The 61,101-nt window shown below is 35.8% G+C and overlaps 3 protein-coding genes and 3 pseudogenes across 3 annotated transcripts; 5 read left to right on the plus strand and 1 right to left on the minus strand.

Moving 5' to 3' along the window:
• Nucleotides 1-21,718: 21,718 nt before the first annotated feature.
• LOC132564318 (uncharacterized) lies at nt 21,719-22,582 on the minus strand (annotated as a pseudogene).
• Nucleotides 22,583-22,722: 140 nt separating this feature from the next.
• Nucleotides 22,723-24,996, plus strand: LOC132564319 (carnosine synthase 1-like; annotated as a pseudogene).
• Nucleotides 24,997-27,870: 2,874 nt separating this feature from the next.
• LOC132564320 (carnosine synthase 1-like) lies at nt 27,871-30,650 on the plus strand. Its single transcript, XM_060228986.1, has 2 exons — nt 27,871-28,005; nt 29,430-30,650. The coding sequence occupies exons 1-2, from the start codon at nt 27,871-27,873 to the stop codon at nt 30,648-30,650; spliced, it is 1,356 nt and encodes a 451-aa protein (XP_060084969.1).
• Nucleotides 30,651-34,292: 3,642 nt separating this feature from the next.
• Nucleotides 34,293-37,136, plus strand: LOC132564321 (carnosine synthase 1-like). Its single transcript, XM_060228988.1, has 2 exons — nt 34,293-34,427; nt 35,913-37,136. Exons 1-2 carry the CDS (start codon nt 34,293-34,295, stop codon nt 37,134-37,136), a joined length of 1,359 nt encoding a protein of 452 aa, XP_060084971.1.
• A 3,341-nt stretch (nt 37,137-40,477) lies between these two features.
• On the plus strand, nt 40,478-42,785 carry LOC132564322 (carnosine synthase 1-like; annotated as a pseudogene).
• Nucleotides 40,541-51,440, plus strand: LOC132564323 (carnosine synthase 1-like). The gene is made up of 3 exons (XM_060228989.1): nt 40,541-40,611; nt 44,166-44,417; nt 50,217-51,440. Exons 2-3 carry the CDS (start codon nt 44,283-44,285, stop codon nt 51,438-51,440), a joined length of 1,359 nt encoding a protein of 452 aa, XP_060084972.1. The 5' UTR covers nt 40,541-40,611; nt 44,166-44,282.
• Nucleotides 51,441-61,101: the final 9,661 nt, after the last annotated feature.

Raw genomic sequence — 61,101 nt, forward strand, 5'->3', positions numbered from 1 at the left:
TCAATCACATGAAAGCTTTAGGTTTATAATGAGAAACAAAAATATATATAAATACATGTTCTAAATGTAGAAAGAGAACAAGAAGTTCTTTCTGTCCTATACATCTGCTTCCTTTAGAAGCTCAACTTTATCTACCAGCAGACTACAATAATTCAGAAACACTATTGATTTGACACACCTATCAAAGATACATAAGAGCTGAATTCACATCTACTAGTAATTGGAAAAAAATGAACTGACTACATCAATTTTGTATTTTCTTTACAATAGGATTCAGTAGATTTTGCAAAATATGTTATTAATTACTAGTCGAACCAGGTGGCAGAAACATCCTAAGAGTGGTCTTGTCACCCACTATTGTTGTTCTTTATCTCTTCTCTAAATGTTTAATCTATTGACTTCTTTCTAATCTCTCTCCTTTGTTCTCGCCCTTAATTATATGAAATTTGGGTAATTCCTTTTAAGATATAATAATAACAGTAATAATCTCTTTTCAGATGCAAGGTAACTGTCTGTGGATCATTTCGTTTTTCTGATCAATTAAAAAATCAAAAGGACACAAGCTATAGACCTAGGTAACCTACACATAAAATTTGAGAAAGATCAATCCCAAAATCAAAATGGAACAATTAGGGATCATATATATCCAGAACTTTTCAAGAAACAGCTATAAATATAAATATCCAAGATGGCACCCTGTAAGCAATTTTGTTAATCTAGTCAGTCCCCAAAAAATATAATAGAACTAGGGATTGAAAACCCATCCAGTAATTTTCAAGAAACAGATATAACGATATTTTATAGTCAAAATCGAAGATGGCTGCCTACAAGCCATTTTAAAATGCATTAGGACTTAAACAATTGGCTTTTATGGACATGATTTTTAACATACAGCTGGTCTTCATTCTTTTTTTCAATTTCAGTAATTTTCGTAAGACAGGTTTGTCAATACTTTTTATTGCAGCATCAAAATGTTATGATAGATGCATACATTCAATGATATATATTTTTGTGTAAACAACTGAAACAGCAGCAAAAATGATTGGTAGATTTTCTTTTTTTTCAAGGAAATTCCACTCAAGCTGTGCACATGTACAAAATATCATTAGTGTGATTTACAGGAGGTTTTTTAATCATATCACAATGCAATGAAAATATTCAATATAATGTAATATCCAAGTTTTATTTGCCAATGAAAATTCATAACAAAAATTAATAATGCTTACCAAATTCCCAAAACTGCAAAGGTATCTTGTATCAAAGAAACTTCTCTGGACAAACAGATTCTTTTGAGATCATTCTTGAGTAAAAAAAAACCTTTTAACAATTTAAATTTTTGTCATTCAGTCCAGATACTGATAACCTACATATTCCAGCAGAAACTATTCAGCTCTTTTCATGCTGAGAATATCTGCCCTGGAATATAATGATGTCAAATTTTAGCTTCTGTATTTTGGTCTTTATAGCTACAATTGTGAATACATTTGTTCATCTTTGTGCTAAATTGCCAAAAAAGTAAAAATGCCCTAAAATTTGATTGTGTCAAATGAAGTACTTTAACAGTAGCCTTAGCCTACCTAAAAAAAAGTCAAACAAACTACAACAGTAAGAACAGAAATAATCTCAGACCATATGACTAGTAGCAAAACTGAGCAAAACCAGATAACAAATAATCTTTTCTCTTTTTCAGTGAAATCTCATAGCTTCAACACACACAGCTCATCCACCACATTAATTTCTTTGTTTTCATAACATATCACACAGTTTCTTGTTCATGAACCTGTATTTTACATCTTAAACAGAAATGTACTGACAGATTTTTCAAAGATTCTTGTAGAGGCCAGAATGAAAGCTTGGTATATTGGTTTTCCAAACCTGCAGATACATTCAATTCAAACTTACTATATTTTTACTCCAAAAAGATTAGAGTTACACATCCTTAATTCTGCCCCAGGTAGCGCTAGTAGTTGTATGGCTTATTTGTCAACCAGACAGATCGAAACACAATTACACTGATGCTCATTTGTTTCTTAATTTGTCAATAAAACAATTCACATTCTAAAACCTGTAACATCCAAGAAAAAGTATTGGCAACTACAGTATAAATCATGTTTCTAGATATGACAAGTTTTTAAAATTTGCATAATAATGAGGTTTGATGGTAAGTAAATTTCAATATTTAAGATAATTGTTTTAACAAGGACTTGAAATTTGCATAATGATGAAGCCCACCTGTTCAGGTAATTTTTAATATTTCAGCTAATAGTTTGGATAAAGAGGTAAAATTTGCACAGTTGAAAAATGGGGGACTATATATAGCCCCTTGAACAACTAGAACTCTGGCAACACTTACACACATATACACTATGATAACAGGGAAATATAAATATTAATGATACAACTATTGACTTGTTTTCAGGTGAATATGTGAATTTATTAACCTTGGAAGATCATGTTTCCCAAGGCCAGTGAAAAAATGGTGATAACTGTTTTATCATATGATATTAATCTGTGCTTCTAATTTGATGAAAAATATTTTTAAAAACCAAGTTAACAGATGTTCACTTGAGAATTGCAAAACAGGGTTTTGGTTTGTTATACTCACCTCACATGTACAGATTCTGCCTGTTTCAGTGTAACACTGCAGTATATTTAGACCTATGCTTTGACTAATCAGCACACAGGAAAAAATACTCAATGAATTTACAATATAAAAATGGTTCATATTCTGATGACTATCTCATTTACAAGGGATATTTGATTATCAGAGACAGGTGAAGAATCAATTAAAATATATCTAAACCTGAATTCAAAATAGATACCAAGATAAATACAATTTTGTGAATTTAAAGGCATTGAAGCAACACCATAGTAGCACTGTGTATATACAAAGCCACTTAAAAACAATAGATTCAAAATGACAGCAAACAAACCAATAGCTTAATGTTTGTCATCAATTCCAGATGTTAGTCACCAATCTGTGATAACAAAATTCATTTTAAACATGCGATATCAACCATGTTTATTTACCTGCCAATGAATTCATTTATACAACATTTTGTCTTTTAGATCTTCTTTCACACCAAAAATCAACTCATTCATACAGCTGTCTTTCAAAATTTTCAACCCTTTATCAGTGATTTCATTCCATCCTACACTCAAATGATTACAAATTTCATATACACTAAATTTAAGCCCCTCAGCCCTGTGATGATCTAAGTTACAATCTTGATTTATTATATAGTCATTCTAAATTAAATAGTGAAAAGTTGAAAGACTGAGATAAGAAAGAAAGTGATGTCATAGCATATACTCAATTTATGTTTAAGTAGGTGAGCTGAAAATATGTCATGGTCTTCAGTATATGATTGGTTACCTCCCTTTAATTCATTTAATCTATTGTCAATATTACAAAAATAACTTTCATTTATACAACAGTTTTGGTGGTCATAACATTGCCTCCAATATCTCACATATCTCCTTTCTTGCATAAACAAGTTAAACAATTAGATATTTGCATCTTCAACCCATATCTGACAATCATTTTCAACAAATATTTCAAAGTAAAGTTTTGAGTTTTTGAAAAGTCATTACCTTGTATATGTACCAATTTTTGATAATTACTCCAATACAATGTTTCATCAAGTCCCCATATCCTAAAAATTTTAATAATTGCTATTTTTTTTTATGACTTGAGATATAAAAATTATCTCCAACTTCTTTCTTTTCACTGATGTGTCAACATGTTCAAACTTTTAAAGTATTGTCTTCACCAATGTTGAAAGAAGTATCATGAATTTTTTTTACATTAATTTGTATATATTGATGTGTACCTACTGATACATGGGTATCTTTTTCATACCTCCATCACGTCTGAAAAGGAGGAGGTTGCTATGTCCACAAGCTAAGCATGCTAAAGTGATATGAAACCTGCTTGTGGGCATGTACATAATCATATAAAACATAATTGTTTTTAAAGTTCGTGTAATTTGAAGTGCTTTTTTTATACAACGTATCTGTATCAATTTAAATGTATCAGAATGGATAAATGTGAAATACACATGTATGTTAATGTGTCATCTTTGTATGAAAGAGTGCAGATTACAGTATAATGGGACATGTATGTACATTGTGGGGAATTCATAACCATAAATGTATGAATATCAATCATTTGTTGTTTATACATCTAGAGCATATCTAGGCATATGAGCAATATAGTGTATACAGCTATGTGGAGCACATGTGTACATGAACAGTATGTTGGAGCATGTACGTATCACATAAGTACAGCTACAGAGGCTACATTTATAAACATGTTTATTGGTACATATGTGTTAAATTGGGGCCCATGTGGGGTACATGTGTACATGAACAGTATATTGGAGCTTGTGTATATGTTACAAAATATGTTTAACAACATCTTCATATGAAAACAAAAAATACACCAATTTGATTGGTGATAATCTGTCCAACCATAAATCATTCTATATACAGTTTACAAGTGCTTACAGTGAAAAAATTCAACCCATTCAAAAACATTCTGCCGTGCCTCGTAAAGCTCAATCTATAAACTTCTAGTTACAAAATATATATATACCAGTACAACAAAATCTCCAGTCAACGTTAGGCATGTAACATATATACTAGCATATCTCTTATATACTCTAATAAACATCCAATTCAACATTTAGGCACTTCTGTCAAACAATGAAAAGAAATCCCCTTAATGGTTTAAATTCAACAGATCAAAGAAAAAATTGCATACATTCATTTTTTTTTTTACACTGGAATGTCCAGTTAAAAAACAAGTTCTTTTCTATGTAATATCCAAAATTACCACACATGAATGAATATCACAAAATAGTCTGTTACAGCAAGTATCTATGTATGAAATTATTTAACCAGCATATCAGAGAAAGAATATGACATGTATATACCCAGGTACTTACACAGAATATCAATGCTGGACTGTTACATTCTACTTCCATGTTACACCTTGCATGTCATTCTCTTTATACTGTTGGAATATTGTATGAACAGTACTGAATGTTTATGCCAATTCAGGTCCAGTTTCATTAGTAATGGGCATTCGTTTATCAAAGTCAGGGGTGGGCTTATTGCAGGACAATGAAATAGCACTTTCTTGCAATTAAACTGAACATTAATTGATTACGGCATATGGATGGCCTTATTATCGGACATGGGCTTATAAAATACAATATATTAATGATAGATCTACATCGATGCCAGTGAAGGTCAACATAACAGGTCATAGGTCACCATGATCTCACTATATCAATAACTTGTGATGAACCTCTTTTTGCATTAATGTTGGTATTTGTTGTATCCAGCATGACGTCAAACATATACATGTTCTTAAAATTGCTAACACAAGTTTTATTAATGTGAATAAATATGTGTTTCTGATATAAGTATGATTCTCAAAAGTATACTCTGGGTAAATATTGAATGCATTCACCATATTTAGTTTTAAATTTGAAAATATAAATATTCTTCTAAACATTAAAAAGTTTTTCTTAACAATCAAAAATATGATTCTTTGGAATATTGCAAAAACAAATTCCTCCCTCAGTTTGTAATAAATGGTTAAAGGCGTTGATTTAATTTTCATCATTTAGTTTCTAATTCTAAAATTACCCCATCTGATCTTATAACATGAAACGTTGCTCTTTTTATAACCTGTGCACACACTAACACACACTAAACACCTGAAACTCAGTTCAATCTCTTGTCAGTTGGTATGACAATGTCCTGTTTATTAGGTGTCTCTCAGTTCGAGTTGTTTCTTGTTTTTAGGTGCTTCCTCCGCTGATATATGTTGTCTTTCTTTTTGTTTTGGTGTCCCCTCTGTTTCTTTTGAAGTCCTTCCTTTTTTGTGTCTCCTTAGTTCCGTCCGTTATGTTGTTTCACCTTTACTTTTGGATCTTTTTAGTTCCTTTAGTTGTTTTACCTTTAATTTGGTGTTTCCTTACTCCTTTCACTTTTAGTGTTGGTTTCTCCTTAAATCCTTCTGTTGTTTTACCTTTAGTTTTGGTTTCTCCTTAAATCCTTCTTTTGTTTTACCTTTAGTTTTGGTGTTTACTTTCCCTTTTGTTGCTTTACCTTTAGTTTTGGCGTCTCCTTAGTTTCTTCTGTTGTTTTACATTTTGTTGTGGTTTTCCCTCCTTTCCTACAGTTGTTGACTTCTGTCACTCACTTATGTCTGACTTCAATTTGTTTTGATGCTTCCTTTTGTTGTCTCTCCTTTCTTATGCTTTTTTTTTTTCATTTTTGTCGTTGTATTACCTTGTTGCTGACTTTACTTTTAATGTTGTGTCTCCTCCGTTTCTGGTGTAGTCTTCCCTTTTGTTTTGATGTCTCCTCTGTTCCCTACTTTCAGTTTCTGTTCTTATCTTCACTTTAAGTGTCTTCCCGATCTTCCTCGTGTCGCCACCTTTTCATTTTCGACTCTAAGTCCTTATGGAATCAGAAGCTTTCATTTCTGTTTCTCTTTGTTTGTGCATCACATACAAAGGATGTTGATCCAAAATCATATAATTCTTAAGCAGATCAAATTAATCAACTTAGAACTTTTTATTTCTAAATAATATGTCCGAAAAATGAAACCTTACATCACACCATCATAGTAAATTATAGTACATATACATAATTATGAAATAGCAGACATTTGGAGTGCAGAGATGCCATAACATGGTTTGATGAATGTCGAAAATTTTGTGTTTCGTATAATAAAAAAAACTTTTGGAAATAAATTATATAAAAGCTAGTGGTGCATACTAAATGTCTAAACTTAGTATGAAAAATATAAAGTTTTCTTTCAAGGACACCATTATTTAGAAACATGAAACATTAATTTGTCTGGTAATCGTAGGCCATATGTGTTTATACAACTGAGAATCCCTCCTCCAGTCATTAAGTGACACGATTGTAGTATCGAGATAAAGTGAAATACATCCGGTAGTGAGAATTTCCAAACGCATTTGGGCCTATTAATGTTTCTACGTCCAGGCCATACGACGCTGACGTCGAGCAGGGGTAAGGTGTGGACCTACGTAGGGGCAACGTGCTCTTACACCAACTTCTCGTAATCGATTTCTTACAGTTTTTGCACTTATAGGACGCCCATGATTTCCACGAACATTAAGTGCACTCTCAACGGCAGTAAGGCGCCGATTACGCACATGAGAGACGACGATATAGCGATCCTGACGTCGTGACGTTACGCGCGGACGTCCTGACCTAGGTCGATCGGCCAATCACCCAGGTTCCCGAAGACGTCTTACAAGACGTTCTATGGTGGATACATTAACACCAAAGTGCCTAGCAACCTGATTTTGCAGCTGTCCTTGCATCAGCATCTGAATGGCCTGACCCCTCTGAACTTCTGTGAGTCGTGCCATTCTTAAAACGAATCAAATTCTCAATTAATTTTAGGGAAGCAGTTGGTCTGTATAAAGACTAACGAAGAGTGACTTGACCAACGCTGCATGAGACCAGAACAACACGGTGCACGAGATTCTTGTTTTTTCCTTCCTCCATTTACCAGAGCTGCGCACTGTACCGTGACTAAATTTTCGATACAGGACAAAGTGTAATATGACCTAATTACTCAATCCACAAAGTTTCACTTTATTTGGAGAACGCGTTTTCAAAATATCGGAATAAATATTACCCTGCGTTTCTTTATCCTTTCAGTATAGATACAGGTATCAACTTTGTCTGCCCCGAAATATGAAGCCTTGGGTGCCACCATTATGACCTGTAAAAGAGAAATTCAAAGTATAACTTTTAATCGTCAGACAGTTAAAACATGGTGTACAGATTATTAGATAAATTGAAAGTTTCTTTGATATATTGAACATATATTTGGCAAAACCAAATAATGTGTTAAAATTGTAAATATAATGCTTTCTTGTGAATACAATCAAAAGTACAATGATTTTGTCTCTAACTTACTGTACTGCAGTTTTAACCTGGGGACGATTTAATGATATCAGTATATCATGGTATATATTATCTGTTAAACGATATCATTCAAATGTTTGTTAGGGAAAAACATCCTCAAAGTAAATGCAATATTGAATTTTGAACATTTTACATTTTAAAGCGGAGTGAAAAAAAGAGAAAGAAATAGATACAGTAAAAATAAAAAAAATGGAAAGTAGAATTAGCTCTTGCTTTTGGGAAATCTTGTTCAGTCGAACCTTGATTCCTGGCAATTGCTTGAGAGTGTAAAAAATCTCATTTGAAATGGATGCTACGAACGTTAAATATGCTAAGATTTCAATATTATCATGACTTTAAATGTTGTTACTAACCTTGAGTTTTGCGTTTGTAAAAATGTCCCACACCTTTCGTGCGCTTTTGTTACTAGATCCGATTACAAGAATCGTCTTGCCTGCCAGCTTATAGACTAATGCATATCAAATTATTAATAGATTTGTATTGATTTTATAATTTTAATGAAATATTCAAAGCATACTCCAACTACATCAACTTCAATGACTTATATAGGCATACCCTGTTGTCCGACCCCATTCACACATGAAAAGCTGAAAGAATTTGTTGAAATTTAAATCACTTGCCGAAATATCAAGACTGATTCATATTCTTCACTATGGAAGACAGAGTTTTAAAGCAATAGATAATTTGAAAATATACGGAAGCGTAGTTAGTTAGTAATCCATAATTTTGAGATATTAACCCGAATTTTCGAAATAGCAACTCGAAATTTTGAGTTAGTAATCCGACATTTTGAGTAAGTAACTCAAAATTTCGAGTTTGTAAGTCAACTCGAAAATTCGACTTACTAACTAAAAATTTCGGATTACTAAATCAAAATTTCGAGTTGCCAAGAACCATTAAAGATGTGGAAAGCAAACGGAATGCGAAAACCCGAGACGACAAGTGTAATGCAATCCTTTTTATATTAAGGTAATTGACCGTAGAAAAGGCAACAACGCAATGAGTACTCAAGTTAATTGGATATATAGGGGAGGTCAATTGACATTGGTTGTAAAAAAAATGAGTACAGGAACGAACATCTTCTTCGTTATGAAGCATATATTTTGGACAATTCTGGATTTGAAAGTTAAAGCTACATATTTCAATTTGAACATAGCTACGAGTTTGCAAGAAGAAGATCCTTGAGTAGTTGACACCTAGGTTATAAGAAAAATGAGGTATAGAAACAAGAATATTATAAATATTGTAAAGACGAAAATTGGCCATGTCATCCACTAATGGCACAGTTATGATGATATCTATTTTGATTATATTGCCAAATATTTGATTGTGGATCTCCTGGTAGTTCTAGTGTGCGTGTAACGATACTCTGAATACCTACCTGACAATGTATAATAATGATGTGGAATTGTTATGCTCTAAAGAAAAAGACTTGATCCTTGAATAGCTCTTAAATAAGGAATTATATTGTGAGCGAGACTCAATTCAGCCCCTATATCTCTGTTTCCTTCTTTAATATGAGAGGAACTAGGAGTACAACTAACGGTCTTGTGTATGATAGCCGATTTGATTTGGACCTGATGTCTGCCTCACGAAATCGGTGTTCCTTAGTTTCGTTGTTGTGTGGTCGTAACCTTGTAATAGGATGACTGTGAGGGTGTTTAAATGGTTCTTTTTGTGTTTGGCTAAAATTTCGGTTATGACCTTTTCGATAATAATGTTGTGTGGAATCTGAACGAGGTTTGTGTGAAGGCTGTATTGGATTGGGTACTAATGCATTGTGTTGATAATTATGATTGTGGGGTGTATTGTTGTGTCTGTGAGAGTATTGGTGTGGTCGACTTCTTGAGGTGTGAGTTGTGGTGTATTGTTGCTGGCATTACATGCACTAATAAATCTTAATCTGGATGCATCTATCACCATAGATTCTTCTTCACGAAGTAGTTGTTAATGTGTATAGGGTGTAGTTGGTAATGGAGGTTAAACTGAAAGCGAATATTCATTTATCGCATGGCACAATTTACTACCCTCTCATCACTTTTGACCTAATATCAGGGATTTCTTATCCTCCGAGAAAAGTCGGATAAATTGTTGTGCTATTATTGGTAAAAGGCAAGGTCACGACCTTAACACACCTTCTTGAGTTAAAGACGAGAACTTTATTACAAAATCAGTAATAGATTAGGGTCGCTGTGATGATTCAGCCATTAGAAATTTGTTAACAAATAGATGTGGTACAAATGTTCACGTTAAAAGGGAAAGAAAAGAACAGATCTACGCAACAGATTGTTCCATTGATCGCTTATAGTAGTAGTCCTGTTGTTGGCCAGCAGGTTTGTCATGGCGCCCAAGTCACATGACCCTATTTATGCTGACATGTGCACTAGTATTTAGATAATTAACTACATGTTAAATTAGCTGTAAATTAACAAAGACTGCTGGATGTGTAAACCATCATCTGATCGCCTACCTTATCACAACCTAGGAACAGTGTACATTTCTAACTATACATTCGTATTTAAAACTAAATTGATTTATAAAATTACCTATAATGGTTCACAGGAGAAAATAAGTAACTGATGTCTATTTTTCGGATGAGAACAAGGTTAGCAACAATGAAGCTACCAGCCAGACTAATGAATGTAGCTCATCAAAGATTAAGAATCATAGCAATGACAATAAGATGTCCCAAAACTCATCATTATTTAAATCCTTCAAGTACCATCGGATACTTATTATTACTTATTACTTAAACTTATTAAAATACTTACTATTATTCTAAATCAGACTATAATACTTACTATTGTTCTACTTCAGACTTATACTACTAATACTTACTATTATTCTACTTCAGACTTATAATACTTACTATTATTCTACTTCAGACTTATAATACTTACTATTATTCTACTTCAGACTTATGATACTTACTATTATTCTACTTCAGACTATAATACTGACTATTATTCTACTTCAGACTTATACTACTTACTATTATTCTGCTTCAGACTTATAATACTGACCATTATTCTACTTCAGACTTATGATACTTACTATTATTCTACTTCAGACTAATAATACTAACTATTAGTCTCCTTCAGACTTATAATACTGACTATTATTCTACTTCAGACTTATAATACTTACTATTATTCTTATTCAGACTTATAATACTTACTATTACTCTACTTCAGACTTATGCCAGTCGGTGAACAACTTCGGATGGTTTGTCGATGGCATTCGACAACAAAGCAATTGTATTCCTTGATTATCGCCCCTGATGACATTTATTTCCTGTTCACTAGTGGAATATAAGGTTAATGGCGTTCGACCAAAAACCTTGGAATTTTATCAAAAGTCAAATGCAGGAAGGATAATTTGATTTATTTAACGGATTTCGATTTCTCTATAAAGTTAGTTCTACGGGTATTTTATGCAACTTTAAGTCTTGATCAAAACAAAATAAACTATTTTGAAAATTATAACCTTTGATATTATCTTGATAACTCTTTTTATTCTCACTTATTTGCTTTGTAGGAAAATTTACGATCGAAATGCGATAGAGATCGACAACATTGTTTGTTTTTGCTTTCGGAACAGTGTAATAAACTATTTAAACCATTCGTTCTAAGATAGACAACCGTGATGTCATTAGATTCAGTGAGTATTTTTGCTCTCCCCTTTGCCAATCAAAAGCTTTGCATTAGGAAGATGGCAATAACACAACAGATTATTGTATTTTTTAGAATTAATAAAAGTGAAGTTATCTGCAGTGTCTTTTTCGTAATTTGTTAAGTAAATGAGAAATTCGATATGTCTGGTGATCGTGTTGTTTCTGTTGTTCTTATTTCTTAACGTGACATTACTTTCATAGACTGACCAAGGTTTACATAACGGATATCATGCAGAAAAAATACTCTTAACCTTCCGGGACACCTGGAATTGTTCTCTTTATACTTTTTCATTGGTCTCCGTGTGAATTTTTATTTTGCTCAAATTTAGCCCTGGCTTCATCGAGCTTGAGCTTTAATTAATATAATTTTGAAATGTTGGTATTTTCTTTGGCGTCAATTATTGATTCCTGTACATGCTTTACTCGGTTGCTTTACTCATATAAACTTTTTTATTTTACAACAATTACGAAACAAGTTCATATATACTCATACTTTTCATATGTTTCAGCAAGTTTGATATCGATCTAAATTACATCATAATCAAATGCTTTGCTTGGTTATTTGTCAGCGCTTTTGCTGCCAGGGATACCAACGTGGTATTTATTGTGTAAAGTTCTTCATTAAATCCTGTTAATCTGTTTATACCCCGGAGAAACGTAATACCGAATGTGAATGATATTCAACATGCTATTTTGTGTGTCTATAGATTGTACATCGTTGCAGCAGGAAATAGTATTAATTTGCATTCTGCAAATTATTTGTGAGACTGCAGATCGTCGAGATCTTACTGTGGTAAAGCTGCTTACCAAGTTTCATAAAAATCTTTAAAAAAAAATGAAAATAATAAATTGTTATAACACAACCAGTACATTAGAGTGTGACGTTTCGATTACTACACGGTCACCTTCATCAGACTAATGACCAGTGTGGAGCGTACTATCACTGGCGTACGTAGTGTACGAGATTGTGCGGAATCGACAAACTTTTTGTCGGCTATGCTATGTACACTAAGGTTGAAAATAGTGTGACGATATGGTAAACAGATTATAGACCAAAATGCACCAGGTAGTACTAGTGTACTGTAGTCAATTCGGCTACGCTTTGTTTAACACATGGTCATAGATGTGTGAGATGGCCCCTCTCGTCCCCAATTAACTCTAAAAGTTGTAACTGAACTAGTCCCTATGTTGACCTCTTTCAGGATATTATTGATATAAAACTGCAAACTAAGATTTGTTTATGTTAAAGCTATAATTACTGAAAACCGAAATTTACTAAACTCTTTAAAAAAGATGAGTCGGTGTCGTTGTCACATTTAACAGATATTAACAATATAAAGTTACATGTTAAGTTTCATCACAATCCGTCCATATTTACTCAAGTTATCGTGTTCACAAACAAAAGTTAACGCACCAGGGACGACGAATGATTGCAAAAGTAACATGACATATGGTCAGGTACCCTATTGAGCGATAAACATGATAACAAGCTAGGTTTGTAAGACCCATGTTTCGCTAAATATATGCAAATCCGCTTATCGGCGTGGTTGTCCTGAAAGCAGAACATGATGCTTAGTATCTAGCTAAGATATCAGGTGACCTGAGTGCAGTGACTGGTCAAACGTCTCAAGTAATTACAATTACAAATGATAGAAACTATCTAGGGTTATTGAACACAAGGTGTGATTACATCAATAATGTGCGTAGGTAGAAATGTGTCTGGCCGAATTTATTAGAAAAAAATAAGATTGCAAATAATGCAAATAGGGAAACGCTGTTGAGATGTCTTCCTGTAAATAAAATGAAACTTAAATGAAATGAAGAAATATTTTTAGAAAGAACCACTGAGATATAGTTTTACGTTGACTCTTATTAAAATCACTGCATTAATGGATGACATTCACCATCATCAAATCTCGTTTTTAATTACCGTAAAGTATTTCTCAAAAATGTCTTATTTTTCATGTTATTTACAGCGTTATGTCATCAGTTTCGGACCGATGTCATCTTCTTTGTAAACAAAACGATATTATTAATTGTGACACTAAGAATTTCGGTAACAAGTAATTGTAATTGTACACGTGGAACAAGCTGTAATCGAGAAAGCTTCTTTATTTGCTTCTGGCAGACTGACAAACATAAATTTAAAATTGAATGAAAGAAAACAAACCCTCAACAAAAATATCAAAATTTATTTCCACTGTGTAATATTTCTTTTGGTTTTCTGTGGCAATTGCACCAAAAGTACAGAGAACATAGGTAAGAAGTTACAATCAACTTCACAAAACAAAACATCTTACCGTCATGCATGCTAATATTGCATGCAAACCACATCAAACCAGATCTAGACCGGTGTGAAATCTACCATATTCCAGGAGTTACAATCGATGTCGTTCCCTGCACCCCTGGAACATTTCATTTAACAAACTAATGTTCCATAAGTGATACCTTGTGGATAAGACAAGAATGTTAGTTTGATTTTTTTAAGTACATCAAATGAAGCTGGGTATTGCAGAACGGTATGTTGCTGTGGATTTAAGTTGGGTGTCGCTCCTTTGTATTCTCCAAAGGAGCGTATCAGTTTGTGATTAATTAGTTTTGTTTCTCCTGAAACTCATTCTAAAAATCAAATTACTTCATTTGTGCCTTGAAATGTTCCAGGTTCATAAAGAGCGAAAGCAATTGTTTCCCCTGGAATACCGAGGACAGTAATCTACCCTCCTTAACTAGGCAAAATTTGCTTTCATCGCAAACCGTAACAATCTAACAAAATAATGATAAACATGTAGCGCATACTGATAAGTACTTCCTAAGAGTTTTATTTTCTCTATATTTGAGGATGAAGCAAAATTAAGCAAATCTTTATCCTTGAAATAATAATTAAATAACAAAGTCCATTTCATTACTTCTGTGAAAAAATATATGGTATGACTTAAATTATGCTGTAAAACCTCGGCATATAATTTTATACATATCTATTCTTTCTGAATGTTCGATATGATAATATTATTGACAAAACTGGAGATAACATGTAGTTAAATATTCCTTTCGACATTACCTCATGAAAATAACATTTTATTGAAATAATCATAACATGATTATTTTTTGTGTTAGCTTATCACAAGCTTGTTACAAACACCACTTTATATTTGAGTATGTTGGCTTATTTGCAGTACTTTCTAGCCCCGACTAAAATTGCGGGTATATATATAAAAAAGGATACAAACAAGATAGGAAATATAATAAGCTAAACAGATATAGTAATAGTCTGCTTAAATGACATAAATAAGACAATTATTCGACTTGGAGGACCCCAGGAAACTCAATGTTTTGTATCTTTCATTAGTGCAATATTTAACCGGTGTAAGATGAACACCTCTCCAGCCATATTTTGACATTTCTTTTGATCAGTTTGGATTTTTCTCACCTCCTAGTCACTGACGGGTTCCTTAAGGAGAAACAGCTGCATGATGCAGCTTAATTCATTGTTTGATTCTATTGTATCTAACTATAAATTAGTATTGCAGGGTTATTCACTTAAATGTGTGTCTTGTACAGTCATGGATATCTGGTTATATGTAAAACGTTATTTACTTATTTACGCTCAATACTCTATCGATTTTTTCACAAAATCTTATTTATGTCCCTCGTTTTAAGGATGCGGGCTTTCTTGCAGATTCTTGCAACAATGTAACGACACTTAAAGTACAATTAATCTAGATGATATAAATCTGTAGGAATGGATTGCTTGTGGAGAATATGTCGCCGAATTGTCCGATTTGCTATTTCTCTTTTCTCTCAAAACCAAGTCACTTTTCATCCACAAAACCGCCGGTGCAAAGCACACGCCGTGACAAATATTTACACTTCAAGGCGTCAAGTCTACAACAAAGCATTGTAAAAACCATAATATCACACAAAAACATCATTGAACTGATAAGATATATATGTCAAATATTTATCAGATCAAAATATTTTAAATTTGAGAAAGCTTTATCATAATGTCAACATACAATATACCCAAACGGAAGTCAATGGTGTCAATGGCCGGATGAACAGAGATGCTGGAAAGCATTATATTACTGCGACAAATATAATATTGATAATAATAGTAATAATATTTCTGAAAAAAGCATTCTTGAGAATAGGAAGCATTGGATTTTTCCTTTTTAGGAAACACTGTACACCAATTTAGTAAACAAATTTCTGGAATCAATATTTCTAATTTTTAATGCCATTTTGCAAATATGGAATGTAAGAAAGATATACAAACACAAAAAAAAAAAAAAAAAAAAAGAAAAAAAAAATATTTCGACATTTTATCATACCCTTTCAGCTGATTAAGATTTGAACAAAAATCACGTATATATAGAGAAAATTAATATAAGCACTTTATGTACACATAATGATACACAGTAGCACCTTTTATAGATAAAAAACAAACAAATGTTACAATAATGCATATGATTAACAATAACAATACTATACAGGTATATTCAACTTTGCGATTGAGACGGAGCTTACAAAGTATATTCAAAATCATCAACGGAATCAATATAAGCAGAATTTAAATTCATATTTAAGTTCCTGTGAATAATAATTTCTTGCGGAAAAATCCCGAATGACAACGTGGGATAATAAGGTGTTTTGTTGAGGTAGCAAAACCTACTTTACAGATCAGATTAAGATTTACCACAGCTGTAAGAGTCAATGACATATATTTACAAACATATTTGTGACTTGATCTGTAATCTTTATAAATACATTTACACGATGTCGAGCGTTAACGTTTTCACATATATCTCTGTTAAAACTTAACAATTTACTGAACTACTGTCATTAATTTGTCGGTCATAATTCCAGCAATTTTAATCATCTTAAAGCAAATATATTGATTATGGTTTTTACAAAAATCCATAGTTGCTTAGCTGATTTTATTAAACATAGAAATTGCTGGTACACTCATTATGCTTATGACAAACATACCACTAGCGGTTTTATACGGATTATGCTTTTGACAAACATACCACTAGTGGTTTTATACAGATCATGCTTTTGACAAACATACCACTAGTGGTTTTATACAGATTATGCTTTTGACAAACATACCACTATTGGTTTTATACAGATCATGCTTTTGACAAACATACCACTAGTGGTTTTATACAGATTATGCTTTTGACAAACATACCACTAGTGGTTTTACACGAATATGCTTTTGACAAACATACCACTAGTGGTTTTATACAGATTATGCTTTTGACAAACATACCACTAGTGGTTTTATACAGATCATGCTTTTGACAAACATACCACTAGTGGTTTTACACGAATTATGCTTTTGACAAACATACCACTAGTGGTTTTATATGGATTATGTTTTTGACAAACATACCACTAGTGGTTTTATACGGATTACGCTTTTGACAAACATACCACTAGTGGTTTTACACGAATTATGCTTTTGACAAACATACCACTAGTGGTTTTATACGGATTACGCTTTTGACAAACATACCACTAGCGGTTTTATACGGATTATGCTTTTGACAAACATACCACTAGTAGTTTTATACAGATCATGCTTTTGACAAACATACCACTAGTGGTTTTATACGACTTATGCTTTTGACAAACATACCACTAGTGGTTTTACACGGATTATGCTTTTCATCAATATCAATGATTGCTGCGCTGATTATGCTATTGAGAAAGCAATAGTTGCTATGATTACTCCTTTGTCTTTCCTATTCCTCACTGTGACGTTGATTATGCCTTTGTCTATCTTATCACAAACTGTGAAGTGGATTATGCCTTTGTCTATCTTATCACAAACTGTGAAGTGGATTATGCCTTTGTCGATCTTATCACAAACTGTGACGTTGATTATGCCTTTGTCGATCTTATCACAAACTGTGACGTTGATTATGCTTTTAGCGGACTTGTCAGTAGGATTTATTTTATTGATTACCTACGCATTTTATTTGTAAAGAAAAAGCAAATAAATTACTTATTTCAAAAAAACATATATAGATCACAAACATAAATAAGTTTAATGTTAAAAATATCGCATATCTATGTAAAGTTTACCGTTATATATGAATTATTTGAAGCCATTACAACAATATATTCGCAATCTTTACAATAGCATATACAAAATAATTTCTATGAAAAAAAAACGATGGTTATCGCGATCAGTCAAAGTACATTGTTTTAAGGTTATGACAAATTTTATACGAATAAGAATATCATTTTATCTTTAATTGATATTCCAAAACATTTTGAGCTTATCGTGTGACGTTTGTCAGTGTTCCATTCGAAATAATATTCGCTATCAGACTCCCATCCATGTCGTCTGTTCGAAGAATGTTTGCCATATTGCGAGGATCATCGAGTGGCTTCTAAACAACTCAGACGTTTCAATATACTGTTCAATATTGAAAACACCAGAAACTTATCGGCTGCTTTTTCTTAAGCTAGCAAGCTCCATAACGAATCATTTATAGGTTAGATGTTTGTGTACTGTTAAGCAAGCAGTCTATAAATGGTACCGTATCTGTATAGTTTTTAACAATGAACCGCGCCTCAGCTCTAGAGATTGTCAACAACGTGAGCTGCTGATAGCAAGATGAAAGATATACAGTCTCAAATCAAAACAAAATAATGGCTGCAAAAAACTAAAATGAAGGCAAGTCATCTGAATGTAGTTTCAAAGCGGCAGTATGTAAATATCAATAATATCCGTATATATCCCGGTCAGCAGTTTTCGTTCAATTAAGAAGGCAGATATCATGCATTATACATCGAAAGCGTCAATATATATATACTTACTACAAGTCAGCTTGTAATAACGATAATTATTATGTTAAAAGTGAAAAGCAACTGCCGATTTTAATTTACGGAATATTTTGTGAAAGTAGGTGAGTAAAATACCGACCAATGGCAATTAAGAGTATTGTCATTCGAATTTTTATCATTTACTACATTCAATTGCCCTCCGCTTACAAAGGTGATAAAGAAAATGCTACACGCGTGTCAGTTTTATATGAAACTTATGAAACAACTATGAGAGTTTATCATTTTACTATAAATGAAAATAATAAAAACAAGAGAAAAAAATTATGATGATTTTCATTAATCTTTCATAAAATGTAAAATTCTGCCGATCGTAGAAGTTTGATATTATTGTAATGAATTCGTTAACAGCATTTTCTAAGACTAATACATAAATCTATATTGGCGATTTTCTCACGCTGGTTCTCTTCCTTCAAGGACGTCGCAATGCATGTAATGCCATGAAGTTATGGCGCCCAAATCATAGTCATGCTAGATCATAAATCGCATGTTTGATGACAACATTTTGCGATACTGGTATCATTGCACAGATAACAAGACAGTTATGTGGCAATAAATGAGAATAATTGTTTCTGTATATAAGCATAGCAAATATTTTGCCCTTTGAGCCATTTTATAGACTATTAAAAAATCGTTAATATTGAACGAAAACAATCGTAATACACATTTCCCATAATTTGTATGCTGACATATACAACGTAATTGTTCAATGGGAATTTGCATTTTCAAGGCATTGTTGTCAGGAATGACATAATTACAAAATTACTTGATTGCTATTCATTAATTATTTTTTGAAATATGATTTAGTGCAAATATATTTTGGTCCTAATATTGTTATGAAGTCTGAATATATTTTGGTCCGAGTATGGCTTATCTCTGAAATTAGAATTCGGAAAGTAATGGTAAGAAAAATAAATGGTTTCCAATTTTATGGGAGTGATATTTGAGCGCTTTCATTGGTGCAATCACAAAAAATATACACTCACAAAAGACACATATTCTGTATAGCTTGACTAGTTAAAAAATGACAAGACAAGGTTTAAGACTTCGGAAAAATGAAGCGTATTTAAAGAAAAACGCATTCAAATCAAAGATGAAATATATAAAGGATGGAATCATGAAATAATGGAGTTTCTGGTTGACAACATCTTCGTCGAGTTTGGTGGCAATTTCTTCTAATAGACTTTTGGCAAGGGAACTAACTGTGCCCCTCTGTTGGCTGTCTTGTTTTGTTTTAAAACGAGGCTGAATATATCGAGGCACTTATCAAAACAGATCACAAAGACCTTGCAATGTCGATAAATCTCACTTTCAGATGTATTCAAATAATGAAAGATTAATTGACCATGCCCATCCAGTATTTGAAATCAAAGACATGACAGACAACAGTCGCTTATTTCGACCGTTTCCGATCTGATTCGATATTCAAGGTTCTGTTCTCAATATCATGATTTTCGTGCAAGATGTCGTCAACCGACAGAAAAACTCTTAAAACAAGGTTTTGAAAAGAAATCGGTTGATAAGAATTATGTTTTGTCACTGTCAATCAAAATAACAGATTTTCTCAGCTCTGGTATCTTTTTGTGGAACCAAGTGACTGGAGCACGCAAAAGCAATTCTTAACGCTCTGACAAAACGGTCTGACAGCTTTCATTTTACATGCGGTTTGGATCATAAATGCATACACTGTATAGACAAGCTCAGATTTACTCTTCTTTAAACTCATGATATTTTTATCATGTAATCCACCTCTCATCCAGTGAATTCGGCCATGTTAACTTTTTTGCGTATACCTGTCACTGGTGTAATATATCCGGGAGCGATTTTCATTGGCTGTACCCATCAGAAACCATTTGTGGTATTAGGGATCATAACGTTACGTCCTGAGGTGAAAATGGCGCAAGCAAATGGTTGCCTCAGGTTGATTTTATCCTGCAAATTTCAACTTCATATCGGTCAAAATTACAAGTTAGAGTTATGTGATATAGATAAGAATAATTTAACAGACAATACTGATCGAAATGCAACATAATGGAAGCAGTGAAAAGTCTGTGATTGATATAGGTAGGTTTAAAATCTATTATTGCACAGTTATGTTTTTTTCAGCTTCTAATTTCATGAAATATTTTTATGTTGTGAAATAGTGCTAGTGTTTTACTCGTCAACATGAAATTTTCATAGGATCTCTTTCAGGAACAACGATGAAAAAATGAACCCTGTCATATTCCTATGGTAACGACACTAAATGGGTCGCAGCGCAGGCCCTACGGATCTTTAGAATTTTTTTAATTTCTATTTCATTGGTAGTCACTCATGATGTTACAAAATACCACCCACTTTTATTTAATTTGGTCCGTGGGCAAAATTCCATTCTTCCTCAAAGAGATCCTTTCTATTTTTAACTTGGATTATGTTAGTTCAAAATTGTCCCGAAGTCTGATTTCAGTTAAAAAATAGTTGCAAAAACGGAAAGCTAACGAACAAATATTCTTCTTCATAATTACGATATAGTTTTGAAATAAGGCTCTTCTCATTTTACTGTGAAGTAAAGATTGAGATCGCTCTGAAGAGAATGTGTACAGTAGGACATCGCAAAGCTATGCCCATGTTAAGTACAAAAGTGTAAAGCTAGATAGCCAAGGTTTTAACAAATGTGACATGAAAATATTGTATATCATTCGATTTAACGATTTTCTACCATCAATTCTAGCCAGAGAAATTACCGAAATAAAAAAAAGATAACCCTAAGGTTAAAAAGGTTAAACTTAAAAATTCCGAGTTATGTCGAATTTTATACGTCTATACGTGGTACAGGATCTTATCTTCTTATCTATGAACCTTAAATTGAAAAGTGCTTTGTACATACAGCCGAAAATCGTTATCTCGAATTCTTATAACTCGAACCTCCCATTTAATTCGAAGTGTTAAACTTTACACCAAATTTTCTAAGTCGCTTAATCGAATACTCGGATAACTCGAAGTTTTCCCACGGTCCCGCCGACTTTGAGATAACGAGGTTCGATCATACTTCTCAGCTTCTTAAATCTGATAAATACTGAAATTACATTTAAGCAGAAATAAAGCATGAAGGAGAAAGTTTACATAATATATTGGAATTAGTTAAACTTTGGATCACCATATCATATTTTTGAGCAATGTGATTTTATACGGCTTGCAAAATCTTTTTATACATATGTATATAAACTATATCAAATTAACATTAACATCATGTTCCATAACTTCCGGCACGGAATCAAAGGACTTCAGATGGCATTCATCCCGAAAGCACTGCAGTCTTTTCAGCGTTTCAATGTCTTGGTAGGACGCATTACTGAATTGTTTACAAAACATTTGACTTTCAATACTTTGTCGCGTCCGATGACTGGAACAGCTTTTGTGACGACACAAACAATGTAGACGACCGTCTGAATGTGGATGCGTTCCACTACTAGATCCACATTCGGTGGAAACTTTTAACAGCGTGTCTTTGGTTGAACCTTGATTCAAGGGGTTTTCTGTCTTTGACAAACGTCTGTTGTGTTTTTGGTAGAATGTGTCTAATACTATAGGTTTTTGTGGAAACAAGTATCTCATTCCACTCGGTGTTGTTGATTGTTGTTCATTTTTATTGATAAAAAATAGCTTTTAATTTGTAAAACGTTGGAAAAGCCTCCAAATTGAGACAGCACCGGCAAAAGGTCCGTTTGAAAGCATATCTGAATTTCCTTGAAAGGACGTTATAGAGGATGGGATTGACGGTTGAGCTCAGGAAATAAAGAACACCTGAAAATAAAGGGAAAACATGAGATTAAATTAATCATGATTAACGTCTGAATTCTAGGAGAATAGACATGATAAAAAGTGGAAATACAACGAAAAAGAAATTTGTATATGGAACAGCAAAAATAATGTCAGTATAACTGGTATCACGATATTGTCAGTATACCTGGCCAGGTGAGCTTATAACCAAATTCACGACAGCTTCAATATAATAGGTATCATGTAAAGGCAATTTAACCTGCATCAGGTTACAGTCGTCATTACAAGTAGCATCAAACAGTTAAACATTTACCATGAACACTACACAAATTTACTTCCGATGCTTTTACACGCGAAGGGGAAAAATCAAACTTACAAAAGCAAAGGTCTGAATGAAAAAAAAACCATGCTCAGCTGTTACAAAATAATTACGGTCTTACACACCTAGTATGCAATTTATACAGACGACTTGTCAAGTAAATCATTTCGCAAGTATTTCTATAATTTTACCGGCGAGGACAAAAATCCATTTCAACGCCAGCCAAAGAAAGCATTACTTTTTTTTTAAATATCTGCTAAACCGGGGTCGCTTACGACGGTTTCCACTGAGGCAGAAGTTTTCTTCACGGAGGAGTCTCGATTCTGTCTTTATCGATCTGACGGCCGTCAACGTGTCTACCGACGTCGTGGCGAACGTTTTATGGACGCTTGCGTTGTAGAGAGGGATAGGTTTGGGGGCGGTTTAGTAATTGTGTGGGGAGGAATCTCGCACGGGTTAAAATCACAATTTGTTGTTATTGATGGCAGCTAAGTATAGAGATGAGATCCTCCGACCCCATGTTATCCCTTTCTTACAGCAGCATAATCTAACCCTCCAGCAGGATAATGCTAGGCCCCACGTAGCAAGGATTTGCCTATTCTTTCTGGCCAACAACAACATTCAACCACTAGATTGGCCGCCATATAGCCCTGATTTGTCCCCGATCGAGCATCTTTGGGACCAGTTGGATAGACAGGTTCGAAAGCGCCAGCCAACCCCTGCTACTCGAAAGCAGTTGACCAGAGCCCTGATTGAAGAGTGGGACAACATCCCCATGAGACGGATTAACGCTCTCATGAACTCTATGACCAGAAGAATAAGGGCCGTGACCACAGCAAACGGCGGACACACAAGATATTGATGACTCAGTTCAATTTCAATTTCAAAATCCTATGGGTCCATTCAATTTAATCGTTAGTACCTCTAAACCAATTGTCAGATGCAAAATACAGACTTTGGAAATTTTTAAGCTTTAATTTATCTGTAAGTATACAAACTTTCGTTTTAAATGAAGCCTGATATCATACTTAATTTCTGGTTTAAAGTTCACCCTGCGTTTCTTTATCCTTTTAGTATATTATGACTATTTCACAGAAAAGTCGGACATGAAGAAACATGCAGATAACATAATCGCACTTCTTGGATATCGTGTTAGAGATACTGATGGGTGTTTTACCTTCAGAGAAGAGGATACACCTATAACAGCTACCGTCTGTAGGAAGCTTCAACTCAGAGGGTTTCATCCGGACGCAGCCCTAACGGTACGGAGCAAGTATAAAACTTATGAAGCCCTCAGATCCAAAATAAAAAAAAAACGGAAGAGTATTCACCCGTTTCCTACCGTATTCAAAGTGAGGAGGACATCAAAGAAGCAAAGAAGATTATCTACCCTGCCATTTTGAAACCCGAACAAGACGCAGGTTCCTGGGGAGTCGTGAAGGTGATATCTGAAGAGGATTGCGAACAACAATACAAAAGAATTCAAAGCATTTTCAGAGCTTCTTCTTTTGGGGAAAGGTTTGGGAAATCGATGGTCTTGATGGAACTTCTCGAAGGTCCTTCCTACAACGTTGACCTGGTATTTTATGATGGTGAGCTTATGGCTGCTTTCATAACTGACATAGGTCTTTACCTTCCAAACGTGTTTAATGATACCACCACCTGTATACCTTCTAATCTATCTGCGAAACTCAAGGATCAACTGACTACAGCAGCACATCATTCCTGTTGTAAAGTCGGTTTACTTAACGGAGTTTTCAACACGGAATTTAAAATGACGCAATCCGGTCTAAAACTCGTTGAAATCAATGGAAGAGTTGGTTGTTATCGGAGATGTATTGTATACGAGACTGTACATGGCGTTAACTTATGGGAAGTCGCAGCCACAATTGCCTGCGGAATCATGCCTCGTTTTCCAGATGCACTCCCAAGATGCTTTGCTGTAGGAGTATATCTATTCAATAAATTCCATGCTAAACAGTTTCTGAAACATCACTTCCATCAAAAGCTTAGTTCTATGGCTGAAGCAAAGGATATTCTGATGGCCACGCGGACTGAAACAGCAGAGGTAGATTGTGAGAAGGAGTTCGCTAAACCTTTCTGCCATTTAGTTGTACTCGACAGCACAAGTATACAGCGAGCGAGACAAGCACTGATACAGCTCAAAAAAGACCTTGGGTATGTGGGCGTAATTTTACTGTCTCGTCAACTTACGCTTCCGAAAATTTTAACTTGTTCGACTTGTCATAATGATAACATTGGAGATACTAATGATGACTGTACCAAAACACATTTTCTTCAAAGCGACGTGAATCTGGCCATAACAAGAGATATAACGTTGAAAATGGAATCTGGGATCGAAGTCATTTTCAGTACACCCAGTGTTTTAACTTTTATTGTTTAATGGGCATCAAACTACATATAATTGACAACATTTTTTGTATCTGAAGATAATGTCATGCTATATAATTTTGTTCGTTTTGCGATTTTCACTCTGTACGCACTTCGGTGATGGTTACTTTTTTCACCTTTTTAGATGTTGTTTTAGAAATAAAAATCGTTTTAAACTAAACATCAAGAGTTTATTAAATGCAATCATCACCACATCATGCATTCTGTTATTCCCACTTACCTCGGCTACCCAAATACACACCTCCCGTCGCCTGATGTAGGGGATTACTGGTCTTGACAGGACGTTAATTAGTTAATTCGGCTGTGAATTGACCAGGATATGGCAACAAGGTTTTACCTGTATAACATATAGGAATTAACTTTCGGCTTAAATGTGTTGCTTTCATTACTCATTATGTGGTATATTTTAACTGCTTTTTTGTTTATGTATGATATAATGGTTTAGAGGTTAAGCAATCTCTTCATAAGCATGATCAGAATAGTTTGTCAAGTGTTATCTTATCTCCCTTTTGGACACACCATTTATACAATATATGTTCCCATGCCTAAGGAATCTTCTTATCAATGTTGGTCAAATCAGTTGTTGATGTAATAATCAGATATCACCAACATATGTCGGTTCTCTAACTCAGTTTCAGGTAGTAGACACAATATGCATCGGAGCTCTTTTTTGCCCGATTTGGTGATCCATCTCTATAACACTGCAGGCACCAGCGTCATATCACTTGATTTCTGCTTGGATTCTATTCCAATAAAATGATTGTCTACTCTTGACCAGGGTTTTTCTCATACCCAAATGTCAAGTTGTTCTATTGTCATAGATGTGTTCGAGAACCGTTCGTCTCTCCGACTCTCCGACTTTTTCTATACAAAAGATTGTCTCCGGTCGACAGTTTTTCGAACTGTAACTAGAGTGATATTACAGTCATATTGCAACTCTTCATGGTTTTCAATGGCGGTTTCTTCCCTTCTTTTTCCAAAGCGAGGACAGCTTTGTTCTCGTCATTCTCTGGTTTCTCTTGTACATATCTGACTTGCCTTCAGACTACTGCTTTCCCATTCCATACTGCCTCCATTAAGCTCACAAGTGTAGCAGGTGCCGATGCCAACACAACAAGTATCACTCGAAATACATAAAATCCCGTTCATGGTTCAAACACAGTCTTTTGTTGATCCCTCTGGCTCCACCTCCACCTGCAAGTAACCAGAATTCAGATCTAGTGTCGAGAACAGCCTGCTAACTGTTAGTGTTTAGTGTTTCGTCTATCCTAGAAAGGGGACACTGCGTTTAGCTGTCGATGGTCAATTCAGAACCCTATCGCACAATCATTTTTCTAGACAAGCACGATAGCCGAAGTCCATGGGCTTGACGATTTCTATAACACTTCATCCTTTAAAATGCCCTCAACCTGACTACCTCAGGCCAAAAAATTGCTCGGGACCCTTCGCAATGATTGCTTGATAGGCTAGGCGTCGCATGTCTCTCATGACTTTTGCCTTCTCTCCAGTAGTTGCACTCTATATATCTCTGTTTGATCAGGTGGTGAAAAGCGCTCATCTCATGAGGCTATAAGGTATTCATCAGTCCCTCTCCCTAACTAACTTTAGCAGGTTATTTTTGTCATCCTTGTGCGACAGTATCTGTGTTTCCTCTTTTCCGATGTCCTTTATTTTATCTATAAGTCACAGGATCTGGGTAAACGTCATGGCTGTGCCAGTGTTCCGACCTGTCATTACTGATTAAGTTGTCAGGTGTTCTACTTGAAACACGCTTGCCAAACTGTCAGTACCTAATAAAGTTAAACCATACACTGAGCCTGTGTTCCGAGCCTCAAAATTGGTCACAATCATGATATCAGAGTCCAACATACGTGTTGTGCTACTTGACTTATAAACAGGGGTTGAATCGTCATTACCCGCAACATCCACCTCCGTACCATCGACCTCAGAATCCTGATCACAAATAGCATCCTTCAAATCATGACTAATGTCATCGATATACTGAGATGAAATTTTATAATGCCAGAAAAAAAGCAGAATCACAAGTGATCAGATACTATATTTCAAGCAAACAATGCTAAATACTGCTGTAGTATAAGTAAGCCAAAACCTTACAGGGATCCCGTAACGCTGTCACCGATATTTTGTAGCGTGCCCGAACAATGGTCGAAGCTAAGTCAAACAGCTGTTTCAGTATGTTACGGACGTAACATGTGTGAATCAAAGCAATGACAAATGCACTAAGGTAGCAGTACACAGTTTCTCGGTGTGGCCATGGGTGATACTTTTGTTTTTAGATTACCTCATTATAAAGGTTTTGATTAAACTTTTAAAAATAAATCCTTGCTAAAATTTGTCTTGTCATGTTGAATGGACAATGTGGGATTTAATTTTTTAGATCTCTGATGCAGATTACTATTTTGGCAGTCTCGAATCTGTGTCTACGCATTAATTAAAGACAAGTACCTTGGTTACAATATAAGTGCACCATGACAACATGACAAACATATTTTCAAATTATCTATTGCTTTAAAACTCCGTCTTCCATAGTTGAAAATAAGCATCAGTTTTGATATTTCGGCAGACTGAAATCATTTAAATTTCAACAAAGTTTATTAGCCTTTAATATGTTAATAGGATCGGACAACAGCCTATGCCTATTTAAGTCCTAGAATAAATATTCTGTTGTACATAAAATCGATCCAATAGCATAAAGCTGATAAGGGGAGGTAACTACAGTTTGCTATGGAATACATAGAAACGAGAGTACGGTATAAAAACGATCATTTACACTTAGCTATAAGCTTTGAGATTTTACTGTCCACGTTGTGTGGCGTTACTTCACATTGAAATCACCAGTGTAAAAATGGCCGGACAGGAGTTTATTACATACCCAAACCAAGTCAGGGAAAAACTGCATGGCAAGATGATTCTTGTGATCGGATCTAGTAAAAGTGGCGCACGAAAGGTGTGGGACATTTTCACAAAGGCAAAACTCAAGGTTAGTAACGACATTTGAAGCCGTAATGATATTGAAATTTTAACATATTTAACGTTCGTATCATCCATTTCAAATGAGATTTTTGAAACTCCCAAGAGATTTACAATTTTGTGATTGCCAGAAATCGAGGTTAGATTGTACAAAATTTCCCAAAAGCAAAAGGTAATATTACTCTCAAATTTTTATTTTCCATGTATCTATTTTTGTAGATAAGCTATGTCACGCTTTTAAATGAGGTCAAGGTATATAACAACGGAACCAACAGCCAAACTAACGTGTATTAAATACGTTCAGCTTCACATCGCACAAAAAAATGAATATTTTTCAATGAGATCAAATAATGAAATATACAAATGATTTATACTTACTGGTAACGAAATATAACTATGACAAATACACAAAGTTGGACATTCTAACTTGCGTTTGCTGATGTACAAAACCTGTTTCAGGATTGTCAAATGCACCGCTGTCACTACTAGTGTCGTCAAAATTACGAAAAAATCATTATGTTGTGATCACTTAATGCTTTGATCCGTTCAGCTATTCATGATTGTATGAATGGCCACAATAAACCTTTTCAAACTATGGCTTCAGGCCATTACTTACAGGCATAGGTGAGATTCTCGAAAATCATGGACTGTGAAGCTCTGTAAATATGTATTATGTATCATAGCCATAGTGCTAAATTGAGGTGATGATTTAGTCATCAATGTTTATCTATTTCGATCATTCTCCCGTGAAACGTTCTCCTTCAGAAGTTTTGTTTGTCATTTTCTACCAATCAATAGATGAGGCCTGCCAATTTCTAGCTACAACATGTACTGAAAACGAAAACACTGAGCTATGAACCAGTTAACTTCATACGCATCGACACTGAAGCAATGAATCGCTTCAATTGCTATGTTATAGCAAGCGTTTATATGGCGGTGGCAACATAGCTGTAAATGCAATATATAGGTGTGAAAAGTGTGTTTTCGTCACTTGTGTACAATTTCTTAAAATTTTGATGTTCTGTAACTTCAGAGTAAAATGTTTTCATTACCTGTTGAAAGGAAGATTTCACTCCGCTTTAAACTGTAAAATGCTCAAAATACAATATTGCGTTTACTTTCTGGATACTTTTCCCTAACAAACATTAGAATGATATCGTTGAACAGATAATATGTACCATGATCTACTAATATCATTAAATCGTCCCCCAGGTTAAAACTGCAGTACAGTAAGTTAGAGACAAAATCATTGTATTTTGGTTTGTATTCACAAGAAAGCATTATATTTGGTAATTTTAACACATTCTTTGGCTTTGCCAAATCTAAGTATTCAATATTTCAAAGAAACTTTCAATCTATTGATAATCTGCACTCCATGTTTTAAAGAAAACTGTCTGGCGATAAAAAGTTATACTTTGAATTTCTTTTCTACAGGTCATAATGGTGGCAACCCAGGCTTCAAATTTTGAAGCAGACAAAGTTGATACGTGTATCTATTATGACTATTACACAAAAATGTCGGACATAGAGAATCATGCAGATAACATAATCGAACTTCTTGGAGATCGTGTTAGGGATATTGACGGGTGTTTTACCTTCAGAGAAGAGGATACACCTATAACAGCTACCGTCTGTAGGAAGCTTCAACTCAGAGGGTTTCATCCGGACGCAGCCCTAACAGTACGGAGCAAGTATAAAACTTATGAAGCCCTCAGATCAAAAACAAATAATACTAAATACAAAACGGAAGAGTATTCGCCCGTTTCTTACCGAATTCAAAATGAAAATGACATCAAAAAAGTGAAGATAATCTACCCTGCCATTTTGAAACCCGAACAAGACGCAGGCTCCTGGGGAGTCGTGAAGGTGATATCTGAAGAGGATTGTGAACATCAATACAAAAGAATTCAAAGCATTTTCAGCGCTTCTTCTTTTGGGGAAATGTTTGGGAAGTCGATGGTCTTGATGGAGCTTCTCGAAGGTCCTTCCTACAACGTTGACCTGGTCATTTATGATGGTGAGCTTATGGCTGCTTTCATAACTGACATAGGTCTTTACCTTCCAAACGTGTTTAATGATACCACCACCTGTATACCTTCTAATCTATCTGCGAAACTCAGGGATCAACTGACTACAGCTGCACATCATTCCTGTTGTAAAGTCGGTTTACTTAACGGAGTTTTCAACGCGGAATTTAAAATGACGCAATCCGGTCTAAAACTCGTTGAAATCAATGGAAGAGTTGGCTGTTATCGGAGATGTATTGTATATGAGACTGTACATGGCGTTAACTTATGGGAAGTCGTAGCCACAATTGCCTGCGGAATCAAGCCTCGTTTTCCAGATGCACTTCCGAGATGCTTTGCTGTTGGAGTATATCTATTCAATAAATTCCATGCTAAACAGTTTCTGAAACAAGACGTCCACCAAAAGCTTAGATCTATGGCTGAAGCTAAAGATATTCTGATGGCAATGCGAACTGAAACAGCAGAGGAAGATTGTGAGAAGGAGTTCGCTAAACCTTTCTGCCATTTAGTTGTACTCAACAGCACAAGTATACAGCTAGCGAGACAAGCACTAATTCAGCTCTACAAAGACCTCGGGTTCACAGAGAAAGAGTATAACCTAGAACGATTCACAAGTATGTGGGCGTAATTTTACTGTCACGTCGACTTAAGCTTCCGAGAGTTTCAACTTGTTTGACATGTCATGATGATAACATTGTGTTGTGGAGGTGCTAATGATGATTGCACAAAAACAGTTTTTCTTCAAAGCGACGTGAATCTACCCATCACAAGAGATATAACGTTGAGAATGAAATCTGGGATTGGAGTCATTTTCAGTACACCCAGTGTTTTAACTTTTATTGTTTAATGGACATAAAACTTCATATAATTGTCAACTTTTTCTGCATCTGAAGATAATGTCATTCTATATAATTTTGTTCGTTTTGCGATTTTCACTCTGTACGTACTTCGGTGATGGTTACTTTTTTCACCTCTTTCGATATGGTTTTAGAAATAAAAATCGTTTTAAACTAAACATCAAGAGTTTATTAAATGCAATCATCATCACACCATGCATTCTGTTATTCCCACTTACCTCGGCTACCCAAATACACACTTCCCGTCGCCTAATGGCGGGGATTACTGGTCTTGACAGGACGTTAATTAGATAATTCGGCTGTGAATTGACCAGGATATGGCAACAAGGTTTTACCTGTATAACATATAGGAATTAACTTTCGGCTTAAATGTGTTGCTTTCATTACTCATTATGTGGTATATTTTAACTGCTCTTTTGTTTATCTATGATATAATGGTTTAGAGGTTAGCAATCTCTTCATAAACATGATCAGAATAGTTTATCAAGTGTAATCTTATCTCCCTTTGGGACACACCATTTATACAATACATGTTCCAATGCCTAAGGAGTCTTCTTCTCAAATATGGTCAAATCAGTTGTTGGTGTAATAATTAGATATCACCAATATATGTCGGTTCTCTAACTCAGTTTCAGGTAGTAGACACAATATGTTGATCGCTCCATGGGAATCCCAGTTTCCACTATTAGCATCGGAGCTCTTTTTTGCCCGATTTGGTGATTCATCTCTAGAACACTGCAGGCACCAGCGTCACATCACTTGATTTCTGCTTGGATCCCAAGCCAATAAAATGTTTGTCTACTCTTGACCAGGGTTTTTCTCATACCCAAATGTCAAGTAGTTCTATTGTCATAGATGTGTTCGAGAACCGTTCGTCTCTCCGACTCTCCGACTTTTTCTATACAAAAGATTGTCTCCGATCGACAGTTTTTCGAACTGTGACTAGAGTGATATTACAGTCATATTGCAACTCTTCGTGGTTTTCAATGGCGGTTTCTTCCCTTCTTTTTCCAAAGCGAGGATAGCTTTGTTCTCATCATTCTCTGGTTTCTCTTGTACATATCTGACTTGCCTTCAGACTACTGCTTTCCCATTCCATACTTCCTCCATTAAGCTCACAAGTGTAGCAGGTGCAGATGCCAACACAAAAAGTATCACTCGAAATACATAAAATTCCGTTCATGGTTCAAACACAGCCTTTTGTTGATCCTCTGGCTCCACCTCCACCTGCAAGTAACCAGAATTCAGATCTAGTGTCGAGAACCAAGAACAGCCTGCTAACTGTTAGTGTTTGGTGTTTCGTATATCCTGGAAAGGGGATACTGCGTTTAGCTCTCGATGGTCAACTCAGAACCCTATCGCACCATCATTTTCCTAGACAAGCACGACAGCCGAAGTCCATGGGCTTGACGATTTCTATAACACTTCATCCTTTAAAATGCCCTCAACCTGACTACCTCAGGCCAAAAAATTGCTCGGGACCCTTCGCATGACTTTTTCCTTCTCTCCAGTAGCTGCTCTCTATATATCTCTGTTTGATCAGGTGGTGAAAAGCGCTCATCTCATGAGGCTATAAGGTATTCATAAGTCCCTCCCCCTAACTATCTTTAGCAGGTTTCTTTTGTCATCCTTGTGCGACAGTATCTGTGTTCCCTCTCTTCTGCTGTCCTTTATTTTTCCTATAATTCACATGATCTGCGTAAATGTCATGTCTGTGCCAGTGTTCCGACCTGTCATTACTGATTAAGTTGTCAGGTGTTCTACTTGAAGCACGCTTGCTATCTGCTGGCATTCCCAAACTGTCAGTACCTAATAAAATTAAACCATACACTGAGCCTGTGTTCCGAGCCTCAGAATTGGTCACAATCATGATACCAGAGTCCAACATACGTGTTGTGCTACTTGACTTATAAACAGGGGTTGGATCGTCATTACCCGCAACATCCACCTCCGTACCATCGACCTCAGAATCTTGACCACAAATAGCATCCTTCAAATCATGACTAATGTCATCGGTATACTGAGATGTAATTTTATAATGCCAGAAAAAAAGCAGAATCACAAGTGATCAGATACTATATTTCAAGCAAACAATGCTAAATACTGCTGTAGTATAATTAAGGCCAAAACCTTACAGGGATCCCGTAACGCTGTCATCGATATTTTGTAGCGTGCCCGAAAAATGGTCAAAGCTAAGTCAAACGGATGTAACATGTGTGAATCAAAGCAATGGCAAATGCACTAAGGTAGCAGTACGCAGTTTCTCAGTGTGGCCATGGGTGATATTTTTTTCTTAGATTACCCCATTATAAAGGTTTTAATTAAACTTTTAAAAAATAAATCCTTGCTAAAATTGGTCTTGTCATGTTGAATGAAAAATGTGGGGTTTCATTTTTCAGAATAATATTTTAGATCTCTGATGGAGATTGCTATTTTTGCAGACTCGAATCTGTGTCTACGCACCAAAAATCAGCTTTACAGGAGGTGAAATTTTCAAAGTGTTTACATGTGGTAATGTTATGAAGGATTTCCGAGTTGGAATTTGCTGAAATGTAAGTAGTTTGTTACCATGACAGTGTTGTTGATTTTGAGACAGGTGTTTAGAAATGAATTTCTTCTATAAAATTGTAGTGTTTGGTTGGAATTAGCAGTATTTTTTTTATTTTTTAGCATTTTTGCTGTTGGTAACCATGACAATCACAATAAATATATATATATATAATGGTGTATTTTTCAAAACTAAACTGCTGAACCTGTATATCTCAAACATGACCAGTAATTTCAGGGATAATGCAAATTACCTGTTTCCTGCTACATCAGCCATAACGTCTGTAAGACAGTAAATACGATGTAAAATAAATGTATAAACATAGTTCAATCTTCCTCAAATGCTGGCTTGATAACTTAAACTTAGAGCGAATTAAAATATTCTTTTTAATTAATTAATTGACAATATTGTGACCATCATTAAAAGTGGACATGTTTTTTTCTCAATGAATTAAAGACAAGTACTTTGGTTACCATATAAGTGCACCATGACAACATGACAAACATATTTTCAAATTATCTATTGCTTTAAAACTCTGTCTTCCATAGATGAAAATAAGCATCAGTTTTGATATTTCGGCAGACTGAAATCATTTAAGTTTCAACAAAGTTTATTAGCCTTTAATATGTTAATAGGATCGGACAACAGCCTATGCCTATTTAAGTCCTAGAATAAATATTCTGTTGTATATGAAATCGATCCAATAGCATAAAGCTGATAAGGGGAGGTAACTACAGTTTGCTATGGAATAAATAAAAACGAGAGTACGGTATCAGAAACGATCATGTACACTTAGCTATAAGCTTTGAGATTTTACTGTTCACGTTGTGTGGCGTTATTTCACATTGAAATCACCAGTGTAAAAATGGCCGGACAGGAGTATATTACATACCCAAACCAAGTCAGGGAAAAACTGCATGGCAAGATGATTCTTGTGATCGGATCTAGTAAAAGTGGCGCACGAAAGGTGTGGGACATTTTTACAAAGGCAAAACTCAAGGTTAGTAACGACATTTGAAGCCATAATGATATTGAAATCTTAACATATTTAACGTTCGTATCATCCAATTCAAATGAGATTTTTGAAACTCCCAAGAGATTTACAATTTTGTGATTGCCAGAAATCGAGGTTAGACTGTACAAAATTTCCCAAAAGCAAAAGCTATTATTACTCTAAATTTTTTTTTATTATCCATGTACTTATTTTTGTAGATAAGCTATGTCACGTTCTCAAATGAGGCCAAGGTATATAACAACGGAACCAATAGGCAAAGTAACGTGCATTAAATACGTTCCGCTTCACATCGCACAAAAATGAATATTTGTCAATGAGATCAATATGAAATATATAAATTATTTATACTTACTGGTAACGAAATATAACTATGATCAATACAAGAGTGTGTTACTAAAGATACGACAATAAATGTGGGAAAAGGAGGGCAATAAACAAAGCGGGACATTCTAACTTGCGTTTGCTGATGTACAAAACCTGTTTCAGGATTGTCAAACTCACCGCTGTCACTACTAGTGTCGTCAAAATTACGAAAAAATCATTATGTTGTGATCACTTAATGCTTTGATCCGTTCAGCTATTCATGATTGTATGAATGGCCACAATAAACCTTTTCAAACTATGGCTTCAGGCCATTACTTACAGGCATAGGTGAGATTCTCGAAAATCATGGACTGTGAAGCTCTGTAAATATGTATTATGTATCATAGCCATAGTGCTAAATTGAGGTGATTTATTCGTCCATTTTGATCTACTTCGATCATTCTCCCGTGAAACGTTCTGCTTCAGAAGTTTTGTTTTTCATTTTCTACACGTCAATGGATGAGGCCTGCCAATTTCTAGCTACGACATGTACTGAAAACACTGAGCTATAAACAAGTTAATTTCACACGCATCGACACTGAAGTAATGAATCGCTTCAATTGCTATGTTATATCCAACATTTATATCACGGTGACAACAGCTGCAAATGCAGTAAAAATATATATACTACATGCTGTGTGAAAAAAAGTTTTTTTTCGTCACTTGTGTACAATTTCATAAAATTTTGATGTTCTGTAACTTTAGTGTAAAATGTTTTCATTACTTGTTCAAAAGGAAGATTTCACTCCGCTTTAAACTGTAAAGTGCTCCAAATTCAATATTGCGTTTACTTTGTGGATACTTTTCCCTAACAAACATTTGAATGATATCGTTGAACAGATAATAGGTACCATGATCTACTAATATCATTAAATCGTCCCCCAGATTAAAAATGCAGTACATTAAGCTAGAGACAAAATCATTGTATTTTTGTTTGTATCCACAAGAAAGCATTATATTTAGTAATTTTAACACATTATTTGGCTTTGCCAAATATAAGTATTCAATATCTCAAAGAAACTTTCAATTTCTTAATAATCTGCACTCCATGTTTTAAAGAAAACTGTCTGGCGATAAAAAATTATACTTTGAATTTCTTTTCTACAGGTCATAATGGTGGCACCCAAGGCTTCAAATTTCGGGGCAGACAAAGTTGATACCTGTATCTATTATGACTATTACACAGAAAAGTCAGACATGGAGAAACATGCAGATAACATAATCGAACTTCTTGGAGATCGTGTTAGAAATATTGACGGGTGTTTTACATTCACAGAAGAGGATACACCTATATCAGCTACCGTCTGTAGGAAGCTTCAACTCAGAGGGTTTCATCCGGACGCAGCCCTAACAGTACGGAGCAAGTATAAAACTTATGAAGCCCTCAGATCCAAAATAAATAAAACAAAATACAAGACGGAAGAGTATTCACCCGTTTCTTACCGTATTCAAAGTGAGGAGGACATCAAAGAAGCAAAGAAGATTATCTATCCTGCCATTTTGAAACCCGAACAAGACGCAGGTTCCTGGGGAGTCGTGAAGGTGATATCTGAAGAGGATTGCGAACAACAATACAAAAGAATTCAAAGCATTTTCAGCGCTTCTTCTTTTGGGGAAAGGTTTGGGAAATCGATGGTCTTAATGGAACTTCTCGAAGGTCCTTCCTACAACGTTGACCTGGTCATTTATGATGGTGAGCTTATGGCTGCTTTCATAACTGACATAGGTCTTTACCTTCCAAACATGTTTAATGATACCACCACCTGTATACCTTCTAATCTATCTGCGAAACTCAAGGATCAACTGACTACAGCTGCACATCATTCCTGTTGTAAAGTCGGTTTACTTAACGGAGTTTTCAACACGGAATTTAAAATGACGCAATCCGGTCTCAAAATCGTTGAAATCAATGGAAGAGTTGGTTGTTATCGGAGATGTATTGTCTATGAGACTGTACATGGCGTTAACTTATGGGAAATCGCAGCCACAATTGCCTGCGGAATCAAGCCTCGTTTTCCAGATGCACTTCCGAGATGCTTTGCTGTTGGAGTATATCTATTCAATAAATTCCATGCTAAACAGTTTCTGAAACAAGACGTCCATCAAAAGCTTAGATCTATGGCTGAAGCAAAAGATATTCTGATGGCCATGCGAACTGAAACAGCAGAGGTAGATTGTGAGAAGGAGTTCGCTAAACCTTTCTGCCATTTAGTTGTACTCGACAGCACAAGTATACAGCGAGCGAGACAAGCACTGATACAGCTCTACAAAGACCTCGGGTTCACAGAGAAAGAGTATAACCTAGAACGATTCACCAGTATGTGGGTGTAATTTTACTGTCTCGTCGACGTAAGCTTCGGAGAAATTCAATGAAGCGTAGCAACTTGTTCGACATGTCATGATGATAACATTATTTTTTGGAGATACTAATGATGACTGTACAAAAAACGACGTGAATCTGGCCATCACAAGAGATATAACGTTGAAAATGGAATCTGGGATCGAAGTCATATTTAGCACACCCCTTATTTTAACTTATATTGTTTAATGGACATCAAACTACATATAATTGACAACTTTTTCTGTATCTGAAGATAATTTCATTCTATATAATTTTGTTCGTTTTGCGATTTTCACTCTGTACGCACTTCGGTGATAGTAACTATTTTTCACCTTTCTCGATGTTGTTTTAGAAATAAAAATCGTTTTAAACTAAATATGAAGTGTTTATTAAATACAATTATCATCACATCATGCATCTCTGTTAGTACCACTTGCACTGGGATACCCAAATACAAACATTTTTTTTCTTCGCCTGATGGACGGGATTACTGGTCTTGACAGGACATTAATTAGTTAATTCGGCTGTGAATTCGCCAGGATATGGCAACAAGATGACCAGTTTTACCTGTATAACATATAGGAATGAACTTTCGGCTTAAATTTGATAAAAACATGTCAAGATAATCATTGATTGTCTTTGTAACCAAATAATCATCAAACTTACTTTTCATATCCCTTATTGCTATTTTTCATACTTTTTTATTTTATTTTCTTATGCTAGGTGGCAAATATTGCTTTACATAGATATATTGCTTTTTCTTTTGTGCTTATTAATCATATAACGGTCTAGAGATTAAGCAAACTCTTCAAAAACATGATCATAATAGTCAGTGTTTGTCAACTGTTATCATAAGTTTTCAAATCATTATTACAGGAGGAATTGGATTTTTAAGATCTAGCAAAATTCCTCCCTTTGAGATACAACAATTTATACAATAAATGTTCCCATGCCTAAGGAGTCTTCTTGCCAAATCTGGTAAAAAAAATCCTCTCAGTTGTTAATGACTAGTAGCGTTTTATAGAAAAAATTGACAGGCGACGGCAGGACGATGGACGAAGGACACCGCGGTATCCCTATAACTCACCTTTCCCCTTGCAGGACGTGCGGCTGCCTTCTTTTCTGACAATCTACGTGTATGACTTTCTCTTACGACCACAACGAACCCTGTAGGTAACATCTGTTAACTTGGTCATTATCGGGAATGGGTCACGCCATCTGCATGCTAGCCTGGGACTCAGTCCAGTTTTCACATTAGGAAAGAGCACACAAAAACACTTTCCCATGACGGTTTCTGGTCATGGTTCCGTTTTTTTGTCTTTGCATGGCTTATGGGTATTTTCTCTTACCAGTCTGTGAGCTGACTTCATGGTCTCTGAGTTTCCAGGCCCATTGGTTCTGGGAAATTGCCTTGATGTTCCTGGGCATAGCGAACTGCAAGTCCAAAGGAATGCTAATTTTTCTCCCCAACATCATGAAGTTTAGAGTAAAATACGTTGTCTCCTGTTCTGCAGACCTATACGTCACCGTAACGTAGGGAGGTTGTTGGTCCCAATCTGTCTGGTGATCTTTGACGAAAAAATCTAAGCACAGATACTAAAGCCTAATTGAACCTTTCAACCATGCCATCTGATTTAGGATGGTAGGGAATAGTATGTTTCTTTCTTATTTGGGCAGCATGCTAAACAGAACACTCTCAAATTGCACACCATTATCTGAGTGAACAATGCTGAGAATACCAAAAAGACACACCATTTCTTCGACTAATACCCGTGTTATGGTTTGAGCCTCCATGAATGGCGTAGCTTTCTGTCCATTTGGTGTAATAATCAGATATCACCAACGTGTGTTTCCACTCTTTGCATCGGAGCTCTTTTCACCCCGATTTGGTGTTTCATCTCTAGAACACTGCAGACACCATGCCAATAAAATGATTGTCTGATCTTGACCAGGGTTTTTCTCATACCCAAATGTCAAACAGTTCTATTGTCATGGATATGTTCGAGAACGGTTCGTCTTTCCGACTCCCCGACTTCTTCTATTCAAAAGATTGTCTCCGGTCGCAGTGTTTCGAAGTGTGACTAGAGTGATATTACAGTCATATTGCAACTCTTAATGGTTTTCAATGACTTGGCTGCCACCAATATGTTGAAACGTGCTAGAACAATGGTCGAAGCTATGTCAAATACCTGTTTCAGTATGTTACGGAGTGTTACCACTCTAAAAATTGAACTTTTAAAAATAATTCCTTGATAAAATTGGTCTTGTCATGTTGAATGAACAATGTGAGGTTTCATTTTTTTCAGAATAATATTTTAGATTTGTGTTGGAGATTACTATTTTGGCAGTCTCGAATCTATGTCTACGCACCATAAATCAACTTTACAGGAGGTAAAATTTTCAAAGTGTTTACCTTTGGTCATGATATAAAGGATTTCCGAGTTGGAATTTGCAGTTACCATGACAGTGTTGTTCATTTTGAGACAGGTGTTTAGAAATGAATTTCTTCTATAAAGTTGTAGTGTTAGGTTGGAATTAGCAGTATTTTTGTTTTTTTAGCATTTTTGCAGTTAGTAACCATGACAATCACATGTCAGATATCAGAGGAAATTTCTTATTTACACAAATTTTATCACTCTCTTATTAATGTTATTGTTATGTAGTTTATAAATATATATACATGTAATGGTGTATTTTTCATAACCAAACTGCTAAACCTGTATATCTCAAACATGACCAATAATTTCAGGGAAAATGCAAATTACCTGTTTCCTGCTACATCAGCCATAATGTCTGTAAGACAGTAAATACAATGTAAAATATCAAAATTAGACCGAATTAAATATTCTTTTTAATTGATTAATTGAAAATATTGTGACAGTCATGAAAAGTGGACATGTTGTGATTCTCAATTAAGTAAAGACAAGTACCTTGGTTACAATATAAGTGCACCATGACAACATGACAAACATATTTTCAAATTATCTTTTGCTTTAAAACTCCATCTTCCATAGTTGAAAATAAGCATCAGTTTTGATATTTCGGCAGATTGAAATCATTTAAATTTCAACAAAGTTTATTAGCCTTTAATATGTTGATAGGATCGGACAACAGCCTATGCCTATTTAAGTCCTAGAATAAATATTATGTTGTACATAAAATCGATCCAAAAGCATAAAGCTGATAAGGGGAGGTAACTACAGTTTGCTATGGAATAAATAAAAACGAGAGTACGGTATCAAAAACTATCATTTCCACTTAGCTACAAGCTTTCAGATTTTACTGTTCGCGTTGTGTGGCGTTATTTCACATTGAAACCAACAGTGTAAAAATGGCCGGACAGGAGTATACTACATACCCGAACCAAGTCAGGGGAAAACTAGATGGCAAGACGATTCTTGTGATCGGATCTAGTAAAAAAGGCGCACGAAAGGTGTGGGACATTTAACAAAGGCAAAACTCAAGGTTAGTAACAACATTTGAAGCCGTAATGATATTGAAATTTTAACATATTTAACGTTCGTATCATCCATTTCAAATGAGATTTTTGAAACTCCCAAGAGATTTACAATTTTGTGATTGCCAGAAATCGAGGTTACAAAATTTCCCAAAAGCAAAAGCTAATATTACTCTTAAATTTTTATTTTCCATGTATCTATTTTTGTAGATAAGCTATGTCACGCTTTTAAATGAGGTCAAGGTATATAACTACGGAACCAACAGCCAAACTAACGTGCATCAAATACGTTCAGCTTCACAAAAAAAACTGAATATTTTTCAATGAGATCACAATGAAATATACAAATTATTTATACTTACTGGTAACGAAATATAACTATGACAAATACACAAAGTGGGACATTCTAACTTGCGTTTGCTGATGTACAAAACCTGTTTCAGGATTGTCAAACGCACCGCTGTCACTACTAGTGTCGTCAAAATTACGAAAAACCATTATGTTGTAATCACTTAACGCTTTGATCCGTTCAGCTATTCATGATTGTATGAATGACCACAATAAACCTTTTAAAACTACGGCTTCAGGCCTGCCATTTTCTAGCTACGACATGTACTGAAAACGAAAACACTGAGCTATGAACCAGTTAACTTCATACGCATCGACACTGAAGCAATGAATCGCTTCAATTGCTATGTTATAGCAAGCGTTTATATGGCGGTGGCAACATATGTAAATGCAAAATAGGTGTGAAAAGTGTGTTTTCGTCACTTGTGTACAATTTCTTAAAATTTTGATGTTCTGTAACTTCAGAGTAAAATGTTTTCATTACCTGTTGAAAGGAAGATTTCACTCCGCTTTAAACTGTAAAATGCTCAAAATACAATATTGCGTTTACTTTCTGGATGCTTTTCCCTAACAAACATTAGAATGATATCGTTGAACAGATAATATGGTCCATAATCTACTAATATCATTAAATCGTCCCCCAGGTTAAAACTGCAGTACAGTAAGTTAGAGACAAAATCATTGTATTTTGGTTTGTATTCACAAGAAAGCATTATATTTAGTAATTTTAACACATTCTTTAGCTTTGCCAAATATAAGTATTCAATATTTCAAAGAAACTTTCAATCTATTGATAATCTGAACTCCATGTTTTAAAGAAAACTGTCTGGCGATAAAAAGTTATACCTTGAATTTCTTTTCTACAAGTCACAATGGTGGCACCCCAGGCTTCAAATTTTGAAGCAGACAAAGTTGATACGTGTATCTATTATGACTATTACACAAAAATGTCGGACATAGAGAATCATGCAGATAACATAATCGAACTTCTTGGAGATCGTGTTAGGGATATTGACGGGTGTTTTACCTTCAGAGAAGAGGATACACCTATAACAGCTACCGTCTGTAGGAAGCTTCAACTCAGAGGGTTTCATCCGGACGCAGCCCTAACAGTACGGAGCAAGTATAAAACTTATGAAGCCCTCAGATCAAAAACAAATAATACTAAATACAAAACGGAAGAGTATTCACCCGTTTCTTACCGAATTCAAAATGGAAATGACATCAAAAAAAGTGAAGATAATCTACCCTGCCATTTTGAAACCCGAGCAAGACGCAGGTTCCTGGGGAGTCGTGAAGGTGATATCTGAAGAGGATTGCGAACATCAATACAAAAGAATTCAAAGCATTTTCAGCGCTTCTTCTTTTGGGGAAATGTTTGGGAAGTCGATGGTCTTGATGGAGCTTCTCGAAGGTCCTTCCTACAACGTTGACCTGGTCATTTATGATGGTGAGCTTATGGCTGCTTTCATAACTGACATAGATCTTTACCTTCCAAACGTGTTTAATGATACCACCACCTGTATACCTTCTAATCTATCAGCTGACTACAGCTGCACAACATTCCTGTTGTAAAGTCGGTTTACTTAACGGAGTTTTCAACGCGGAATTTAAAATGACGCAATCCGGTCTAAAACTCGTTGAAATCAATGGAAGAGTTGGTTGTTATCGGAGATGTATTGTATATGAGACTGTACATGGCGTTAACTTATGGGAAGTCATAGCCACAATAGTGTTTCGTCTATGCCTGATAGGGGATAGGCGTCATCGATGCTTACTGCGTTTAGCTGTCGATGGTCAACGCAGAACCTCAGTGCATCAATTTTCTTCCTGACAGGTACGATACCCGAACTCTGTGAACTTGAAGATTTCTTTACCTTTACCTCAATAAGCAAGTAATCTGAATTCAGATCTAGTGTCGAGAAGCATGAACAGCCTGCTAACTGATCTAGTGTTTCGTCTATCCTGGGTAGGTTTAGACGTCATGGATGCTTACTGAGCGTACTGTCGATGGTCAACGCAGAACCCTATCGCACCTTTTTTTTCCAGGCAAGCACGATCGCCGAAGTCCATGGACTTGACGATTTCTGTATCATTTCTTCCTTAAACGTGCCATTAGCCTGTCTACCTCAGACCCAAGATTACCCGGGACCCTTCGTAATGGTCGCTTGATAGGCTAGGCTTTGCATGTCTCTCATGCCTTTTCTCCAGTAGCTGTACTCTATATATCTCTGTTTGATCAGAAAAGCTCTCCTCTAATGAGGTAATAAGTCATCAGTCATGTAGTTATCATTATCAGACCAACTAGTAATCCTCGCATATGCCTCAAAATGGATTTATAATCAATCCATGACGTGGTGCCATCGTATGTAGCGGTTTTAACTATGTTAGGTTTCTTTTGTCTTCCCTGTGCGACAGTATCTGTGTTCCCTCTGTTCCGCTGTCCTTTACTTTTTCTGTAAGTCACAGGATCTGGGTAATCTTAATGGCTTTGCCAATGTTCCAACCTGTCATTACCTATTATGTTTTCTGATGCTCTACTTGAAACGCGCTTGCTATCTGCTGACCTTCCTAAACTGCTAGTACCTAATTAAGTTAAACCATACACTGAGCCTGTGTTCCGAGTCTCAGAATTGCACAGTCATGATACCAGAGTCCGACATGCATGTTGTGCTGCTTGACATTACTCGAAACATCCACCTCCGTACCATCGATCTCAGAATCTTGATCACAAATAGCATTCTTCAAAGATTGACTAATATCATAGGTATACTGAGATAATATTGCATGATCACAACTGATCAGATACTATATTTCAAGCTGACAATGTTCAATATTGTTGTAGTATAAGTAAGCCAAAACCTTACAGGGATCCCGCAACGCTGCCACCAATATTTTGTAACGTGCCGTGGGGTCCGTACCAAGTTGTACGTGGATCCCTGTATACTTAATGGTAGCTAGTAACTTACTATACTATTGCAGCAAATATATACGGATAATGGGATAAGTACAAACTGCACCCACTAAATATGTACAACGTCACATATTTAAATCATTGACCACTATATACAGTATATTTCAGTTCTAACCGTGTGCGGAGTTATTTATACATATACAGCAACGCTAAGTAAAAGCATGTTACACAGGTAGGAGCTTAGTAAATACTCATTAAAAGTTGTCTTTAAAGAAATTAAAAAGTTTCATCTATTTTCAGGTGCAGCAACTTGTGCGCGATACAATATGGAAATGAAAATCGATCATCTTAGCGTGACATCATAACAGATCACGTGGCATTTAAAAGGTAGTGTATAGGAAAACAACCAGTACAAAAATGGCCGGACAGGGGTGTGTTACATACCCGCATCAAGTAAGGGAAAAAGTAGCAGGCAAGACGATTCTGGTGATCGGGTCTAGTAAAAGTGGTGCACGAAAGGTGTGGGACATTTTTATAGAAGATAAAATCCAGGTAAGCTATCAGGCATAATCAACTAAACATTTGCAGTCACAATAAGATTGAAATATTAACATATACATCTAGTTTCGTTCCCATTACATAGGAAAATGATGAAATTCGTAACTCGTAAAGATTTCTTGCACTGATAACTTACTTGAAAATCATAGATTCATTTAATAAACTTCATATGAAATGGACAGTCTTGGAAGATAGTATATTATCATTGGTGTCATTGTTACCTCCCAAGGCCCTACGATACAGGTACAAACAATAAACTACAATTATCTGGTCGTTGTGTTGCTTGCATCTGTTTGGAAATAGAATGGCTTTCTAAAATCTGGATCGATTAAATCATTAGTAAATTAGTAAACACGGATGAATCGAACACTGTTGAATCGAATACTGTGGTTGTGTCGAATGGCTCATTCCCCGAACACCAACTCTGCCAACTTGAAAGGAGGATGTTTATAAAGGGAATCCTTTGATGTTAAAGTTATAGTCTGTTTCAAGTTTCAACTAAGAATGTCAACTTGTCCTTGTAAATAGGATACTTACATATCAATAAGGAAATAGGTAAAGTTTTTTTTGTTGTTTTACATATATAAATGTAACACATTTTTGTAGTATATGAAGTATTACAAAATAGTTATTAATTATTAGTATTTAAAATTGTTATTTATTATTTTAATGATTATCATATAAACTTATATTTAATTGATAAATAAAATTTAGTAAGTCACAATGATACACTGATGTCTGTTATTAAATTGTATTTGTATTACATATATATAATGTTGAAACATTATCCACATCTTAGCATTAAATTAATTATTATCTAATATAAATAGTAAACCCCTAAATGACTGAATTAGCACTATGTATGACAATACATTATCCATTTATCTAGATATTATGTCCTTTTACAACCTGTGATAATCAAGTAATCCATAAGTCCAGAAAACACAAAACACTCTATCCAAGATGCAGAAGCTCGGATGCTGAATCGGCATAGGTCATCAGGTCGATTGTCCCAGTCTGGAAACGGTCCTTCAAGGTGGCCAGGCGTCTGTCAATGTTGGCGTATTTCTTCTTCCGGGGTTGAATGGTGCCTCCTGCGTCTCTCTGAATCCGGCTGATGTCGTTCATGTTCTGTATGTCCTTAAACGTCTGGATGATGGTGTAGATGTTGGGGTGGGCATGCAGTACCTTCTTCAGTTTTCCGTGCCAAGCTTCCAGATGGTTGGTAGTCCGGGGTCCCTCGGTTGAGAAGTGGTTCCAGGTGGTACGATCTCCCTCTATCCATTGTGTGCAGCTACCTCAAAATCGACGAAGGCTGTAGTGGGTCGGAATGGAATGTCGAAGTGTGCCATGTGATCCTGGAGAAGGGTGAAGAAACGGCTGTAGATTGCCTGGCTCTTTCCGGGAAGTAATGCGTATACGACTGGTGTCATGGTGCCTTCATTCTGTAAATGGACGCTGTAAATCTGATGAAACATTGTTGGACAGTTGTAGAAAGTTTCGTCACAGAAGAAGGTGTCAGATGCTGCAAGTTCGGCCAGGTTCTCCGACGAAGCGAATGCGATCATCCTGTTGTTCTGTTCACCGTCGTCAAAGAGGAGAAATGGTTCGCCTGTAGATGCTTCTGTCCATCTTCCATCCAAGGTGATGTCGGCCAAAGTCTTTGGTAGTGGAGGAGTCTGCTTGCGGCGAGCACGGTAAAGAGACGATTTCGCTGTGTAGAATGTTGGTAGTCACTGGACCACGGCCTTGGAAGTGTCATCCCAGTCGAGTTGATTGAGCTCTTCCTCAAAGATGGACGGAATAGGCTGGACCGATTATACGCATTTGTTGGTGATCTGGTTCATGATCTGTTTGGCTACAACACTGGCTGGGTCTGAGGCGTGGGTGTGTGGATTTCTTCCGAAGTTAGCTGGTATGTTGTCGATTGTCGAGAGTGATGCTGAGCAGCCTGAGGTCGAACATCTCCAGAATGTCCTGCCGTTCGTTCTTTCGAATCTGTCTGAAGATGAATCCATTATGTGAAAGGTTCTGTCCGCCTCTTCTGTTGGTGATGAACTTAACGTTGATCTGAGCATTAGCCATACTGTCCTTGTATCAAACAACAAAGATAACAATATCACTCAAATTAAACACAATTTACATAAAAACTGAGAGAAAATACAAGATTAACTAATTTACACAAAAACTGAGAGAAAATACAAGATTAACTAATATATGACAAAAGTTACAATTTACACAAAAACTGAAAGAAAATACAAGATTAACTAATATTTGACAAAAGTTACAATTTACACAAAAACTGGGAGAAAATACTAGATTAACTAATATATGACAAAAGTTATGATTTGACAATATATATCTGTGACAAAAGTACAGTAATAAATCAAGCAATGATTGAGATATTGATCTTTCAAAGTGCAGATTGAAATATGATAATTTCCCAAAATGAACTTGGCTTTTATACATTTCCCATTGAATAGCTTGGGATTTAAACAGATTTAACACAGATATTTGATTCCTTTATTTTACAGTTATTAACAGTTTTCAGTTTTCTGAACAGTTATCAGAATCAGAACTTAATCATCTGATTTACCTGTTTTCTGAACAGTTATCAGAATTTACCTGTGCAAGTTACCTGTACTATAATTCTAAAACAGCCTATAATCCACTATCATCACAGTTGACCCCCTATGTAAACATGTTGCCATATACAGAGTTGGTGTTCGGGGAAGACCCCGTGTCGAATATATACTAACACAAAAAAGAAACGCCGGGTCTATTTGAAACTGTTCAAGTATTCGGATTGATTTTTCAAAGTTTTATTCGAATTAAGCAATTTACATCCATGCCACGATTGACGGAAGTCCAGCGGGGACAGGCTATAGGAATGCTTTTGCTGGGTCAGGGCCAACTTCAGCTTGCTGCACATTTTGGTGTGCATTTTCGGACAATTCAACGTCTTTTCCAACGTGTGCGAGTGACGGGGAGGGTCATCGACCGACCGCGAAGTGGACGTCCGCGCGTCACGACGCCATATCAGGATAGGTTTATAAGACTTTCTCACTTACGTAATCGCCATCTCACAGCTGCCGAAACTGCAAATAACACTATAGGCAGTCATAACCGCCATATTCATCCAGATACGGTTCGAAACCGATTACGCGTCAATTGCCTAAGAGCCCGACGTCCCTATGTTGGTCTGCCCCTAACTCCTGCGCGTCGCCAACGCCGATTGGCTTGGTTAGAAGCACACTGGCCCAGAAATTTTCCTATGAGGCAATGGAGACGGGTATTCTTCACTGACGAATCCCGGTTCACTCTCTACCGTTCGGACGGGCGACGTCGTGTATATCGACGTCGAGGGGAACGTTACACCGACGCGTGCGTCGCTGAGCGGGATAGGTTTGGCGGTGGTTCAGTATGTGTTTGGGGCGGTATCTCCTATGGGTTTAAATCACCCCTGATCGTGATTGACGGTAATTTAACCGGCGTAAGGTATAGAGACGAAATCCTTCGCCCAGTTGCCGTGCCATGTGTGCAAGCACGGAACCTGATATTCCAGCAAGACATTTCGCTAGAGTTTGTCAGCAATTTCTTGCCAACAATAACGTAATCCCAATCGATTGGCCAGCATTCAGTCCAGATTTGTCTCCAATTGAGCATTTGTGGGACGAATTGGATAGGAGAGTTAGGAGACGTCCAAATGCCCCCATTAATCTGGTCCAGCTCACACGTGCCTTGCATGAAGAATGGAATAACATCCCCATTGCAAGGGTTAACACCCTGATGAACTCCATGCATAGAAGAATCAGGGCTGCGACAGCTGCGCATGGAGGACACACAAGATACTGAAATGTCCGGCCGTGTTGCGCAATACAAGTAGGGTCATCGCTAAAAGGGGGATATTTTTGGCATAATTAGCATCGATAATCGATAGAACCTTCAACAAATGGTTCCAAACAGATGAAATTGTATACAAAAATGAATGAAATAATGTAACATTAAATTATATCATTTAAAAGAATCTTTTTAGGTTACACGGCGTTTCTTTTTCGTTTTAGTATATTTTGTGGTCCATCCTTCTAAATCGTACAAAAAAATTCCATGTTTGTGTCGAACATTCAGACGCCACGTTGTCTCAGGTAAAATTTCTTGGTCGGTAACGAATGTGATCGGTTTTGTTTATACAGGTCCACTGGTAAATATCTCATTTTACCAAGAACTATGCGATCAAACAACCATTGAAATAAAACATCTCATGTTTACTTTTTGCCCGTGAGTTGTTATCATGACGCATTTGGAGAACTCGGAGGAGTCTTACGAACTTTTGGCCATGATGACTTACATCTCCGGAAAAATTTCTATCAACTTGCTTAGTGTATTGTGGTTGTGTATTTACTTTTAGACTTCGATGGAGAATATTTGTCTCAACAATACAAATGCTATAAATGTGAGCACAATATGTGTACATGTATTTTTTTAAGTATTGTTTGCGCGAAGTACCCAGTGAACGTGTGTCTTTTGTGCAATCTTGTACGCATAATCCACGTGTTTGTGACAATGATGATTACAGTAACTGTCATTAACCTACGATTTATTTGTATTTTCATAAAAGATAATTGTTATTATAAAATATAGATGTTGTCTTGTTCTTTTCATTAACACCTTCCTATCAGGCACGATCGGCGAAAATAGGGTCAGTTTAAATATACGATGTCTCGATTACAAACGATAGACAAAAACACTGTTAAGTCGAACCATCGGATAAGTCGAATATTTTACTTGATCCCATCGACTTCGACTTATCCGAGGTTTACTGTAGGTCCTTTAAGTTTACAAACTTACAAGCGCAAAAAGGCTGAAACGACGTCAACGGGTATTTATCGACATTGTTAAAGTATCTCTTCATATTTCAGTAATACTGATTAAAACCGTATTGAAACCCGAACCGGATCACTGGGCTCTGATTCGGCGCAGTAGATACAACACAGTATCTGGACATTACTTATAAATGATAAGTAATACCTTCCGGCACATAAACCAAAAAAATAGTTGTGGTACTAGATAATTACAGGATGCGTAGCTCTCTAAAGCTATGACTTGTGTATAGTCCCCATAGACCAACTTGAATCTATTATTTATGTCTTCGATTTGAGAAAAGCATATTCATCCACATCTAATGAAAACCGAAGTTCCCTACCACAACAGTAATGACATTCTACAGCACTAAAATTCCATCAATGAGATCTGCCAGTCTCTAGATCCAACGTATGCTTAGAGTGAAATCAATGTCCCTTAACCGATGTTAATTCATACACACTGAAAACTGAAAAATCCATTCTCCACCTCAATGGCTGAACTACATAAAGCGAATAAATAAACATCGTAAAAATTACATATACATGTGGTGTGAAAAGGGAAACTATTTTCAATACTTTTGAAATGTTTTGCAAGAATTTATTTCTTAAACTTTCTTTCAAAATACAAATTCTCATTTAAACTACTCTAAACGTCTCCAATCAATCCCGGAAAAAATAATTGAGTTTATATTTAGGGTTTTTCCCCTTTTGAATGAAAATGGATTTATCATTGCGTTATGTACAAGAGCCAATGCTATAGGACTGTGAGTTATGAACGAAACTTTTTTTATATAATGCTAATAAATTGCTTAACCTTAAAGAAATTTCAATGTCCTTTTTTTAGTGTTCTGACATGACCTACACGCCATTTTTAAAGAAAACGACTTCATGAAATGCAATTTCATCTTCATCTTGAATTTCTTTTTTGCAGGTCATATTGGTGGCAAATGAAGCTTCGAATTTCGGGGCGGACAAAGTGGATACCTTCATTTGGTATGACTATTACGCAGGAAAGTCAGACATGGAGAAACATGCAGATAACATAATCGAACTTCTTGGAGATCGTGTTAGAGATATTGATGGGTGTTTTACCTTCACAGAAGATGATACACCTATAACAGCTACCGTCTGTAGGAAGCTTCAACTCAGAGGGTTTCATCCGGACGCAGCCCTAACAGTACGGAGCAAGTATAAAACGTATGAAGCCCTCAGATCCAAAATAAATAATACAAAATACAATACGGAAGAGTATTCACCCGTTTCTTACCGTATTCAAAGTGAGGAAGACATGAAAGAAGCAAAGAATATTATCTACCCTGCCATTTTGAAGCCTGAACACGCTGTAAGTTCCTGGGGAGTAGTGACGGTAATGTCTGAAGACGACTGTATTCTGCAGTTTAAAAGGATTCAGAAGAGCTTTGAAGCCGCTTCTCATGCTGAACCATATGGAAAGTCGAAGGTTCTGATGGAACGTCTTGAAGGTCCTTCCTATGAAGTTGATGTGATTATATATGATGGTGAACTTATCGCTGCTTTCGTTGCCGACATTGGTCGATACCTCCCCGATAAAGTTGCCTGCACCAGTATATGTATACCTTCCAGTCTTTGCGAAGAGCTACAAGATCAACTGAAGACAGCTGCGCATCAATGCTGTTGTAAAGCTGGGTTACTGAATGGAGTCTTCAACTCAGAATTTAAAATGACAAAAGCTGGTCTAAAACTTGTGGAGATCAACGGTAGAACCGGTAGTTACCGCAGATGTATTGTCTACAAAACTACATATGGCGTTATCATATGGGAAATTGCAGCCGCCATCGCTTGTGGAATCAAGCCCTATTTTCCATCTTTATCTACGAGATGTTTTGCTGTTGGAATATTCCTTTTCAGTAAGTATCACGGGAAACAATTTCTCAAAGAGGACGTCAAACAAAAGCTGAAAGTCCTGGCTGAAGCAAAACAAATAATCCTTGAAACGCGACACGAGAATGTAGACCCACAATGTGATGAGGATTTTCTCCAAACTTTCTGTCACCTAGTTGCACTCAACAGCACAGGCATAAAAGGTGCGAGACAAGAGCTGATAAAAATTTACAGAGACCTCGGGTTTTCAGAGGAAGAGTTTGACATTGAACGATTAACAAGTTTGTGGTCATAAAAATGACTTATGATTCTATATCAATATTCTAAGAACTTATGTTCAACAAATAAACTAAACATATTGGATAAAAGAAGTCTATTGTATATATGTAGCTTCATATACTGGGGTCAAAATAGTAATAAAACAATAAGAATGAGAAAGTCATTCTTCTTTTTGTCTTCTGACACCTTGAACTAATTAATTACATTTTCCACCATATTACACCTTGACCTACAAAAAGTTCGCTTTCTATTACTTTTCACCATAGACTACCAGATTTTACCTTAACCTACAAAAAGTTCATTTTCTGCTACTTTTCACCAGACTACCAGATTTTACCTTAACCTACAAAAAGTTCACTTTCTACTACTTTTCACCACAGACTACCAGATTTCACCTTGACCTACAAAAAGTTCATTTTCTGCTACTTTTCACCAGACTACCAGATTTCACATTTAATCTTCTTATACTGCTTGTCGACTGTTTTTCTCTGTAATGCTATGGCATATAGCCATGAATCCGACAGATCATGCGTTATCCACACTTCTGGCATGCAGGTCCGATGAGCAATACAAGGTCCATTGTAAGCTCGACCAAATATCGGCTCGCCCGCATGAAATATTTTGCATCCTGTAAAATTCCTACACCAACCACGTCCGTGAATCTGGACCTTTAGAACGTATGTATCGAGCAATTACTAACCTGGACATTACGGAACAAAATTTGTTGATAATCAGTTTCACCTTTCAAATGTACATAGCTTTCATTGTTTAAGCAATATTTTGACATGAAATAAAAAGGATCATTATATACTGGCGTTGTTTATAACATTTTAAATGTCAGTTGTGGACATTTTACAACCAGCTATCTGCAAACACTTGGCTTAAAACCAGAGAGAGATTTGAATGTGTTTTTCATGTTTATATCAGAGGCAAAAATATATTCCAAACACAAATGACGGTTTGAGTAGCATTTTATTACAATTTAAAAAGACTTTTCAAAAAGTACACAAGATAAAAATTCATTGCAGCTCAATACATATTTAGTAAATGTATATGAAAAGCTAGCTTTAAGTGAAGATATAATTTATTCTTTTCACAAGTGCTCATTACGAACATGGTGAACAAACAATTAGACCATATACAGTGGACCCTCGATAATCCGGAAAACTGCAATCCGGACGGAAAGTTTCGGAAGCGGATTTCTATCACGTCATTTGTACTCATCAGTCCGGACAGTCGAATTCCGGCTCCGGGAAATACGTTTTGGGAACGGAATAGCCCTTTTCTTTATAGGATTCCCCCGATAGTTTGGAAAGTCATGTGGCCACATGGAGAGTTTTGACGCGCTCAATCAGTCGCGTCAGGTGTATACCCGGTTGATCGCTCGACACTATGCGTAGCCATGATGACTGCTGCCGGATCATCGCCACGGGTGATCACCTGTGTAGGTCGTGTCAGTTTTTATACAGTATCGCCAAATAAATACATCGTAAAGAGTATCTTGTTTTATGGCTTTTGAGGATTAACCCGATATCTATTCACAACAACTTTGATTTTTAGTTTTGGTCTGTATTTTGCATACTATAAAGATACAATAATAATAATAATAATAATAATAAATTACTTTATTTAAGAGTCGATAACACTTTGAGTACAAGACTCTTCTAACAAGTGGTCGACAGTAAAATGTACAATATATACAACATTAAGATTACAACATCACATATGATATAAAAATCACAAATATCACAGTAAACTAGCATAATCATGAAGGACTAAGATGTACATCAATAAAACAAATGTAATGATAAAGGCACATTGTGAAGAGGTATAAATAACGGTTATAGAGTGACTAGTAATATAATAAAAGGACTAAATTAACGAGGTTTTGTAAGGGATACAGGACTGATAATTAAAACAATTAACTGGCAACATTCATAAAGGTACCATACTATCTTAGGGCTAAAATAAGACTGGCATAAAAATGTGGATCTAGGTTGGTAAATTAGAGATGAATTTTTTACAATGAAATTTAAAAGTTGGTAAGGTTCCGCATTGGCTGATATTTACTGGAAGCTGATTCCACAAAGTTGGTCCAGTATATAGGAAGGAATTTTTAAACTTTTCAGTTTTGTGTTTAGGTATGATATAGTTACCAGCAGTAGATGCCCTACAACTAGTGAGGAAGTAAAGGTTACTTGTCAAGAATTCGAAATTTAGCTATTACGCTCGGGACACGGTCTATCAAACTAATACATGTTTAACAGAATTTACATGGCGAAGATATTCGTCTTCACATATCTAGGGTAAGTGATAATGACCATGGATGCATACAATCTTACATTTAGCTAAGGCTGAAGATGTCGATCCTTTTACATGCTCCTTCCTAGTCACCAGTGAAGCAATATATATATATGTGTAGTATATTTATTTAAAGTATGAGGCGAAAAAAAAAAGATGGAAATTTTGCGATAAAACCGGAAGAGTTTGTTTACCTGGTGCATTTGTTTACATGTAAAACTGAAAGAAAATGGAAGTGATGTTGGCTAATGCTATTAGGCCAGACAAAATAATGTAAGTCGGGAAAACATGCGAAACAGTAAGTTGGTAGGTGTAGCTAGGTAGACAGAAGGGGGTGTTGGTGTTTAAAAGAGATATGAAATTTGACTTTAACAGTGCTTCTTAGAAAATATTGGCTGAAGAAAAATCGGCGTACACACAAAATATACAGGTAGGAAGAGTTGCTGCAATCACAATTTTTGTTTTATCTTCATGTATTATGGGCTATTTGTATATGCCATGGAGAATATACTGATGCAATGCTAATGCATGTTATATTGTTCAGTTTTCCTAATGAAGAATATAAATTAAAATATCAAAGCGAAATGACTTATAAAATCTTGAAGAAGAAATGTGGGGCAGACACAAGTGATACTTTCATCTGAACGATATCTAATTACAAATAATTCTATCTTAGAGATAACCACTATGATATAATGATCAGGGTCATCCACTGAAAGGTTGAAAAGTCTAATATGGTGGAGTATAACTCGTACGTAATTATTTCAACAATTTTAGTTTGCGTATGGTATGTCATTTATTCAGCCTGTACATAGACATAGGTTTTATAAATTGTCAACATCAATTAAGTCCAAACTGGTAAATTGAAATGATACCATTACCGGTAATTGTGGTAGCAAATCAATGATAAGCATTTGATTTTCAAAACTGATGTTTTTCTTTTCACAGGTACTCCATTCACAGCGTCCCAGTCAGACAGCACTTTCACCATGGATCATCATCCAGACAGATGGCAGAGTTCTCTCCGCCCATTGTACATGTATGGCTGGCCTAGGGGAGACATGTACCCATGTTGCTGCAACTCTGTTTGCCATAGAGGCATCTGTGAAGCTGCATAGTTCGAGGACAGTAACACAGGAGAAATCATATTGGTTACTAGCATCAGTTAGAAGTGTATCTTATAGTGACATAAGCAGCATTGATTTTACTTCAGCCAAGACATCTAAGCGGAACCTAGACTGTAACTTAAGTGGTACACCTGTCCCTCGAAGAAATCACTATGTCAGACCCCTTCCCAGGCCAACTACACTGGAGAAGATGAATTTTTATAAAGCACTACACAATGCATGCCCATCTTCTGGTATTCTGAGGCTTGTGTCACCATTCAATGAACAACTAGTTCCAAAGGGCCTTGACGGTAAATTTCCATTGGTGTTGACAGAACTGATAAATGAGGAAACATTTCCTATGAATTATGCTGAACTGCAACAGCATTGTGCAACCATCAAAGTGGAGGTGTCTGAGAGAGAGGCTATTGCTGTCGAGGAGGCAACACGTGACCAGTCAAACTGCAAGTTGTGGAATAAATTCCGAAGTGGACGCATTACTGTCTCGCGCATGAAATCAGCATGTCACAGTCTACCATCCAAGCCATCTCGAAGCCTGATCAATGCTATTTGTCATCCTTCAGATGTTAAATTCAAGACAGCTGCTACTGAATGGGGATGTTCACACAAAAAGAAAGCCAAGGAAATTTACACGCAGGCTATGTGCTTAGTGCACGAGAACTTTAGAATCAGAGATTCTGGCTTCTGGATAAATCCTGATTATCCCCTATTCGGAGCCTCCCCAGATGGACTGTGTTCATGTGACTGTTGTGGTGAAGGGCTTGTCGAAGTTAAGTGTCCCTATTGTGCAAGAGAAGGTGGGTTAACTGACAATGCTGGGGAATCAACAGTCTCATGTTTGGAAATGGGTGATGATGGACTTCGATTAAAACCCTCCCATCAGTATTTTTACCAGGTCCAGACACAGATTCATGTGACAAAGAAGATTTCTGTGACTTTGTTGTATGGACAGAGAAGGAGGTTCATGTTCAGCGTATTGAACCAGACAAGGCTATGTGGGAAAACATCTGTGAAAGGGCAGGAAATTTTCACAAGATGGCAGTGATGCCAGAGCTTGTCAGCAGATTCTTTTCAAGAGTCCACCAAGAGACCCTTACAGAGCTTGTCTCCAGTGCTACATCAGCAACCAGGCCCAACACAGAAACCACAGAACTCTTCTGCATTTGTCAGAAACCAGAGACTCTGAACATGATTGCATGTGACAATGAAAATTGTAAACTACAATGGTTTCATTTTGAATGCCTAAAGATTAGTGCAAAGTCCATACCTAAAGGAAAGTGGTTCTGCCATGACTGTGCTCAATTACCTCAGTTCCAGAAAAGAAAAAGAGAGTAAGGGAAATAAATAACTATATTTCATTATTGCTATGATTATATGCAAGAAATATACACTTCTCTATAAGCTTATAGTCTTCCCAATAGGAGTCTATATTAAATATACTGTCAAATTATTAAGCGATGGACAGCTAGCAAAATGGTAATATCTTGACCATGGTCAAACAGAGATTGAATCATAAAATTAAATTTGTGTGATAAATCTGTGCAGTATGATAATTAATTTTGACGTTTGTATTTCAAAAAATCATTTTGACTTGAAAAGTAATGTGTAATTTAATTAATTACATTGGACCGTCATGTAATGGTTATTTAATTATCTTGAAAATACCTGTTATGGCAATGCCATTTTCATAATGTAATTGTAATTCAATTAATTACATCATCATGTAATTGAACCCATGCCTGTTACAAACAGTAGCTGTCCTAACTGATCCTAAAATTAACTTTGGCTATGTCTATCACAAAATTAACTTTGGCTATGTCTATTACAAATGCCACATTTAGCTACAGTAGAGGTATTTCAAAAATGTACGTCATTGTAGCTGAAAGGACATAATTAATGGTTACTTAACCAGAACTACAGTTCTGAACAAACCACTACAAAGCCTGGTTAACTGTACTAAGAAAATGTCCTCTCAATTAATCAATTTCATTGATTATCGACATCTTATTGTTGTACTTACGGTCACTTGAGTTTCTTAAAGTTTCAATTTGACTTTTAATAAGGCCCTAAGTGATAATACTGCAATGTCTTAATAAGCTCTCGAGGGGTATTGGTTAGACTATTTATCCCATTTCATTCCATTCACCATGGAAATAAAACTCTAAAACACTTAAAAACAGTCGACAATTAATGACAAATATTGAGCCTAGGGCTGTGTAAAATTGATGAATCAAGTGTTGAACTGAAAGTGGAAGCAGTTGACATAATACTGAAATTTCTGAGATAAACAAATACAGTACATATATCAAAAGTTCAGGCATAATAAGAATTGTACCAATTACACTTTACACATTCACACTGGGACCTAACACTTTACATATTCACACTGGGACCTAACACTTTGCTAGGTTTTTCCTAATCTTTATTAAAACACTTTCCGGGATTCAGATGTCAATTGACATCTTCATTATTCCCAATCTTTATATTGCAATCGTTCACATGCATCACTCTTCAACAGAATCAACGAGACATCATGTCAGAAAGACAAAAACTAAATTTAAACTAAAACTATAACTTCACTTGTAAACCCTACAATTAGCATAGGTGTGGAGTTCCCGTACGACTGCATACCCTGGCCTTGAGGTACTTCTAAATTATCTCCGATCAGAAATTTGAAAGAGCTAGATCTACAATAGCACGGACAGTGACCGATATTTTAAAGTAAAATTGATATATTACACAGATAGATTCCTAGATCTATTCACGGTAGCGTAAGTAGTACAGTACAATCAGGGACCTGTATATTAACATATATACGTCCCTGGTACAATATTACGGATAAGATTTTTTCTGTTTAATTTCCGATCTGTTGGGCCACTGACAGAAGTGACTGCGATGAGACCATTATGAAACGATCATTCAAAAATAAATTCATTTCAAAACACTGAAATACTTTACGAAAGCAACAAAAATGTGCTAGATGCTTACATAACATTTTTCAAATGCATACTGCTTCAAAGGAAAAGTCTTGAAAATATTTTGAAAAAAGTGCCATGGCGGCAGTGCCCAGCTTGCGCGTCGCCGTCGAGCCTAAATTCAATACATGCTCATTTCAAATGAATTTTTGCAAAAAATGCAATTGCTAGTTCAGTATAAGTATTGACTTTAGATTCAGCTTATATATATAAAGTGATACTTACTTACATAAAATACCCGCCATCTTCTTTCTGCCTCCGTCTTCTTTCAGGGTCCAGCAGCAAAGAGCACCCCGGCTGTTTCAGTCAAAATTTTATGCTACTCTAAATCATTCTTATTTTAGTTTCATTCTTATTTTCAACTACATATTTCAGTATTTTCAAAAGTTTATCATTAATACACAACACAAAACGTTTTCTTGATGAACAAGTAATGAAGAAAATGTTGATAAAGTTGTTTCATTTAATGACTAGCATCAGCAACTTCTAGGGGCGATAATCCAATGATTACGGTAATGTCCGGCAGATGGAGTAGGAGTAAACTTTCGATTTATGAACCAATGAAAACGAAGCACTGGTACTCGAGGCCAGGGGCGACAGCAACATGCTGAAGAGCATTGAAAATGCTCTTAGCATAAAAAGGATGAGATGCCAGTAGTGAATGACATTGATGTGTGATAAACATTGATTCAGCATTCTACATGGTTTAAATACAACAGAATACATTTAGTGATTTCATGTGTAATTTAATTTGTACATTTGATCTTGTAACTTTTTTGCTGTCCTGTAAGAACCCATCAGCATATATGCAATAAACACAGTATTGTGATGGTTTTTCAAAAGATCTATTTTTGTGTCGCACAAAATTATTCATGCATGTAGGTGCAGTGGCTTGAGTTCTCATCCTTGTATAATACTGAATTACATGTACATATTTCTTACTACATTTCATATATTATACAACACTCGAGTTCACTCTTTCTATTGTGTTCATAATTTCATTATGTACTGCTAGTTCTGTAGCAATCTGCACTTGTATTGAAATAAATATGTATTTGTTATCAGTTCTTGATATGTTCATTTGAGTCAATTAAAATATTTGAATTTTATCCATGATTGGCGAGTTATTAATTCTACATTATATAACTATAATTTATTTTTCACACACCTACTAGCTAGGCTGACTGTAAACTATTTCTGTATTTTCACTGATCTTGATTACCAAGACCTGATTACATGGATATATGAGACGCTAGACTGCAGATGTGGTGTTGAACTATGACAGTAGCAAATTGTAAAATTATAAACATGTAAAATTTTAAATCCTAGTGTAAACTGTACTACCTCTGACATAAAAATACTGGAGGTAATTTATAATTAAAGTACATCCATTTTGTACCCAAAGTATCTATAGGTATGCCTAGTATTGATTTTTGCCAATGTTCAATCTGTGGGAACTACAGAATCACACAAGTTGGTCAATGCACATGTAACATTTATAATTTTGTCTATTGTTGGTATCTGACCATCTTTCGAGGAAAGAAAGTCTAAAGGTACAATGTCTTGTAGAATGGCATACTTTTCCCTTAAGTTGCCTATCACCCTTTTGTGAATGCAGGTATCTTAACTTCAGCACACATAAGAGCAACATCTTCTGCTATGTCAAAACCTCTGTCTGCAAGCACCAAATCTCCTGGTAAAAGTTTATCTAAAAGTCCACAGTCACCTGTGATAAACTTGTCGCTTGATCGCCCTCCATATCCATTGCTGATATATGAAATCACACCTTGTGGAGTGATGCCTATTAAAAATTTCACAGTATTGTGATGTTTATAGCTGGACCATGTTTGTGCACGAGCTAAGAGGTTGGAAGGTCGTTCAATGAACACCTCAAAACAGTCAATAATCACTGCAACCTTGGTTCCAAAATACTTTCTGAATTCCATTGGCATGGTCTTTCTCAGGTTTTCCCTCTCTGGCCAGTGAACAAGATGAGACATTCAAACAAACATTACATTTAACACACTGAGAAAATACCGAGATGCTGTGGCTCTTGAAACACCAAAATACACAGAGAGAAAATGCATAGACAGATTCAGTCCGAGTTTCATTAGCACAAGCATAAGCTGTGAGCTGCTACTTGACTCCCTGGCTGTTAAGTCTGTCTGTATGGATACCTCGATTGATCTCTGAACTTCAAGTTCTGTCTCACGGTCGTCAGTAGGAAAGGGATCTAATTCATTTATCAAAATACAGTCCTGCAGGTCCTGTTCCATCTTGATGTTTTGTGTTCTTGCCAAGACAAGAATAGATCTTGCTATGGAATGGGCCTTGATTTTTTCCTTCCTGTCTTTCAATCTGTTGGCCCGCTCTGCAATCTTAGCAGTGGATTCTGGGCGATGAATAATGTTGTAGCCTAAGTGAAGTGAGGGAGCCCAATCTGGATCAGACTCATACTGCAGACCAGCTGGCTTCCCTGAGGAAAGAGAAGATTGAGATTAAAACTAATACCTCACAAAATTAAAGTTAATATTTAAAATATTGTCAGTTGAGACACACCCTTTTAAATGTAAAATAAAAAGATAACAGACATGGTCTTAGCTCATCAAATTGATTATAAAAACACATTAGAAATTAAAAAATGTAATTTTCTTTATGACTATGTAAAATCATTTCACTTTCATTAGTTTTATTGGTGGTGGTTATTCGGTGGAAGGACGGGGTAGGGAGAGGGGCAATTAGAAAACTACCTCCACGGTACGTACTTGCAGGAGTTTAACTGACAATCATCAGACAAACCGCGCTGCAGGAACCGGTGAGGTACGAATATGTAACAAACGTGTCTAACACGTGTGCGAATGTTTCGTTTTTCTTAGCAAGTGCACGAGACTGTTTTGATTTGAACACAACTGAATTAGTAAGCTGTGTGACAAGACTTTCTTTATATACCATACCTGATATAAAATGATCAGAGCACACACGAGTATAGACATAACTCGATTCCACCAAATCGGATCTGTTGATGCGACTCAGCCATGTTCGGCGCCTTTTTTCTGAAATTTCCTGGCAAGCGTTTCCCTGGTAAGTCTGAAGAATGACTTGTCCATGTTACGCCCGCCTCGGTTTGCACAGCCAATAACCGCACAGAAAACTACCATTGTATAGATTATGTTTATGAGTCACCTTAATTACATATGCAAAACACGCCTTGGGGTTGTACTCCAAGATAACGGCTTAATAAAATAGCGGAAGTGCCGTGACGTCAGATGAAATG

Source organism: Ylistrum balloti, unplaced genomic scaffold (assembly GCF_031769215.1).
Source record: "Ylistrum balloti isolate Yb309-2 unplaced genomic scaffold, AGI_CSIRO_Ybal_v1 Utg372170, whole genome shotgun sequence".
Lineage (NCBI taxonomy): Eukaryota > Metazoa > Mollusca > Bivalvia > Pectinida > Pectinidae > Ylistrum > Ylistrum balloti.

Excerpts from the sequence above, each read along its gene's own strand:
- LOC132564321 (XM_060228988.1), top strand. The coding sequence starts at position 34,293 with ATGGCCGGACAGGAGTATATTACATACCCAAACCAAGTCAGGGAAAAA. Across the intron at positions 34,428-35,912 it reads TTACAAAGGCAAAACTCAAG|GTCATAATGGTGGCACCCAA; the intron begins GTTAGTAACGAC and ends TCTTTTCTACAG.
- LOC132564320 (XM_060228986.1), top strand. The coding sequence starts at position 27,871 with ATGGCCGGACAGGAGTTTATTACATACCCAAACCAAGTCAGGGAAAAA. Across the intron at positions 28,006-29,429 it reads TCACAAAGGCAAAACTCAAG|GTCATAATGGTGGCAACCCA; the intron begins GTTAGTAACGAC and ends TCTTTTCTACAG.
- LOC132564323 (XM_060228989.1), top strand. The coding sequence starts at position 44,283 with ATGGCCGGACAGGGGTGTGTTACATACCCGCATCAAGTAAGGGAAAAA. Across the intron at positions 44,418-50,216 it reads TTATAGAAGATAAAATCCAG|GTCATATTGGTGGCAAATGA; the intron begins GTAAGCTATCAG and ends TCTTTTTTGCAG.